Source organism: Tachypleus tridentatus, chromosome 3, assembly GCF_004210375.1.
Source record: "Tachypleus tridentatus isolate NWPU-2018 chromosome 3, ASM421037v1, whole genome shotgun sequence".
NCBI lineage: Eukaryota > Metazoa > Arthropoda > Merostomata > Xiphosura > Limulidae > Tachypleus > Tachypleus tridentatus.
Window position 1 is genome coordinate 11725957 of NC_134827.1, and position 58709 is coordinate 11784665.

At 31.4% G+C, this 58709-nt stretch overlaps 2 protein-coding genes across 3 annotated transcripts in view; one reads left to right on the plus strand and one right to left on the minus strand.

Moving 5' to 3' along the window:
• LOC143246360 (MOB kinase activator 1B-like) overlaps positions 1–6420 on the minus strand; it is a 16877-nt gene extending 10457 nt beyond the window's left edge. Inside the window, exons 1-2 of the mRNA XM_076492937.1 lie at positions 6051–6420; positions 3377–3543 (exon numbers count right to left, since the gene is read on the minus strand). Coding sequence (XP_076349052.1) covers positions 3377–3543; positions 6051–6064 — 181 coding nt within the window. The 5' untranslated portion in view covers positions 6065–6420. The remainder of the gene's footprint in view (positions 1–3376; positions 3544–6050) is intronic.
• Positions 6421–20681: 14261 nt separating this feature from the next.
• Positions 20682–58492, plus strand: LOC143246362 (heterogeneous nuclear ribonucleoprotein H3-like). Of its 2 annotated transcripts, XM_076492941.1 has the most exons (12): positions 20682–20786; positions 26694–26848; positions 27645–27788; positions 36621–36759; positions 39477–39646; positions 41203–41268; positions 45404–45469; positions 50455–50520; positions 52738–52892; positions 53001–53136; positions 55167–55430; positions 55702–58492. In XM_076492941.1, the coding sequence occupies exons 2-12, from the start codon at positions 26827–26829 to the stop codon at positions 55761–55763; spliced, it is 1290 nt and encodes a 429-aa protein (XP_076349056.1). In that variant the 5' UTR covers positions 20682–20786; positions 26694–26826; the 3' UTR covers positions 55764–58492. The 2 variants fall into 2 exon arrangements, with proteins under 2 accessions (XP_076349056.1, XP_076349057.1); XM_076492942.1 differs by lacking the exon at positions 45404–45469.
• The last annotated feature ends 217 nt before the right edge of the window (positions 58493–58709 follow it).

Consider the following 58709-nt stretch of genomic DNA (forward strand, 5'->3'; position numbering starts at 1 on the left):
GGACGTACAAAAAAAAGTTAGATGAAAATGTAGAAATTAACAGTAAGGATTTCTTTAAACAAATTAAGGATGAACAAAATGTCAAAACTGGGACAGAGCCCTTGAGGGATAATAAATGAAAGCTAGTATCTGATGATCATGAAATTACAGAGTTATTAAATTTCACTTCTTCAATTTTTTTACTCACAAAGATTTATTTCAGGTCTTGAACAATTGATAAATGAAAATAAGATCAAATAAGATGACTGCATCAATTCTAAGCTGGTTAAGAAAAATTGGGAAGTTTAAAAAATGACAAAGCTCCTAGACCAGATAATATTTCCCTGAAAGTTAAGGAGGAGGTTATAGATTGGATATATGAGCCATTAACTACTATTTTTTTTGTCAGTCCTCGAACAGTAGACAGGTACCAGAGGGTTGGAAGTAAACAAATTTAATTCCTCTTTTCATAGGAGGTGATAAATATTGTCTCAGTACTTATACACCCATTAATCTTATATCAGTTGTGGGAAAAATTTTGTGAAGTCTGTTAACAGATGCTTTGTAAAGTCATTTAACAAAGTTTAGAACTTTATTGGAAAGTCAATGTGGTTTCATTAAAGGGAAATCTTGTCACATTCTTTGGAAATGATACTGTTTACGTAGATGAAGGTAAGGGTGTGGATTTAGTGTATCTGGATTTTAAGAAAGCATAAGACAGGATGTCACATAAAAGGCTTGTGAAAAATTAACTCTACAGGTGTGAGAGATAAGTTAGTAAATTTGACAGAAAAGCAGTTAGATTGAAGAAGGCAGAGGGCAGTTAAAAATGGAGTTCAGTTAAACTTGATCGACGTCACAAGAGGGGTACCTCATGGCTAAGTTAAAGGACCTTTGCTCGTTTTAATTTACATCAGTGTAGATGAAGGAATCATTAATAAATTACTTAAAGTTACAGATGGCATCCAGGTTTTGGGTATTGCTAGCTGTGTAGAGAATGCTGCTAATTTATAAAAGGATTTAAAACATTAACGAGTTAGGCAAATAAAGGGCAGATGGGTTTAATTATAATAAATGCAAGATATTGCATGTAGGTTATCATAATTGAATTATAATTTTGATTGGAATAGCTTCAATAGTGTTATAAAAGAAAGGTATCTTGGTATAATATTCAATCAGCAGGAGACTGAAATATCTTAAACTATTTTCTCTTTAAAAAAAAAAGATCTAATTGAGGTGTTTGAAATTATAAAAGGAACTGATAGTGTTGATCTATCATTTTTTTCATATTTAATGGAATGATTAGGGAAACAAATATAATTTTGGCATGGTATGCTGTTTTATTTTTCTAATAGGATGACTGCCCTTTGGATACTGTAGAGGCAGTGAATTTAAGAAAAAGCTTGATAAGTATATAAATGACAAGGGCTGGCTTTAATATTTTTTTTAAATTATTTTAATCTAGTTTAGAGGATGGAAGAGTTGAGATGGACTAATAGGTCCCATGTTGTCCCAAAATGTTAAGTTACATTGATGCTAGGTCAACAGCTTACTAATACACTGGTACAACCCTAAAAATGTTCATACCATTTTTCCCATTGTGTGACTTTAAAATTCATAACATTAAAAAAAACAACAACTGTTGTATGTTGAAAAATGTAACTACTACAACTAAATTTATTAAAATCATGGATTATATGTATCGTAATAACATCTGGTTACAAAACTCAAAATTTGTAATAAGAGGAAAACACTTTTAAGAGATCATCACACAACTTTTTTTGTTTACTACAAAATAAGTTTGAAAGTTAATGGATAAAATAAAAAGTTTAAGAACCCTTAATATATAAGTGACCACAAAGTAGACAAAGGTTGTGAATCTGACAGAAAACAAAATTTCTTTCCTACTTCTTCATAAATGCTAAATAATCAAGATATAGATCTAGATAATATAAATCTGAATCAAGATCTGTTACACACATCTTGTAAAGTAACATTGTAGGAAGAAGCTGATGAATAGACATGACTATAAAAAGTTTACATACATGCTTGATATAAGTTACATTGTAACTTGAAAGATAACTGGTCAAAATAATTAATTCACATTACTAAATCTCTTAAAAGAATTGCTGAAAAATATAAAATCAAAGCACTGCAAAGCACCTCTTTTCAGAAGTAATTAATTCTTACACTAGAAAAAGAAGTCATTTTATAAGAATCAAGATGTATTTTCATAATACCAATAACTCACCTAATATGAAGACAATAACTTAACACTAAGCAGTGTTTCAGCTTTACAGTACAGAGATAATGGTTTATTCTAAACATTCAAACATTAATATATGTTACATCATAGAGCCTATGTTGCTCCAAAATGTAATGAAATTGTTTAAACCTAGTTATAGGGCAATTAGAAAGCTAGGTTTAGTAGTTTTGGAATATTTTATTGTAATGTCTGATACATTTTTGTGTTCTAAAATACATACATGAACAATCAACACAGTGTAAAATAACAGGCTTACTACATTATGCATCTAAAAGTAAAGGGCATCAAGGCTAAATAAAGTAAATGCTAAACTCATTGTTTCTTTAGTGTATTTTTCTCAATGTTATACATTTTTAACAAAAACAATTAAAATATAAAAATTAAAGATTTATTAGGTCAGATAAAAAATTATTGAAAAACATTTCTTCTCAAAGAGCATGTCCAAGTTGCTACTGCAGGACGCAAATCAACAGCTTCTTTTAAACTTTTGTCGCATAATTTATTGATTTATTATACCAGTTAGACAGTTCACAGTGCAATAAAACCAAATTAAAGTAGATAGAAAAGTTTTATTGGTATAAGGCTATTGAAGATAAATATTTGTAATTTTATGTTACAATCTGCACCCATTTAGAAAAAAGCAATACATTTTAGATTTGATTTTATAATTTTCAACTTTTGCTACAGATGCTTTCCCTACAGTTAGTGTTAGGACAGACAAAAAAAAAAAGTTAAAAGTGTAAAGTTTTACAAAAATAAGTACTTTTAATATTCATTTTGGAGGTGCAAGTGGTTTATGCAAGTTAAATATGAAATTGTATGAAGAAAAACTGCTTTTCACTCTAACTCAGTAAATGCTTCATAAATTCATAAATAAATCTTTAATAAATATGGGCTATTAACAAATCTGATTTTTGTGTACAAAAGACTTATAATGCGTACCAAAAGCTTGGAAAATTTCATTGAGATGCACTTTCAGTTATACTAGCATAGTTTCATGGTTACATGGTAGTTACAAGGTCAGCAAAACTGACTATCTATATGCACATGCTTAAACTAGGCTCTGAAATTTTAAAATAATTATCTTTCACATTTAGCAATTCACTATAAATCATATATGCACGTACTTACTATTGACAGCAACCCATTCATTCAAATCTTCTCCATCTGGTAACAATACAGCAAGACGTAGATTTCCACTTCCAAGTGTGACTGCTGCATGTTTCATCAAGTCATACTGATGAGTGCCTTCTGGAATGTTCTTCTTTGGTTTAAATGTTTTAGAGGAACGACCTCCACTGAAATTACATTTAAGAACTACTAAATTATACATTTTAAACTTGCTTCTATTATTAATTCATAAGTGTATGATTTTGCTTTTCACTTAGAAATATTTGTAGATAAAACTTTTTTTTATAAAGATATACTAAAATTAATTTTCATACATGACTTAACCAAAGCATACATGTATAGTTATATAAACTGCCATAAAAACTAACCATACTTAAACAGAGTCTCCTCAGCTTTAATATAACTTTATGGCTATGTTAAAAAACAAAGAAATACTCTTTTCAATTCGTATGCTGATAAATTATTATTTCTCATAATGCAAAATACAAGTGCTGAAGTATATTTGTATTACTATGATAGAAGAATACTTTTAATTATGCAAATTTAAAATCACTTTTGTAAAATATTGTCACATAAATTACAAATGTTCATAATTTATTATTCTAAGTTGACATTTTATATAACAAGCCACATACTATACAATAAAAATTGCAACAAATGGTCTGGTAAAATTAAATTTTTGTATTTCACAAAATGAAAAATCTTAGAGCAGAAAAACAGCACTATACAAATATAAATTCTAAACTAATATGCATCTATAATTTTTATTTCCATTTTATGCCAAAGCAGTTTTCTAATCAAGGTCTTTAAAAGCACCTTAACTCACATCTCACTGAAAAGCTCACACAATTTCTTGCCTCATAAATCTCATACAAAACATGCAAATCCATGCCTAAGTATTATGCAATAATACCATCACATTTATGCTAGATATCAAAAATCATCTCAGCAAACAGGGTCAACTACAAGGACAATTCTATTGTTAAAATAGTGTAACAGTTTCTCCAATTTTTTTTTAATGTTTATAATGAAGCATATGGCTCCAGACACACATAGTTCATGCATGCCACTTCACTAGGTCAATTGAGAATAATAATAAAATCAAAACAAAAGCAAAAAAATGTTGCATGTTTGCATCACAACAAAAGGTTATGGTTATTGCACTGTCATGAAACAAACATCTGTAACACAGGAGTATTTCTAATATATGTGATAATATTGGATTTTTCTTATTACTTTTAAATATCTTTTCCCTAAAATGCAGGAACAGAAGCCATCATGTCATTTACTGGAGGAGGGGTTCTGTAAACAATCACTTGTAAAGTATTATTTATAAGTGCTCTTGATTGCCCATCAAACCAGAACCACTGGCCAAGAAGGTTCCTTGATGTTCATAATTTATATATTCATTAACACAAGGCTTAAAATATCAAACTGCAAAATCATCCATTGCTTAACAAATTCATTGATTTATTTAAGGAGGGCATTAAACCATTATTTTGTGTTTCTTTAAGTGTGGTATAAAATGCAACAATGAAAGAGTTTAAAGGAAACTGGAAGTGATTCCAAAGATAAGGTTTGAATATAAGAAAAGGAGTTTCTATGGATTGTTTGGAGTAGGATGGTAGCATTAATAGTAGTAGGTCAGATAGCTTGCTATTATCTTTTAGAAATAAAGTATATTCAATTTAATGTAATCTGATAGCATAACACAATGAAACAAAAAATCTCTTACCCCTTTTTTTACATTTCTAAAACAACTTAAATATTTTAAAGTCTTTCCAATAAAAGATGACATAATAAATAAGCACATGCCTAAATTTCAGTTTCGTTTGTGATTTACCCCATACATAGTACATTTGGGCTTTATCTTGCATGTTGTGTAGTGGTTACAATATGCAATCAGCTTACAAAAGTTCTTAGAATATCTTCAAACTTCCTAGTTCTAATATAGAAAGTGCTTGTAATTATGAAAAAGTTTATATTTATAAAAGTAACTTCCTTCAAAGTTAACAGTTGGTTGGAGCACATAACAGAAATATATGGATCCATTCAAACAGTTGTTTTCAATGTGTGATCCTCGAAAAATAACGGAAAGTAGTCAACAGCAGTGTACATGCGTTTTATAGTAAAGTAAAACCTAGTTATTTGTTGTGTCTAATGAGAGGAATCAGCCCCTTCCTTCTGGTGTTGTAAATCTGTCAAATTAATACTGTACCACTAGGAGACCAATGGCATAGAATATAATGATATATATATATATATGTATGTATAAGCTAACATGATCAATACAAATACAAAAAAACGTAAAAATTAATACAATTTGAAAATCACCGACATATCAAAAATTAGAAATATACAATATAGACATGAAGTTGATGAAGCCAAAGGGCTTGGATTTTGTACTCTGGATGCTTGTTTTTTTTTTAGTAATGATAAATTCAATTCTTATACGACACTAGCAGTCAATCTACCTTTTACTTTTAAACTCTTCTAATACTAATAATGCCATTTAAAAAACCTAATTCTAATTTTTTAAGCATATTAATAGTAATACTAATAGCATTAGTAATGTTACTTAGCTTGCCGTATAACTTTTATATAATCTAACAAAACAAGTTGACTTGAAATTAAATATAAAATATACGCTATAAAAATATATGAGAAAACTTACAAAAGAAAGCTCATTTCTACTCTTTAAGATAAACTGTATTTAAAACTGATGTTGAATTTGAAATTATATTAAAAAAACATTACAAACTCTATGAAGCCTATTTGATGCTTGTCTCAAAACAGCACAGTTATAACTTAAAACCCTCTCCTACATTTATTATTATAACCATTTTGCAACAAACTTTACGACATTCGTCGATATAAACAACAAAATGTCTCAATCTTTACGGATACATCTGTAAATTTATGCTCGAACAATGTAAGCCAACTACATATCTTCGGATTCAATATAATTTGAACTAATAAGCGTCCCGAGTGCTAATTCCACAACTGCGAACAGAATATCCTGTGCTTTGGTCGGTGCTGAACTCTCGATAATTTATTTTACTCGTCACTACTTAAAAAATTTTGCAGTTGAACCAATTTAAAAGATTTATTAAAACGTCTAGCCTCTAGCCGTACAAAATGTAACACCGATAGAAACTCGAGTTTTATTTAATATTTTAAGTTTATAAAAGAAAGAAAACTTGTTATAAAATGTTATTTTTTATTTAAATAAAATTGTTAAACTGGTGTAAAAATAATGTGAATTATAGAGGGATAAATCATAATTATCTACATAACGTGTACCTTTACACAAAACCAGATATGCAACAAGCTCTATTCTATCTGAATATATTAAAATGTTGTAAAAGATATTTTACAAAATATAAAAGATACGTTAACTGTAATACCGAATAGAACTCACGTTTCAACCTGTAATAGAGTTAATAGAAGGAAAAAGTAGTTATGAAAAGTTAAGTTTCTTTACGTAAAACTTACTAAATTAATTTAGAAGAATGAAGATTAAATAAATAAAAAAACAACACTTGCATAAATTATAATTATATTATACGGTCGAGGACGTTAGCTGTAGTGCAAATGACGTTAGATCGATTTGTTTTTGTTTTTTTTTAATTTCGCACAAAGCTACTCGAGGGCTATCTGTGCTAGCCGTCCCTAATTTAACAGTGTAAGACTAGAGGGAAGGCTGCGGGGTTCACTCCTATTCAGCCATAAGAGCATTAGAGAGTTCAGGCACTGATGTTGAGCGAGTAGACTTGGGTCGCAGTCAGCGTTTCAATTCATCCCAAATGTGTTCGAATGAGTTGAGATCAGGGCTCTGTACAAGCCAGTCAAGTTATTCCACACCATCCTCGGCAAACCATGTCTTTATGGACCTCGCTTTGTGCACGGGGGCATTGTCATGATGAAACAAAAAAAGGGTTTTCCCAAATCGTTGCCACAAAGTTGGAAGCACACATTTTTCTAGAATGTCATTGTATGCTATAGCATTAAAATTTTCTTTCACTACAACTAAACAGCTTCGCCCAAACCATGAAAAACACCCCCAGACCATTATTCATCCTCCACAAAACTTTACAGATGGCACTATGCGTTTAGGCAGGTAGCGTTCTCCTGGCATCTTCCAAGTCCAAATTCGTCCGTCAGACTGCCAGATGGTAAAGCATGATTTATCACTCCAGAGTCGAATGGCGGTGTGCTTCCCACCACTTCAGCGAACGCTTGGCGTTGTGTTTCTGAAATAGCCGAACCCACTAATTAGAAGGGATGTTTACATACTTTTGGCCATGTAGTGTATATATATACTGAATGACGAAAGAAATATATTTTCACATTCCAAGGGACGAGTGCCTCTTGTCCTTCTCTGCAGACGTCCATTAGCAAGGTGTTTCCGTTTCTTTGTCATTTGTGAACAAAGGCATACAAGTTATATTGGTTTCAAGTAGAAGCAAATTATATAAACATTAAGGAAGAAACAAACTAATTTGTTACCATTACATGAATTGGTCCTCAATTATTTTCAACCAATTAATTTGCTCTTTAGAAACACAGTGGTATGTTTGCGTATTTACACTGCTAGAAACGAATTTCGATACCCGTGATGGGTGTAGTACAAATAGCCTTTCTTGTAGCATTATACATAATAACAAAATAATATTTTTTTAAACACCTACCGAAAAAACTATGCTATAACGCTGGTATCAGAAGTGGTTCATGTGTTTTTGTTAAAAACAAAATATAGCTTCGCTCACTTTCAACAAATCTCTTTGCAATTAGATTCAAAAGCGAGAGTAAAGCATCACTGGAGTCGATGAAATTATTAAAAGACTGGCAAGAAGAATGACACAGAAGATTAAACATAACCCAGAAGGAATTTATAGGAAACTGAAAGACGATAGAAGTAAGAGACAGGGATGTAAGTATGAAAAAGTATGAAAAAAATTATTTAAAAAAAAGAATTAAAATAAAAAATAAATATGACTGAAGAGAATAATGATTAAGTACAGAAATGTTGTGCTTTCAAACTTTAAACAGTGTAAAAAGACGTCAATAAGAAAATCAGTGAGATAGAAAAGAGCATCGTTGAGTTAAAAAACATCAATGATAGAATAAAACATGTGAAAAACGAATAATTAAATGCAAGGATTAAACCAGCTACACTTGTTTCTGCATTGACTTAAAAGTTCAAGCCTGAAACACCGTGTAATATGGAATAAAAACTTTATTTATATCTCTTACTGCTGCTGCTGTACCATCTGTCCCTGCGGGACTTTTCTGAACTACTTCGGCTATGAAATTTTAAAATCAAGTTCCGGAATTTAGTTGGACAGTTCGACACTAGTCAACTTAAAATCAATGAATTATGAAGGAAAGGTACTAAGAAAGGCTTATTAGCTCCACTTTGAACTAATTTCTGGAGTGAATAGATGGAATAGTAAACAACAAACTATTCGTCTTTGTTTACAGGATCCACAATGCTAAGTGTGTTTTTTCTTATAGTAAAGTCACACTGGACTGTGTCCACTGAGAAGAATCTAACCCCTGATATTAGCGTTGTAAATCCGTTGTCTTACCGCTGTTCCAGTAGGGGGACCCATAATAGTAAGTAATCAGAACTAAAGATTATCTATTGTGAATGTCTTTGTAAATACATCAGTTAGAAAGTGGCCAGGTGGGAAACATCAATAAAGAATTTGTCAACAGGAACTCGACGTGCTATGCAACAGAAGATTCCTGTCAGAATTACTTCCAAAGAATCATTAAAGATGGAGCCACCAAAGGATTTACTTGATCATCTACCCAGGAAGGAGAAACTCTATCGGTGCAGGACAACTAATGATTACGCGAAATAGAGGCTATCTTCTCTGAGTACTTCCCGTCCTGAAAGAAAAACACACTGAAATACTTGGTGAATGGAAAGTTGTTCAATCCAGGAAAGGACAGTGTTGTAAACTATATCTTCAACATATATATTTATATCAGCACTTGTGTATAATATTAAAATAATAAATAAACAACGTTTAAATCGATACACAATTAAAATCATTTTAAGAAAATGACGATTATTATTATTGTACATATTTAAACGTATTAACTGTCACCTTAAGGAAAGAAGTGGCAAGCGCTGAATTTCACATTTTATAGCTTCTTAAATATAATGTGACCTGTCTGTAATTTTGCATTTGTGCATACATATCACAACAGGTCTCGCCAATTATCAACCAAATATTCGCTGTACCTTCATCTCTATTTAATCATTTATAATTCTTTATAAATTTTATTATTTCCAGCGATTCTCGAGTATTAGTTGCTGTAATATCTTTAGGGCGAGCCAATACAGTTTCTTGCCCCCTATGATATGGCATGTGTAGTTTTACTTATTTGTTCTGCTATCGCCAAAATTACGTTTTGGTTTTACAATATAAATATTTCCACATTCGCATTCAATTTTATAAATACCAAATTCATCCAATAGTTGTACATCATCTTTACTGTTGTGTAAAAATTTACTTTATTTTTTATTGTTTTTAAAAATTAAACCAGTATTTAGACCTGGAATGTATGGCAACATATTTTTATATCTTCGATGTTTTAATTTAAATGTTGGCTAAAAGCATATGACGTTAAGGTGAAAAAGTGTATAACATTAGGGCCAGAATTCCTAGAATTTTCCGTCTGATAAATATCTAGAATTGGCCCGGCATGGCCAAGTGTATTAAGGCGTTCGACTCGTAATCTTAGGGTCGTGGGTTCGAATCCCTGTCGCACCAAACATCCTCGTCCTTTTAGTCGTGGGGGAGTTATAATGTTACGGTCAATCTCACTATTCGTTGGTAAAAGAGTAGCCCAAGGATTGGCGGTGGGTGGTGATGACTAGCTGCCTTCCCTCTAGTCTTACACTGCTAAATTAGGGACGGCTAGAGCAGATAGCCCTCGAGTAGCTTTGTGCGAAATTCCAAAACAAACAAACAGTTAGTTTGGCACTAGTTATTCAGTGAAATGTTTTGGCCACTGTCAACTGTCACATACATTCAGCTATTCGATCGATAAGCCATGAAGCTGTAGAAGTAACTTTACTTTTATTTCAGTTGTAGTACCATTTGTAAGTTTACATTAGTTATAGTACCATTAATGAGGTATTCCCGTTTGAACATTATTTGTAAACTTATATATACAAGTCATAACAGTGAACAAGTAGAGGTAGCTTGTAGAAATGTTAAAGCAGAGAAAAACTAGTTATCGTTACTTGGATTGGACTTAGAATTACATTTACCAGCAATTTAAAAGAGTCTGTCCAACGAAAGAACAATGCTACAACAATACATAATTAAATAGGCCAACATTCGCGGGAGAATGGAACATGTCACCACCACACAGTTCCAACATGAAAAATTTTGACACCAGAAAAATTGAAAAGTTCTTTAACACTGCTTGGGACCTGCAAAAAGATATTTTGTATCAAATTCAATGCAGATCGGTTGACATACATATAAACAGTTCACGAAAACTTCAAAATTGTACTTTCCTTACAGAAAAATTGAGCAAAAGTAAAAAAGAAAGAAATGGTCTGTATCTCTCTTCGAGATTTGTCAAGAATTTCTTTGTACTAAATTCCAAATAAACTGGTCGAAACGTGACTAAGTAAGTGACCATAATCTCTACAATTATTGGTTTATTTAACCATTTGCCTCCCTTCTTCAAAATGACCAAATATGAACACATCCCACATTATTGGGACCCAGCATGCCAGATGGGTTAAGGCGTTCCACTTGTAATCCGAGGATCATGGGTTCGAATCCCCGTCGTACCAAACATGCTCTCCCTTTCAGCTGTGAGGGTGTTATAATGTTACGATCAATCCCACTATTCGTTGGTAAAAGAGTAACCTAAGAGTTGGCGGTGGGTGATGATGACTAGCGTATGCGTAGCAATCCATGATGACGAGAAAGCCCACTTGTAGAGAAAATTATGTGTGTAAAAACAGCTGGTATGTATAGAGAAAGCACTAAATTGAAAAGCGAACAACGTTTCGACCTTCGGTCATCGTTAGGTTCACAAGGAAAGGCAGAGGTAACTGACCGATAGCTGATCACATGTTTGAAGACGGTTGTGTAATTGAGTGTAGGAATGTAGAGGGCGTGCTTAGATGTTGGATATATTTATTAATTTAGGTATAAAGGTGTTCCTTTGTATTGGTTTATTTTGGGCTTGAGTTGTTGTATAAGTAAGGCTTCTTTAATTTTGTGTTTGTTTCTTTATTTTGTATTTGGGTGTTTTCTCTTGTTATGTTGTGTTTATTAGACTTGCAGTGTTCGAAAACGTGTGAAGGTGACTTTTTATGTTCTTTGAATCTGGTTTCCATTTTTCTACTTGTTTCTCCAATATAGAAGTCGTGACAGTTATCACATTGTATTTTATAAACAATGTTGGTGTCGTGTTTGTCAGTGTAGTTTTTACATAAAAAACATCTTAGTTTTGTGTTTGGATTTTAAATAAATTTGGTTTTAACTGGAATGTCATTTTGTTACTAGTTTTTGCCAAATGTTGGTTATTTTTCTGCATGTGTCCGGAATGTATGTTATGCAGCAGTATATGGTTTCGTGATTTTTTTAAATCGTTACTTTTGTTTATATTTACTTTTGTTAGTTGATTTTGCTTTTTGTCAAGGTGTGTGCGTATAATGTTTTCTACGGTTTGTGGAGAAAACATGTTGATGTTGATGAAGTATTGTTTTATTTTGTCTAGTTCGTCATAAATTTTATCTGGTGAGCATAGTTTTATGGCTGTTTATTTGGGTTTTATTATGTTGAGTTTTTGTTTCATGTGCTGAGTCCTAAGAAATGAATAGTCCAGTATGGGTGATTTTTCGGTGATTCTTGTTTTAAACTGTGAATCAGTTCTTGTAAATTTGAGGTTAAGAAATGATATTTGATTGCTTTCTTCTTGTTCACATATAAAGTTGATGTTGGGATGTATAGCGTTAATGTGATTGAAAAAAATTAAGTTTGTGTTCTGTAGATATGAATCCCGCAGTCGTGTCATCTACATATCTGTACCAGTGTAGTGGTGGATGTAATGCTGTGTTAATTGCTTATGTTTCAACTTGTGTCATAAAAATATTGGCTAGAACTGGTGATACTGGATTGCTCATGCTTAAGCCATTTGTTTGTGTATAGTTGTGGCTGTTGACTGTGTACCTGACGATGACCAAAGGAGGTTGAAACGTTGTTCGCTCTTCTACATAGTGCTTTCTCTATCCGTACCAGCCGCTTTTACATATATAACAAAATGCGTAGATCCAACTGTTTTATGTCAATGAAAATTTATTATTGTAGCAAGTTTCATCTTGACTGCTATAAGTATGACCGCACAGGAGTCCAAAATACACATTTGGCCTTTTCGTAAAGGTCAATCAGCATGGCCAGGTGGATAAGGCACTCGACTTGTAATCCGAGAGTCGCGGGTTCGAATATCCGTCACACCAAACATGCTTGTCCTTTCAGCCGTGGGGACGTTATAAAGTTACAGTCAATCCCACTATTCGTTGGTAAAAGAGTAGCCCAACAGTTGGCGGTGGTAATGACTAACTGCCCTCGTGTAGCTTTGCGCGAAATTCAAAAACAAACAAACAAACAAAAGGCCTGAATAATGATAATAATAAACGAAAGATGTTTGAGCTTATAGGACCAAAGTATAGCCCTTCGAAGTTACATGTCAATTTGTGTAGAGAGCATTTGGTAGAAAAAGAGTTTGTGTGTGTGTGTTTATATGCTTTTTTTATAGTAAAGCCAAATTGGGCCATTTACTGAGCCCACCTAGGGGAATCGAGCCCCTGATTTTAGTGTTGTAACTCCATAGACTTACCGCCGTACCAGCGAGGGGGACTGGTAGAAAAAGAAACAATAGAAATACAATATGCATCTTTGCGGATTTTTACATAATAGCTTATGTTAGAATCAGATTTGTAATGATCTCATTAGTAATGGATAAATGCATTTACAAATATTTTAAATTATTCTATTAACTTCATTATATTACATAATTTTAGAGAGAATATACAACTGAAAATTTAATTTAAACACGAGCTTCAACTCTGGTTTTTAAAAATTACAATAAACGTGCGGTAGAGAACTATTTTTTGTGTATTTTGAACTACTTTTTGGTTTATCGTAGGGTGAAACAAAGAGAGTTTGCTACAAGCACTAATCAGTCCATGGTTTGAAGTGTTACGCAGTTTTACTTTTAGGGTAAGTTTATAATTTGTTAATCTTAGAACTTTTTGTTTAAAGAAAAATATGATATTTCAATATACATTAGTTAATTAATTTTAGGCCAAGGTTATTGCAGACATTTTTGATCTGCGTTGCGTTGTAATAATACTTCATTCAGTAACCAAATGTGTGTTCACTGTCTCATTTCAGGCGGCCATTATTATACTTTCAGTTCGGTTACATATTACAGTGTAACAAATTTTGTTCCTGGATAGTGTGTGTTATTTCTTAACTGCTTATGTTGTCAAATTACAGAAAATAACTATTATTCCCTTGAGACTTTGCTTTTGTGACCTGAACAATGAAATTTAGAAATTAAAAAGGGCAAGTTCATACGTTTTCATTTACATAGTCTGAGTAAAATAACATACGAGTCAGGATTTATATGTATTTGTACTAAAGTTATACAAAAATGTTTAGAAATGACTAGTTTTTCGAGATTTGCGACTGTAATGTAAATCACTTTCACGTATTATCCCCATAATAGAGTCCCATTGTTTTTGTTATATGCTCGTTGGTAGCGCCGTTCAAAGTCCAGTATATCTTGGTAGAAGCACTCACCTTGCTCCTTTGGGTATGCTTCCATGTTCTTAAATTTATCAAGATGAGCGCCAAGGATATGGACTTTCAGGAACATCCTGCAGCCCATTTTGCTGTAGTTTTTACCAGAGCCTCAACCAGTTCCACATAATTTAGGCCTTTTGATTGCCCAAGAAGCCTCGAATCACTCTGACAAAGCTGCCCCAAGTTTTTTTTCCATCCTACTGAGCTTCTTGGGGAATTATGTAAACTCATGAATCTTTTTTATTTGTGGTCCAATGAAGACACCAGCTTTGGCCTTTGCCTCAGTGTCGAAGGTACTTGAAGGCTGCAGACTTCTTATCAAGAGCTGTGACAGATTGTTTCATAAGACCCAATTTTATGTGTAATAGTGAGTAAAACACCTTCTGGAGGTTCACTAGTTGCTCTCGATACTGTGCCTTTCCATGGAGAACTCTGTCCATTGTAACCAGTGCTTCCTGTTGTTGTGTGCTGTGGTGTCCCTGCTGTCCCAAAGGCAAAGATAGATTCTCTATCAGCTGCTCAGCACTGAATCTAGCTGAAATGTTGTGCAAAATGGGTAAATTTGAAAATTTCATTACCCAGGTCACAAAAGCAAAGTTTGAAGAGAAAAATAGGTCTTTTCCATTTACTTTAGGCATGAGAAATTGGGAAATAACGCTTTCTGCCCAGGAACAAGAAAAAGTAAAAATGTTGTTACATAGTGTTATTATTCTAAACTACAAAATAATATTAGGGCTACATCCCTGTTTAATTTGTCTTATTATGTTAATATAAGACAAGCAATACTATCAGTTTAGTTTTTAAATTTTGTTTACTGTACGATTAAAAAAACCCAACAAATTACCTTTCATTTATCCTTTCACTGTTATAAGTTTCATACACAAGTTTCAGAGAGAGAGAGAGAGGTTAAAGTTTAAATGTTTTATAAAGTAACAATTAACTAACATGGAAATACTAACTTAACATTATTTCTTATATTTTTACACTAAATTATAGATGACTTAATATTAAGTTGGTGCTAAGACTAAGATTTAAATTAATTTGATGCTAAGTTAAAATGAATAAAGTTTACAAGATTTCATGTGATACATCACTGATTAAGGTTGCACCTTACTTTCAAGAAACATCTACAGGTTAGGCATGGCTCTGTTAGTACTAATATGGTTGATAAATATATCATTAGCCTTATGCATGCCTCTTTCAATGACCTTATGAAATGAACATTTCTTCAGTATTTCAAGACGTACTAAATTAAGTTAAAACATTAAAAATATAAGCATTAGAAGTTTTTGTAATTGAAAGACAAGTACTCTAATGGGAAGTAATAGTTCTAATATTAGGATTGATCAGTCAATGTTGTGTGACTTAGGTTTTCAGTAACTGCTTATGTAATGTAAGTGTTAAATTTTTACAGAAGGACTATCAAACATACTGATACAATTATTGCAAGGCTGTGTTAGTTGTGAATAGTCTTAAGTTTTATGCATGGATCTTGTACGCTGCAAAAAGCATTTCTAATGCACCTAGCACATTGTTCATAAGGTGCATTGATTTTTTTCACAGGTGTTTTTTATTTCATTAAAAGTTACTATTTAGAATATTTTTTAGGTGATCAGTGTAGTATATTAACATTTTTATGTGCCAATTTCAAAAGAGAGAGAATCCTCAACTGTCTAGTTTTTAAACAAGGTTTATCACAACTGCGGACAAATTTAAATTGATAATTACACCTCTAACGTATTCAGTGCTCTAACTCAAGCCATCAAAGAAAGTCTTTAGTAAAACACCAAAACCTGACCTATGTTTCTGAATACTTACTCTCAAAATTCATGAATTAATAATTATTGATGGAAAATTCAGACACAACATCATATGAATCCATGACATTACACTTCACCCACTTCAAACTAAGAAGCTGCTGCCTATCTTCAGATAAATCCAAACATGGAGTTTTCAAATTCTGGCAGAAATGCAAATCTATCACCAACCCCAGATTAAGGCATGGGCTTTCTGTGCTGAAACCCAGGGCCTTGAGCTGTGACAATAAACATATTACATGTAGTGCTTCTATGTCGAGGGGAGGAGGGAGGACTCTACAAGTTGAAAAGCCTTGAGTCATTAAAACCCTTAACCCAGTCTTGTCTATCACAAACAACAAATCAAACATAATCATAAGTAATATTCAGTATAACAACATTGTTACTACTGATAACAAATAATCTGAACTTTTTGGACAATATTTGAAAGTGCCTTTGTAACCCTAACTTTCATCCTGTTTGATAAACAGCATTTTAACAATGTAAATCAATATTTTTTCATTGAACTTTTCAGTTTCTGTATCACGTATTTCTGGTTCTATTGATTTGTATACCTGCACTATAACTTTAGCGGTAATCAAAATTAACCTCAGTAAAATAAAATGCAGTAATCCAGGAATGGATGGAGTTAGCAAATGAATCCAGAAAACCTATCCAAGGAAATCATAAATTGATAACAATTTATAATATAATTACTATCAAGATATTACCCATCTAATTGGAGATCTGTTATTATTGAGGTAATCCCTAAGGTAAATATCTAATCCTAGCAGCTACAGACCCATTAGCTTGTTAAACACCCTTGGTCAATTGATGGAAACATTAATCATGAATCAGTAAAACTTACCTTGAATGAATGAACAGTATTATCAATAACATACAAAAAACATAGACAAACCACTGACTGGCTTGTTAGATATATTAAAACTATATTTTATGGTTTCAAGAGAAAGCATACAACCATGACTGTTTGAAAAGCTATTGATTTGGTATGGCACAATGAACTTTGCTTTATAGTCATGAACTCATCCCTACAGCATGCTGGATGTCCAGTTTTAAATGTACTTATCACCTACCATGAATTGCCACTTCAGACCCAAATTATCACCCTTATTTTTACAATGAATGTTAACTTTGAACTTTATATCCTTCGTATAGTTTAGTTTCCTTCAATTCTCCTGCTATCATCATCAGTGTCAAGTCACCTTTTATATTTAAGCAATCATTAGTTTCAGTGTCAACCTCTGTCTCAGCAAACTCCTTGTTTCATATCTCCAGTTCCCCACTGTCTCAGTTTATTTCTGATTTTTACTGTGAGGTGTCCACTCTCCTTGTTTATCTTACTCACCAACCATGCTTGTGAATCAGTCTTATACTTCAAAAAATATTGAACTCCACATTATTTCGTCAGAGTACTTAAAAAATCTTAATTTCTTTGCATACTTATTAGTTATTTGACCAAAGGTTTCTTGAGTAGGGTAAATAGAAAAATTAATTTCTGGCCACCCCTTGTTACTTTTCAGACCCCTTCTGAACCTAAAAGTTTTCAAACTAAAATATATATGTACCAAGAAATTTATATGTACAAGTTGCTTCTTAGGCATGATGAGCTATACATGTTGTATACATCAGCACAGCTAGCATTCATCTTTAAGCTAAACACTCATTGGATGGGCATTTATAGTGATGAAGTTTGTGGATTGTACATAACAGATGAGTGTTTGTAAACTTGAAGGTCCATTCATGGTTCTATATGGTTAAGAAATACTTAGATAAATTTATTGGACTTGTAGTTTTAATGGCTCTTTTGATTTTAAAGGGTCATGGGGGTTACCTAGCAAACATTTTGAAGCTTGCCAGCATTTTTGGGGGCCCATTCTATCTTAGGCCTCTGCTGATTTTGAGCCCTTAATACTATTGATCATTATAAGGACACTTTGGTAATGCTTATATTTTGTATGTAATTTTTTAAGAAATTTACAGAACCAAATAATTATTGGACTATTTTTAAATGTGGCATTTAAATTTGTAATATTAAGATAAGTGCTTAGTTCAGCTTTGGCCTCTCTGAGATTGTAGTTTTGCATTATTTTAAGTCTGGAATTTGATATGGTTAAATGGAAGTTGTAAAACTGTAAATATTAGTAGTGTTAAGTTTTTTTTTTGTGAAAATAATTTTTTAGTTTAGAAAGCCATCAAATAGGCTTGGCTGTTTGACAAACAACTTAAAAAGGATATTACTTCTTTGAACCTTTTGATGGGTCATTTGGTTATTGTTTAACCCTATCATGATGGGGTGCTAATCAAGGCCATGCCATTGGGTTTGTTGTCTTGAATTCAAAATTTTATTGAACTACAATTATATGATTTTATATCTGAGTTTGGAATCAGATTGTAGATTAAAACTCAAACTTTAACATTATTTGAGTTAATTTCTTAATTTAAAAGTAAATATTAATAGAACACACCTAAATATAAATTTTTGAGTTGTGGCATGTTGAATGCAGCACTGGATCAAATTAGATGTTTGTGGTGTCAGAAGACTTAAGTCTGTAGTTTAATATGAATTACGAACTCAAATTACCAACATTGACAAGCTAGAATATAAAATAAGCATGAATTGTCTGTACAATATCACAGTTTCAGTGGCATCAGTATTTGCAGCAATTAGTCAATCAAAGTGTAAGACTGTTGTAAATATTGTCCATATGAACACGATAGTCTTTGTTCAATAGTGCCTGCATCAGTGACATGATGCAATCATCATGAAGCATGTTGGAAATAGTTGCCTTAAAATAATTATTATTTCTGGTGTAAACTTTACAAAGCCTGTATGACTTGATGCTGAAGTGAGATATCTTGATTGGTATGTGTTGTTTGAGGGAAAGTTTTATCTTTCCAGAGCATGAGGCTCTCATTGATACTAATGCCCCTTTCAGGTATGTACAGTTCTTTGCATTTCTTGTGAAATATGTTCATTGGTGGTTTCAGTTTGAAAAGTTTTACTGGTGTCCCACTTCATCCAGTATAAGACTGTTTGCAAAATGCAAATATTTATGTAGCAGTGTGAATCTTATTTCAGTCATAGTTTTGTAGAAAAATAGTGTTCAAAACAGTGGCTGATGACTAAAATGCTGTACAGTTTCAGGCTTGTGAATAATGTCTTTATGATATAAAAAGACAAGAAATGGTGGTTAAAAAACTGCTAAATTACACCACCATTACATAGCCATATAATCAAAACGTCCAGTAAACAATGTAGAATAGCTATAAAAGAAATAATTGCTCAAACAAGATAAAACTGCCTCCCCATCATAGAAATGCTCAAATGACATCAGGAGGAGTTAACTTGTTCCTCCCAGGAGAAACACAGCATTCAGAAGTTACTTCTGAGTTAACTTGTCTCCCTCCAGTTAAGGGGTAAGATTGATAAATTTTAGTGGAATTGTATGGTATCAGTGTAGTTATTTATAATTTTTTGGTTATTCAACTGCATATATAAAACAAAAAATATTTCATATCCTCCACATATGAAATTTTAAAAGGCTTAGCAAACTGTGTCAAGCAGCAATTGAGTTCAAAGCTTATAGCTAGATAATTGTTTGCTCTACTTTTTTCATTTGATGTTCTACATTTTAAAAAGTATAACTAACTTAATTCTAAGTAGTCTTTATACGTAATGTATGATAATTGAAATGTAATTGTATGTTACAAAATACTCATCTAATGAAACAGCCAAGATAGATCACTTTGTAAAGATTGATGGTCAGTTTTATGTTACTGGGTATGGTAATATCAGTGCATGTGCTGAGTCAATGCAACTTCTGTAATGCAAGCTTAGCACCACTGGAAGATCAATAAAATAACAAATATATAATATTACAAGATTTAAGCTATTTAGACTAAACATTTCTATTTGTGTTATCTGTAGTCTTTCTAGAATGAAAAAAGTATAATTTATATTTCCTAATTTTTTTTATGGTTGATTAGATTGGTCAACTTGACAGACCCCACATAGCTAGCAAAGAGAAAATAACAGCCAAAATAGTCTTACTGAAAACAAATGTGTGAAATGTATTTAGGAGGTTTTAGAGATTGCACAAATTATATTAGAGATTTTTGGGATAAAAAATAGTTTTTTTGTCATAACATGAAATCATTTTGCATTTGGACTATATTCACAAACAATTCTTTAGGAAGAAATAGTTCATTACAAAATCTGATTTGTTTACAAAAAATATGCAGTCTTTACTAAAAGTCTATTAAATTTTGTGAAGATGCACACACTGCATCAAAAGTTATAGTATAAATACTTGTGCAAATGTGTATATGAACTTGTGTACATGATACCACACCTGTTGTGAAAGAGTTAAGTAAATTAGATGTCTGATTTTGCTTAACATTGTTCCATGGAACTCTCATGAAAACAAAACAGCTGTTGGTTTTTGTTTATAAAGATGTGCACACACAGTGTTTTTTCTTAATACACTCCGTTGAAATTAAATAGGACGAGCAGAAATGTTAATGATTTTAGTTATTAATTTTCATATGTACTTTATGTTCCTTGTATTATTTATTGTAAATTTTTGCAAATGCTGTATTTTCAAACGTTTCTTTCTGTCTTATACATTTTAGCAAAAGTAAACAAAATGTCAAGTGAAGATAATGAGGGATATGTTCTTCGTGTTCGAGGACTTCCATGGTCAGCAACAAAAGAAGAAATTATGAACTTCTTTTCAGGCAAGTTTTTTTTTTAAGTTATTATAAGATGCATTTGTTGACTTGTAGAAATGTAAGAAAGCCTATTCATTTTTCAGCTTACTGAACATGGTTGAATTATATGAAATAACATCTTAATCAGATATTTTAATGCATTTAAAGGTAAACTTAGTTTGTAAGTTTTATCAGTAATATATTTGTGCATCTTTGTGTTGAACATGTATATATTTAAACCTACTGAGAAAGGAAATATACACACATCTGGTTTTGTGGAATAAATTTCTGTAATTTTGTGAATACAGTAGTTCTAGGTGATATATTGATAATATTTTGCAGAAGGGCAACAAAAGTACAAGCTATTTTCTCAGTATTTCAGTTTGTGTAATCATGCATTAGTGAGAAAGTAAAAAGTTTTTTTTTTTTTTTTTTGCAAATCTATGGTATTTATTTTCTCCAGAAGAAAGGGTGGGGGATTATTTTGACATTTAATTTGGTATGTAAGGAATGTATATTATGAAGCTAGAACTAACACAAGTAACATGCATTGCCGTTTAACATCAGTATACCTGGACAAATATAATGAACTTCTAAAAGCATCTCCCTCAACCTCTGGAACAAGCATAGATAAGACAGGTAGCTAAATTGAATACAGTATTCCCTTGCTATTCGCGGGAGTTGCGTTCTTTACCCCCTGCGAATAGCGAAAATCTGCAAATATTGGATGCAGTTTTAAAACTTCTATGTATGAGATTATATACGGTACTAAATGCTTCCCAGACACTCACTAAAGACACTCTTACTCATTAATACAGTAATAATGTAGTGATATTGCATGCAGTCATGTATTTCACTAATGTAAACACATTTTAATTTTGTACTGCAACAATATTTTAATCAAAAAGAAACGTACATAGTATAGTTACCCATACTGTATTACTGTACCGTAAAGTCATTTTCTATGGGTACAACACGTAATAGAATTGACATAAAGTGGAACAAATTTAAAGGCAAACTTAGACAGATAAATACAGTACTCACTGTTCAGGTAATAATAATACAGTACAGTACAATTCAGTAATAATTGTTCGATAAAGACGTCAATCGATAAAACTGCTTGAGAGAGTAAATACAGACATACCCTTGAAAAGCGCTTTTAGTCTCTATGACCTACAAAACCTGGTTTACCAAGCATTCGTTTTATGACGTATACGCTAGCCTGGTATACCGCATACGATGCAATAGGGTTAGAGCCTAACCCAATAATACTGAATGGGGAACCGCGAATAGGTGAGGGTATACTGTACTTTATTTCCAGGTTTGTGTGAAATTGAACGTTAATATGAGCAATATCCAAAACTGTTGCTTATTGTATACATGAAGATCAAGTCCTTCTGTACAGTTGAGATAAAAAGGATTTACATTATTTCATTGTTAAATAGGGATTGTAAAATTTATTATTAATTCTATGTAGACAATAAAATCCTGTTTAGAAGATTTGGGTGATTAGTAGAATTTGATAATTGATTATTCTCTCATGAGGCTTGGTTAGTTGGGGTGATTGGAAATTTGTTTCACATGTTCATTCTAATTGTGAGTCATGATGAACTAATTAACCCTTGTGAGATGATGGGGCAGGGGTCAAAGGCCCTGCAATTGCATTTGTTGACTTGTATTCAAAATTTTATTGAACAATTTTACAAGTTTATATCAACAAGTTTGGAATCAAATGGTAGATTATAATTGAAATTTTATTATATATGAGTTAATTTATTGATTTAAAAATAAATATTAAAAGAACACACCTAAATATAAATTTTAGTGAGTTACATGGTGTGTTGAATAGAGCACTATTTAAAATTAATGTTTGTGATGTCAAAATACTAGGTATATACTTCCTTACAAATTAGGAACTCAAATTACCAATATTGGCAAGCTAGAATATAAAATAAGAACTGCTTATCTTTTTATTTTGCTGAAATATGACTTATGTACTGAATCAAACACAATGACTCAATTTAGCTTTTTCTGTTTTTTGCAAGTGGTTCCTTGTATACTATTACTTCAATGTATGACAAGTGAGTAACCAATAGACAGCTTAGAATGTCCCCCCAATATTTGTCTCAGCCATTTTAATCTGTGAAAAGGCTACCACATTCTTTCAAGGCCCTGCATGGTCAGTTGGTTAAGGCATTTGACTCGTAACCAGTGGGTCGCGGGTTTGAAATCCCCATCACACCAAACATCCTTGATCTTTCAGCTGTTGGGGCTTTATAACGTAATGGTCAATCCCACTATTTGTTGGTAAAAGAGTAGCTCAAGAGTTGGCAGTGGGTGGTGATGACAAGCTGCCTTCCCTCTAGTCTTACACTGCTAAATTAGGGAAGCTAGCACAGATAGCCCTCATGTAGCTTTGTGTGAAATTCAAAAACAAACATTCTTTCAAACCAAGATTTCTAGGAGAGAGCTCGTGTCTTTTGTCTGCTCAAAGTTTTATGTTGTATTTTTTAAAATCTAAATACATATTAGTTACCAAGCTTAATAAATTATTATGGAATTCTGTGGTATAAATATAGTTATTTATTTTTTGGTTATTCAGCTGTTTATGTAACACCTAAAAAACTTTTGTTTGGTATCCACCATGTGTGAAATTGTAAAAGGCTTATCAATTTATGTCTAGTAGCAATCGAGTTCAGAGTTTGTAGCTAGAAGAAATAATTGTTTGCTTTACATTTTATTAGATGTTCTGTATTTTAAGAAAAGTTAAACTAAATAGTAATAATCTATATACATAAATAATGTACAGTAATTGAAATGTGACTATATATTATAAAATACTAGTCCACTAAAACACAGCCAAGGTTAGTTTTATATTATTGGTTACATAACATGAGTGCATGTGCACTGCATTAATGCAAGTTGTAATGTTAGCAAGGCACTAGTGGAAGGTCAATATAAGAAAAAATATAAATATATAGCATTATGAGACTTGTGCTACTTACACTAAACATTTACATTTTTGTTTTATAATATACATTTACTCTAGCTTGTAAAAAGCACAATTTATATTTCCTTTTTTTTGTGTGTGATTACGAGGATGGTCAAATGACAGACCCCACTTAGTTAGGGTATAGAAAATAACAAAATATACAGTCTTACTGAAAACAAATGTTTGAATTGTATTTGGGAGATTTTAGAGATTATGCAAATGATATTTGAGATTTTTGGAATGAATAGTTTTTTTAATCGTAATGTGAAGTCATTTTGCACTCAGACTAGTTAAAAAACAGTCTTGATAGCTTCACAAGAAATCTTTAATAAAAGTATTTCATTAAAAAGTCTTATTTTGTGTACAAAATGCTTGTACTCTTCACTGAAAGTTACCAAATTTTGTGAAGATACACAATTTGTATTAAAAACTATAGTTCACAAATACTTAGTGTGCTTATGTGCAGACAAACTTGTTTATTATACTAAGCCTTTGAATTAATAGAAAGTAATGATAAATGTAATAGCAATATTTTGATTATATGGATAATTATCCTTATGAAATGGTAATAATCAGAAACATTAATTTTATTAAGTTAAATACTTTTATGATATCAATAAATTTAATCATAATTTTGATTGATTATTTTGTTGCACATTAATATAATTGCTGCCTGTAAGAAATCAATGGTTTTGTTTGAATCACCCATTTACAATTTTAACATGTCACTTCTGAATTATATAAAGAGTTGCTTCAAGACTTTTTTTTTTTTTGTGACAGGAAACAAAATGACTATTTACTTAACACTCCTATGAAAAGTGGGGCCTAATAGGCCCCAGAGCAACTTAAAAGGTTATTAATATTAGGCTAATAATTTTGTATTTAAATGAAATTGCCATTTAAATCCATTAATGAATGGATTAACGAGATTCCCACTGTCCCTATCTACTATCTAGCGAAACCACAGCCAGGGGAACGGGCTTGGAGAAATCAGGACTAGAAACGTCTTTTGTAGGAGTGTTAAAAGTTGAAGGGCACTTACTTTTTTGTCAGTGCTCATTATTTTAGTGTATATCAATAACTTTGTAACTAAACCAACACTAGAAGTTTCCAGCTCATTTGTCATAGGTGCCAACAAGGTGTATTGTTATCAGTAAATAAAATTATACAACTCTGCACTCTTTAAACTTATTATTTTGAAAACAAAGGGTTTAAATCCATTGTGCAATATTGATGGGTGATTAATGAAATTTCTTGTGATATTATCATATTTATTGTAATAATTTATGCTTGATGAAAAGGGTGAGGATTTAGGAGTTCAATCTAAGTATACTGGTGCTTATTTCATGATTTTATTTTGGAAGATTGGGGCTCTTGAATAGCAAACAGCATGACATTTATAAAGCTCATAATTAATAATGGGTTTGACATTTGTCAGATGCTTTTAGCAAAGATTGCTGATTTTGGATGTGGTATGCATAATGATATGAATGGTAATGCATTATTGCTGTCAGCATTACTTCTGAAGAAATTGTAGAAGTGCACTTATTTACTGATATCTCAAAAAACAAAATACTTAAAGGTTATCAAGTTGAAAACAAAAGATGCTTGTTTATACTTGTATTTATAAATCAGGTCTTATCATGCAAAAGTACAGCTGGAAGTAATGGTACAGATGCATTTGGATTCTTTCACTCTGGATATACTTTATTGCTCAGGACACATGTTTAGTGTCTTACATTCCAAATTTTATTTAGCTCCTGTTTGTTTGTTATACCAGTTAGTATAACAAACTCTTAGCTAATAATCCATATTTTAATAGTACATAAGTTTTAAGTCTAGAGGACAATATTTTTAAAAATCTTGAATTTTCTTAAGTGTGAAATGCTTCACACGTTTTCTGTATACATTTTGTTTTTAATTTATCTATCATCCCTTCAAAAGTATGAAATTAAATGTAAATTACTTGCTATAAAATCATTATTGCTCAGAAAAACTTAATTTTTATAGCCTTCAATTTTGTTTGGTTACAGAGCTATTGATTGGAAAATCATACTTTTCCTGTCACATCTTCTATTTAAGGATTTGTTAATAGTTCTCTCATATTTAATTATATATTTTATATAACCAATAGGAAGTGAATATTTTGTCTGTCAAATGAAGTATTGTATAACATTGTGTTCTGAATAGGTGATTGTCAATTTCACTTAGAGTACAAACTTACTTCTGGTGAGAAACCTAATGACAAGCTTGGATTAAATTGTAATGTCTCTTGTCTTATGGTTAGAAATCCAGAAAAAATTTTGAGACTTAAGGAAAATTGTTTAATTTTTGTTTGCTATTAGTTTGTTCTTTGGTACATTATTTAGATGAATAAAATTGTGTATTACTACTGTTAGTATTTAAAAAAAAGGCTTATGTGCTTTTAAAAAGCAACAACAGAAAAAAAGATTTATAAGTACTTTATTTTGTTTTTCATGTTCATTGTGTATTTATTATTATAAAAGTAAGCAAAATGTAAAATTAGGGATCTTTTTTAGGATAGTGAAGTTTGGATCAGGTAAAATAAATATATTTATTATAAGGCATACATACAAACAGCTCAGCTTGTTCTGAGCTGCATGCTTGTAGTACTTTGTGGGTAATGTAATTTGAGTGTAAGGTAAGTTTCATATTCTTTGAATTATTTATAATGGTGTAGATAGCAGTTAACTTCAAAAGGGCAATAAAATTATAAGTAGATGTATACTGTTATGAGCTTAAAGCTTCTTAGGATGAATATAGTTTGTCACAATTTGAAGTCATTTTAGAAAGAAAAGGGTAATTGAAATGTATTTTTTTTTGGTGGTAGTTACAAGGTGTTGGTCAGATTGATGATCCTGTTTAGAGATAAGGTAGAGAAAATAAAGGTTTTATTGAAGAGATTTTATTTTTCTAACTAGATGTTAAGATTGTGGGGGAGAAGATGGTATACACACAACATTATCACGTGAGGGAAGACCAAGTGGAGAAGCTTATATTGAAGTCTACAGTGAGGAAGATGTGAAAAAAGCATTAGAAAAACATAATGAACACATGGGACACAGATATATAGAAGGTACAGGAAGATGAATTTCTCATATACATTAATGTATAATACAACTTGTAAAACACTTAATAAGTGTTGTATAGTTTCATTTTAGAATACACACTTTGTTATTTGTGTATCTGTATCCCCTGAACTTTTGGTTTTCTTTAACAAAGCCAGATTTTATAGGAATAGTAATGCATTTAATTTATGTTAGTGTTATCAGTGTTAAATAAAATTAAATGGTCATAAAATTTATCAAAAATGTATTTACATAAAGAAAACACTACAGCAGGTATAGTAAAATGAAAAAATTAAAAAATGGCTAGACTTCTTGATTACTGCTTCTAATATTTCAAAAACAATTTAATGAACAAAATGTAAGTATTAATAATTATAAGTTGTAAAAATATGCAAATTAAACCTGAGCAGTTCAGAAATTAACAGGTCTATTCCTGTTATGGGAGAAAAGCAAAATATTACATTGATAATTTATCATGATTTCTTTTTATATTTCTATTTTCTGAGGAGGGCCAATATCTAAGAGCTAAGGTTCCTTGTTTTTTAATTAATTTAATTTCAGATTTTGCTATATTATGTAAGAAGGAATGTATGTTTTTGGAGTAACTTGAATTTATAATTGTGCATGTATTTTTTTAAGGTTTTCAGATTTAAAGAAAGTGAAATGAGGAGTACTAATATCTAAGATCTAAGGCTCATTTTTTTGCTAATCTATTTACTTTTGGATTTTCCTATATTGCTTAAAAGAGATGTGTTGATTTTGTGATACCTTTAATTTATAATTGTGGACATGTTTTTGCAAAAGTTTTCAGATCTAAAGAAAGTGAAATGAACTGGGTTATTAAACGAACTGGAGCTCACCAGCAAGACGCTTTAAGTGATGGTTGTGTGAGACTTCGGGGGCTTCCTTTTGGGTGTTCAAAGGAAGAGATTGCCCAGTTTTTCACAGGTAAGTGATTAAGTAATGTAAAAAAAAAAAAAAAAAAAAAAACGAATCATAAGTTCTAAACAAAATTAAAGTTGGAGAAGAATTTACAATTGTAACTTTACAAAATGTCTTATTTGCATAATTTATTTTACAAACATTAATATTTTGGCAACAGAGTAGTATTAAAGAATCTAATACTGCACAAAAATACAAAACTTACAAATGAGTGGAAAAAGTGTTGAGTTATTGAAAAAAATTGATTTGTGAAATGGAATTGTGTGAAAACAAAATGTCTTAATCTTTAATGTTGAGGAGAAATTTGTAATTACTGAGGTTTAACCCTGTGCCTACCAACTAATTGTACTTTATGTATTCATTAAAGTAATATCTCGTAAATAACACAACATCTGAAATGGACACTTCAAACATAACCATGTTAACTAATGAATGTTACAAATTATAACAATAAAAGCCATTACATGATACAGCTGTCTAAGTATACCATTATACAATAAGCCCCTTAAGTGTTGATCTGAAAACCACATTTGTAGTTGTAAATAATATAGTTATAGACCTAATGATGTCATGTGTTAGCCTGCATTATTAAAAGAAAGATTGCTGGGAAATTTATGTAAACTTATGAAATAGTATTTCTTTTATGTTTTATTAATAAAAAATACCTTTCTTTTATAATGTACAGTTATTTCAAAAAGGCTTCCTACAGAACCTCTATGTTCATTGAGGCAAAGCCCACCTTGAGGTGCCAGTTATTAAAACAGGTTTTTTTTTAAACTGAATATTTAGTTGTCAAAGTAATTGTCAATAAAACAAACAAATGAATCATTAGGAGTAATTTATTACATTTATATAGTGTACAAAAAATTGCATGATTATGATTAAGTTGGATTATTGGAAGACAAGATGCAGAGAGAATGAAGTATTGAATAAAATTAGAAATTTACAATCCATGTAAGGAAAGAAGCTAAGTCTGAAAAGTAGATTGAAGAAATAAATAACATGATGTTGCAATAGATACACAATTTAAAAATTTTAAAATTCAGATAAATTTGTGACCTCCAAAAAGTTTACTTTTCAGTGTTTTAATGTGACTAATTGCAAGCCATGATAGTCAGATTTATCGCTTTTTAATCTGGTCATATGATGTGTGTTTAGGTTTAACATTTCTTCATGATATTTAGATAACACTTTTCCACACACTTGCACAGATATTTACTAAATCTGGGTTTCTGTTTAATAATTCAGTATATTTTTTATACTTTATTATTTCCAAAGATTTACAGTTATTATCAGCTGTTATACCCTTTGGTTGAGCCATTATTACTGTTTTTTTCTCCACATTTTATGTTGCTTAGTTTGTACAAGCTCTGCTGTGGCTCATTTTACAATATCTTTGTTTCTTACTCATCTGTTATGTTCTAAACAATTCCAAATTACATTTTGTTTGTCCATTATAAATACTCTCATTCAGTTTTGTATATTCCAACTTTTTCTGTTAAAACTTATAGTAGTTAAACCTGGCAAAATTACAAGATGTGTAAGAAATGAAAAGATTGAAAATTTGGCTATGGAAAGAAGATATAACAAAAGATATTATGGAAAAAATGGAAATATTGGGTAGACTACAGGATTCTAGAACCATTAATATCCATTAATTTTTGTAAATGAAGTAAAGAAACAAATATGAATTAGTAAATAGAAACAAAGGTCTGGCAAATATCTGTGTAAGAATGCAATAAGATCTCCTCTAAGAATTATGCAAAAATAGTAAACCTAAACATGGGTTACATGACCTAATTAAAAAGATGTGACACTAGGTCTTGCTATTTCACTCCAAATTATGTTGAAACATTGTAAACATTTTGGATGCTATAGGTTAGCCTTAAGTAAAAGTCTTCAATTGTGTATATATTTTAATGTTGCATGATATATATATATTTACAGAAGTTCCAAGAAAACTGTAATTAAATTGGTTAATGGAAGAAAATAATCATGCCTGTTAAACAATGTATTTTTGAGCTGTTTAGTTTCTGGAGCTTACAAACTGTAAAACAAAACATCCAGTTGGTTGAATTGTATAGTTTTTGGCATCTAATTTGAAAAATGTTTTTAAATGACTTGAGGGCTGAAATTTCAGTAAGCAGTAAACATATACAAAGACAATAGATTATCAGTTTTGTTTAATTTGCTGACATATTATGCAAGTGGATAGCTTATGTTTCTCAAATAAAAATTACTGTTAGGTGGAGGAATTGAAATTTGTTAAGTATGTTTATTTTTTACTTTACCTAAAACAAATGTTAATAAAATGAACATTAAATCAAAATCTCCAGTCTGAATATTTCAACTATAATTCTACTTTGTAGGTGAAGATATAGAATTTTTTAGACTTTTTAAAAATGTTTTTTTGTCATTCTAAAAACAACATGAGATACTGCTTGCTGTATTTTATGTCTCCTGGTAGGAGAGTGGTATTGTGTTAAAATTAGGCATTCAATCCTCCTTGTGCCAGAGCAGATAGCCTGGTGTGATAAGAAACCATCCATGCCATATTTTGTACTTTTATCATTGAAAGTCTGCTTTCATGTGTTCAATCCAAAAATATCATATATACGTGTGGTATGCCTTGTCATTTCCTTCTATTATATGAAGTGTAGTTGTCTGCAAGTTTTTAAATGTTTGTATAATGGATTAACTTTTCTATATTAAAATCTTTAATAACCTGTATTGATATATAAAGGCACTTGATAGTTTATTTCATTATTGAATGAAGGCTAATAATTTTAGGTATTGTATTAAAATTAACAACTGTCTTCCTTGACAAATTATTCATGCAGAGTATTTTTAATGAGTAAACTGAAATGGACAGCAATTGCCATTTATTCCAGTTTAGATGAAAATTAAGTCACTAATTTATTGATGAATATGAATAAAAATACAAGCAGTGGTGATGTTTTAGCTTTTAATAACCTTGAAATTGAAATTTGAGTAATTTATAAAATTAAGAAAGTTATAAAAAAAGAAAAATCGGGGAGGTTTTTGATGATGAATAAGACTGTAAGATGTTTATTTAAGATAGTCACGTGACTTGGTTTGTACTCTTTATTTTTTAGTATGTAAGACACCATTTCCACAAGTCTGAATGTGTTACATTGTTCTTTTTATTTCACAGTCTAAATTCATCAATTATGCATAATTGTTGATTTGACCGACTTGAATACAAATGAAAAGAAACTTTGATACCGTGAGTGCAGTATTATATTAACATGCATTATATCACTACATAATGACCTCTATATTGGTTATAATGATAGGCTTTCAAAAGTTACTAAAACAGTTAACAACTAATTAGTTTAATTTTATTTCAAGTTTTAATAGTTTTTTATAAGCATTTTCATATGAATTTTATCAGTCATGTGCTAAAGTTTTTAAAATTTCAACTGAGGTTTTGTGCTTCAAACCATAAAATTGATTGGAATTCTTAATAAAACAAATCAGTACAATTCTCAGACACTGATGAATTTGGTTTTTCTTGCCAGTGCAGGTATTTCTCTTAGATGTATTATCTAAAATTATATTTGAGCTACACACACACACACACACACACACACACACACACACACACACACACACACACACACACACACACTACTCACCATGAAAGATAATTGTTGAGCATTTCATTCATAGTGAGAGCTGCTCAATAACGTATGGTAAATTCATATTTTTATTATGTTGCATTTTAAAATGTGAATGGTAGTATGGTTATTTCTTAAGAGTTTGTAGAATATTTTCCTTGTGAAGTAAAACTTGACATCAACATTATTTATGTCTTTTCTCTTTTAAAATTGAATGTTGAGCTTTTCTTGTGTGTGCAGCTTTTCAGACAAGAGACAGGTGAATACTTGGACAGACACTGTGGTTTGCAATAGATACAAGATTTAAAGTAATGAATATGAAATCAGCAAATATAACAACCACATCTGAAAGTCTCAATGGGAGTGCATTCAAACTATATTTTGACATTTGTTATTTTCACAAGTAGTGTGATGCAATCAAAAATTGTTTGTTTAGGAAAGGCATATAACAGGTCTTTCTGGTGAAAATATTTATGCATTCAGACCATAATAATGTTTTCAGATTGAGGATTTAAAATTTCTAATTTGTGGGAATTGGAAAGCAGAGGATCATGAGTTGCCTTGGGGCACCAAGACCATCCGTAAATAGACCTGCAACAAGTTTTACCACCCAACTTGACAAAGTATGGTATCTCATAATAGGTGGAAATCCATAAATATAAAATTTATGTACCTCTAGCAACATTTCACAACATAATGGAAAAGGATATTTGATGGAGAGGTGAAACAAGTTGTGCACACAAGCTTCTTCAAAATATCTAAGAATAGAAATAATGATGTAAAATTACACTCATTTTGGGAAAGCCATTAGGAAGATTATATTTTTTCAGAAATTATTTATTTAATTCATGCAATATGCTCTCTTTCATTCGTTGTAACCAAAGGAATACAGAAGGACCATGCATTCCTGATGGGGAAAACCAAGTAAAAAAAGATGAAGTTCCTTGGATCAAATTAAAAATTCTTTGGCAATGTGATATTTTGATCTCTGATATCAATTCAGTCATCATTACTTCATGCAGCTGGAGAATGAAATGGATATGCATGCTGGTTTGCAGGGAAACTTGCTGGTAAAGTCATTGGTTGCAGAATGTGTGTGTGTGTATTTCTGAAATGAACACTGGAGAGCCATCATCCTCGGATGGGAAGAGGGTTTGTGGAAAGTATGCAGTGAGGTGTAGTGTTTTCTAAATACAGGTTTTATAATGAGGCAGTTTCAAGTGCAAACTACACTGTCTATGAACTGAATGAATTAAACTGTTTTCTGCTTCACAGGTCTGAGTTTTCTGACAAAGTTCATGATTAACTGAGCAAAATATTAAGTGTGCTGTTGCTGTCCAGTAGATACACTTTTTATTATATATATATTTCTCACATTTAGTGATTCAGGGAATTATCTAAAGAAAGTAAAAAACAGCTGAATGTATGTAGCAACTATTTGTAACTGCGAAACAATTATCATTCTTTGTTTGAATTAGTAAAATGTAATTTAATTGTTATTTGTATCTTTTTAATTTTTAGTGTGAACTTCTGTATTTATGTATTTTATTATTGATATATTGGCTTTATCATTTTCATTGTGTATAGCATTAATATTTTATTAATTATTACAACAATTCATTTGTTGTTTTTGGTCTGTTTTTTACTGATTGATAAGGGGTCTTAAATCTAAGACAGTGGTTCTTAACCTGGGTTCAAACAAAACCCAGGGGTTCGGTCAGTCAGTCTCAGGGGTTCAGTGGAGGTCAAGAAACACACAATGTGTGTGTGTCCGTTCTGTTCACCCCACTTGTATTATTCGTGATGTCATGCTCCACTTGGCCATCACTGGCTGCAGCTGATCACATCACATCACTTGGCCTTAATATCTGTGCTGCGGGGAACTATGTGCGCTTAGCAGTCAACTTGTGACTGTAGTAATTGTTCGTTATTTGTGATTTTTTTTCCTTATCTTTCAATCCCTTTATACTAACTGTGTCGAGCAAAAACAGAAAGTGGTCGGACGAATGCGTACAATATGGATTCACGTGTGTAACGAAACATGATGGGAGTCAGTGTTCTTAATGCATGATTTGCAATGTCAAGTTGAGCAATTCTAGTCTAGCACCAGCAAAACTAAGAGAACACTCCCTAAAGCTGCATAGAGATGGGAAATACAAGAACACAATGCTTTCTGAATTCAAGGTGAAGAGAGCCAGGTTCAATGAAAAGGCTACTTTGCCTGTTCTCGACTTTATATCCATCAAAAAACTGAACCTCACAGCATTGTATGAAGTTGCATACTTGATTGCAAAGCGGGGCAAATCACACACTATTGGTGAAGCACTCATAAAACCAGCTATGTTGAAGATGGCAAATATCATGCTGGGAAGAGCTGCTGAAAATAACTTATCCCCAATTCCTATTTCAAATGGCACCATCAGCAGCAGAATACATGAGCGATGACATCTTGGCTCAAGTAGTTGCAGATTTGATTTCAAGCTCAGCAAAATTCAGCCTTCAAGTCGATGAGACCACCGATGTTTCCAATCTAAGCGAGCTTGTATTTATGAGCTATGTGAAGAACGACGAGATAAAAGATTTTTTTTATTTTGTAAACCTCTTACAACAACAACTAAGGCAGCCGATGTGAAGAAAATTGTGGATGACTTCTTCAGAGACAACGATCTTTTGTGGTATATGGTTTCTGCAGTTTGTTCAGATGGAGCTCCAGTCATGCTGGGATGATACTCTGGTTTTTGTGCGCTGGTGAAAGCCAGTGCACCACACATTCATTGTAACGCACTGTGTTCTGCACAGGCATGCATTGGCAACAAAAACCTTGCCTTCAAAACTGGCAGAAGTATTAAAATTGTAATGTAATGTGTGAACTTTGTGCAAAATAGTGCCCTGAAGCACTACATCTTCAAAGAGCTGTGTAATGAAATGGGCTCTGAATTCGAGGTACTTCTGTACCAATCAAACGTTTGGTGGTTATCCTGGGGAAAGGTGCTGAATCATGTTTTGCCATGCATGTGGAATGAGCCCTGTTTTTGCGAGAGAACCAACGTTGTCATGCAGATTGCTTTGAAAATTCTGAGTTCATTCTCATTTTGGCGTACATGGCCGATATCTTCAATGCTCTCAATCATCTCAATCAACAGATGCAGGGCATGTTAGGGAAACGACAAACAGAGAATGATAACTTTGCAAACTTTCCCCTGCTGGACGACTGTGTAAGTAAGATTGAAGATGTCCTAAATTGGAGACATTTCTGTACCTGGGGAACTGAAGCAAGCAATTGCCATGCATTTAGATGAGCTTGCAAAGTCTCTCGACGGATACTTCCACACCAGAGAGCCATATCCAGCATGGGTGAGACAGCTGTTCACATTTAGTGTTGCGACAGCAGATGTCAGTGGTGAATACCTTGACGAAATCATTGAACCAGGTTCAACAGCAACTTTTCAGAACAACAATGCTTTCAAGGTTTTAGTGTCGCCAAATCGTAGCGTACCCTCTCATTGCTAAGAAAGCCCTTGAGATACTCATACCGTTTGTTACAACGTTTCTTTGCGAGCAATCCTTTTCGAGGATGTTAGACATAAAAATGAAGAAAAGGAACAAACTTTGTTGCAAAAATGATATGAGAGTGGCACTTGCCAAGGTGAAGTTGTGCATTTCTGAACTTGTCTCTGAGAGGTAACAGCAAAAGTCACATTGATTTGCAGTAAATATTCATTGAGTTTTGTTTTTGTGTGAAATTCATGTTTTGTTTTGTTCTTTGAACACAGTGATATTGTGTGCAAATGATGCATGGCTCATTTTGTGCACTAATAAAATATCTGCTTATGTTTTGAATTTGAAAACAATCATATTTTATTATTCCAATTAGGAAGGGTTCAGTGAATGCAAGTACAAAACTTCCAGGGTTTAGTACAAGGTTAAGAACCACTGATCTAAGAGAAAGAGGTTTTAAAACTTGTTCATAGTAGAAATAAATTACGTAGAAAACCAATAAAGTAACTGGTTAAAATATGAACTACGAATAAGTAACTTTTGTTCATTATTAAAGAGTTGTAGACTTTGATTACTCACACACAAGGTTATAACACGATAGTAAGTATAAATTAAGCAACCTTTTGTTTGTTTTAACGTACTAAATTGTGACAGCTGTAATTTCACTTTCAACCGCTATATAAAGATATAAAAAGTTGTCAACCTAAAATTAATATAAATTTCCATGTGCAAGAGTGATCACATCCTGCAAGAGTTAATGGTATAAGCACTTTGTGTATTATTCACATATACAGAAGCTTACATAGAAACAAGATTTAGTGAACATCCACATTTCTGACATGACTGTTCAGTTTTCACTCACAACATTAAATATAGTTTTAAATGCTAACCATGCATGTTTTCTGTTCATTTAGTAAATGTGAATTCCATTTTTATGTTATGATAATTTTTAACAAAGTGTTTTATGCATAAAACAAAAGAAATGTACCCTTTATTTAAGGATAAATTAATGTATTATTTGTGGTAGGCATGGGGTTTAATCTGCACAGTTTACGATTTAAATGTATGGATGTCGCTTACCTGAAAATGTATTTGTTGTAGAACTAAAATTTTGCAATTTAAATTTTATAAATGAATACAGGGTAAAGGGAATAAGATTTGTTATGATTGGCCCTAATAAGGATTTACTTTTCACATAATTACAGCTTCTTGTCTCAGTGTTATAATATCTTGAGAACTGATCAGTATTTGGTATTTATTTGTCTAGATTAATATATTAGGGTTATTAATCATAGAAGCTCTTATAACTTAAATTTTCAGTTGTTTTTACTATTTATAGGAATTCTAATTGTTTCTATTTGCTATGAAAGATAACACTTTTCATTTTCTTAAGTTGTTTATTATAACTTAAAATATAGTTGAGTGTATAAACCAGTTTGAATTTAAATAATTTACATAAATTTTTAATTAGCTTCATTTGAATTATAAAATGGGTAAAAACTACAGTAGAAGTAAGTTTAAAGGGTTTGAAAATTTTAGCTGTGTTATTTTCATTTTCCAGGCTAGTTAGACTTGTTTAAAGAGAGTTGACAGCTTGGTTTCAACATTGCTATTGATAGTTTTTCTGTGAGATTATCAAGTTTTAACACCTGGGAAATTTTATGTATCATATTTCTGTTGGGTTGGATTTCAACTGAAGGGTTGAAGATTGTTCCGAATGGGATCACGCTACCAACAGACATCCAGGGGAGAAGCACAGGGGAGGCTTATGTGCAGTTTGATTCTCGGGATATAGCTGAAAAGGCGATGGGGAAACACAAGGAAAAAATTGGGCACAGGTGGGATAAAGGGCATCCAGGCGGTGTTTAATGCCCGTCAACTAGGCCTCATTTATGATTGTTAATTTTTTCAATTTGTTAAAGTTGCTGGGTGTGATATGTCTTGCAGTGGTGGGTATGTTTTGGTGTGTTCAGCATATATGTACTTTGGTGACCATGGGGCCTGGGTTTTGTTAAATGACTTTCTTTTCCTGATAGGTAAGCAATGTTTATCTAATATTTTATTTTTTTTTGTAGAGAATTAATGTGTTTAAACTTTATATATAGAAACTGGGATTTTTAAATAGTTTCATTATATATTCACGAGCTAATGACATACAAGCAATACCAGGTCTTCTAATGCTACTTTTAACATCTATGTGCAAGATTAATTAAGGCTCAAAATCCTATGTAATAATTGCTTCAGACTTTGGAAATGTGTTGTTAATTATGAAAGAACATTTAACATAGCATTTGATATACTTTTTAAAGAATCCCCATTTGTTCCAAGTTAGCTGAGAACTAGTGTGGCTTTGATCTATCTGACAACCTTGTAAAAGTAGTCTGTTCATGGAGATTAAATTGAATTATTGTTTATTCAAAATTTCACATACCTTTATCTTTTTCTCTCTATTTAATTATCACACACACACACACACACACACACACATGTAACATTTAGTGAATAATGCATAATTATTTTGAACATTGAACATTGTCATGAAATAAGATGTTTGTGAAGTAATTTTCCTGTCTTGTTGCCATTTGTTTTCCCAACTAAACAATATATTTTAGTATAGTTTAAATGGTGTATTTCATAAGCACAGTTAAAAATTTATAAGTTTCAGTTTCCCTTTTCATCCAGTATTACATTCCTAGAAATCTAGAATTCACGTGGCACTTTGGGTAGTACAAGTTTTTAATAATCTGCATAAAGATAAAGATCAGTTGTGAATGTAAATAATTTTAAAGTTTCACAGTGGTCAGCATTTGTTAGTCAAATTAAATGCTTACTTTTGGATATTCATCTTTAAGCAATTAAGTAAAAATATTAGGATATAACATTCTACTTTCAAAAGTTGTGTAAAAAATTGTTACAAAGTTGGTTTAGGCCCAAAGTAAAACACTGAAGTTTTTGTGTGATTGAAGTGGAACATTTCTGGCATGGATTGTTGTGTGTTAAAGCTGCCATAGTGTTCAGTATAACAGATGAGTTCTTATGTTTGGCAGAAGGTTTTCTGAGCAGTTAATTATGGTGATTAAATGATATTTCTGAAGTGCTGTTATATATCTTTTGTTGGAAATCTGTAATGAACTAATTAAATGGAGTGTGAGAAAAAAAAAAGTTGTTTAACATGATTTGATTGCAAATATTGGGAATTGAAAACTGTTTGTAAGAAGGTATTTCAAAAGATTCATAAGAAATTCTAAGCTGAAATTATTTTTCATTAATCATTAGCAGCATATTTCAAAAATACCTTCTAATATGGGATATGGTAATGATTAACTTAACCAATGGAGTTTATGTATATTGTTAATTTTAATGAAACTCGCATGCATTCTGTATCAGTTAACTTTCTGTAATTAAGATGTATGAAAATCCAAAAATAATTTTTAATTTGATGACAAATTAAGGTTACTTTATTGAGTCCTCCATTTTATACAATTAAATGATAACTGTAGGATCACACTTCTTTTGGAGAATGTGTGTATTAGTTAAATTTTAAACATGCCAGTATTTTAAATGTTTTTAGCCTGTAGCTTTTCTTCATGAAACAAGTTAATGTATTTTCATGTTAATGATCATATAAAAGTGTTTAACAAACAAGTTTTCTCTCTGGCATGAATGGCTTTTAAATGGACATGTTCTTTTTTCTGATTATTTCATTTGTGATAAAATGTTTTGACTACTGATATAAATATGTATAGCTAGTTAATTGTGAGTGTTGCTCTTTCATATGGCTTTCAGTTGCATGAGAATTTTTAAGAAATGAATCTTAAAATTTAGTGTATTATTAATTGTTTGAATGTTACATAATTAAGAAAGCAGTATTTGAATGTTCATATACTGATGCACAGTGAAAATGCAACAATATGTTCTACATTAATAATTCATTGGGTGCATGCAAAATATTCTTTACATTTGAAATAGTGAATAAATAGGTCTTAATTGTTCAAGTCTTGTATCTTGGTATAATCCTGTGCTTATGTCATGATTTCATAAAAATGCAAGGTTCTTGGTGCATTTTTTCTGGGCATCAGTATAGTTTTTGTTTTAAAAGTTTTATTTATGACACTTCATAAGCAAATCCTCTGTTGGTTTCTGTAAAAATTCACACTCAGTTTATAGAAAGTAGATATTAGAAAAAAATTGTAAAATGTGATGCATAGTTTAAAATTTTGATTTTAAAATTTGAATGTTAATAGAATTTTCTAATTATTGTTACAATTTTAGCATTATTAAAGAAAACTTGTACCTTTATATCTTAAAGGGTTGCACACTTTTTAAAAAATGTATATCTTCACAGAATCATGAACATTTTAAATATATGTGGAGCATTTGTTTTTTAGTATAGGGCTATTCTTTTTCTTTATTTCTGAAAATAATTTGTTAGAGTATAAGAAAAAGAATGAAATGTAAATGATGTTACTGAAAAATAGTTGCTTTGTGCAGCCAATTTGTACGAACTTTTGAAATTGGGTAAGTTAATATTAAGTTGAGATTTGAAATATGTTAGGTACATTGAGATATTCAAGAGTAGTCTTCAGGAAGTGAAAACTGTGATAGGAATGGGCCACCAAAGAATGCGAATGATGTCGGCCAGACCAAGCCCATATGACAGAAATGATAGACTTGGTGGTCTTGGTGGCCGCAGTGGGCTTAATAGAGGTTCTCGAAGTTTCAGAGGTAAGTTTTGAAACCTACAAGTTAAGCTTTACTTGCACAAAAAAAAATCAAAAGACAGATTTAATTAAAAGCACGTATGCTATCAAAATTAAATTATTGGTTATTACCAGATCTTAACTGAATAGGACAAGAGCAAACAGTAAAACTATGATCTCTTTTTCTTTGCACAATTGCTTTTTGTAAAATACTTCTATTCATCATGTGTACTTTTAACTGTGATTATATCCTTGTGTGTTATTTACAGTATATTTCTAATGTTTTAGTTAAAACCATTTCTTTAGCTTAGGATTCTTACACCTAAGTATAGGCTTTTATGTAAATAGTTTTACAGATAATATTCATTTTAATAACATTGTTACAGATATATAAATAATATGCTGTGGTTTCTCTGTGAAGTCGTCTATTTCATATTGCCAGAATAACAGACTAGGGCAATAGAGTTAAGTAAAAAATAAACCTGAAACAAGGATTTATAGTAAGAACCATTGCTGGCAAGAAAACTGAATACCTTTGAATAATCACCCTGTAATGTCATTTCACTCTGTTTTCCTGCTTTATCTTTTATATTCCATCTTCATTTTAAAAATAACCCTGCTATGAATATCATTACTTATTTATATCTATATACAGTTTTTACTTTTAAATTTATGATTTATGTTCAGATTTATAAAAATAACTAAAACATTCTTCTGTAATGATAGTTTGTGCACAGTCCAGTTTTAAATGGATAAAACTGAAAAATTAAAGAATCATTATTTTTGTCTATATGAATGCTTCATTCAAAGTGTGAAGTCATGCATATTATTAAAATTTTTATACACAGCTATTAAAGTTTCATGATTTCGGTCCAGATTTATAAAAACAACTAAAACATTTCTCAGTAATATAGTGATACAGTTTATGCACAATCCAATTTTAAATGTATTAAATTGTAAAAGTAAAAAATCGTTAGTATTCTGTATTCAGATGCTTCATTCAAAATGTTATCATGCACATTATGGTAATTTTTATACACAGCTATTTCACAATGTGATATAGTAAAATAATTTTGAGGCTGAAAATGTTAAAATTTGGAAGAGAATGTAATTGATCTTGAATTCTTGGTACATATTTGATTGAAATCTGAAATAATTTTTTTTTGTTGACTTTAATGTAAAATGTGCTTTCAGTAATTGTGGGTGTGGCATTTATGTGAAAAAGTGACAAGAACTGCCATCTGCAAAACTTTCAGAAATTAGTATTTTAGTGAAGTTTAAATATGGTGAATGTTAAAAATACAGGGAGGAAAAGTAATTTTAGAATTAAATGAAGTAATGAGTAAATAAAGTTTGCTTTAATATTGCAATGTTTTATATCATTTTCAAATAACTGGCCAGTATATTACCAATCCAGGATGCTTATAACAGGCTTTGTGCAAATGACATTTTTGATATGCTTTAATATTGCAATGTCTTATATCATTTTCAAATAACTGGCCAGTATATTACCAATCCAAGATGCTTATAACAGGCTTTGTGCAAATGACATTTTTGATATGTTTTTTAAATATGTTTTAGGGTTTATGGATGATGATAGTTATGGAGATTTTGGTGGTAACTATGGAGGGATACCAAAAAGAGGAGGTAAAGTGTTTTATTTTTTGGTTTGATAATTTGTGTTAGAACAATTTTTCAAGTTAATATGTTGCTTATAAATATCTTAAGTATTTTATAATCATTTTTCAGTAATGTTTAATTCATTTTATAAAACAATTTTCTCAGATTTTGGAGCATGCACTTGCTGTTCGGTTGTGCCATAATTTTAATTTTACCTTTTATAAGAGATTGTTTGATTACTTTAGTTTTTTTGTGTTTTTTACAAGGGATAATGTGAAAGATGATACTGTTTTTTAATGTTTGTTCAGAGTTTTATATGAATGGCATGTTAAAAATATTAAATGAATCTGTGTTATTTCCTCTACAAATTTTGGTTATGAAAATTTATTTGAATTGGGCAGACTGATGTCTGAAACACTGATAACTTGAGTTGCTTTCATGCTTCTACGTTCTGACTTGGGAATTCTTAAGCTAACTCATTAATTAATGTTTATTTTGGTTTCTTTGGAAGGTTTACTATTTTTCCTTGTTCTTTTACTTGGTTCATGGTTTGTATATTCAGATACTGTGTTTGTACATTTATCATCCTGGACCTTATTGCTATGCTTTCTCCAGCTGCCCTCCAAGAGTATTGCTTGTGGGTTATTTTGCAAAAGATTTACATCCATTCCAATATTTTTGTAATGAATACCATGCAGCTTTTTATATCATGTTTTTCCCTCAACTTGCAGGCTACATGTTAAATTAGTTTTCAGAAATGACAAATGTGGGTATACCTATGCAGAGGTAATAGTGTATATATATTTTTGTTTTTAAGACTGAAGTTGTGAATTTTCTATTTCAAATATTCATTCTGCTTGTTTAATATGTATATCTGTTAGCAATTCCAATTATTCTTTGGTCAATAGACAAAATATAAACATGAATACTTTTGATTCCATTGATCAGTTACAGAAGAAATATGATGTATGGATTTCCAAATCTGCTTTTCAACAAACTCCAAGCAGCTTTCCCCATTAACTTTCCAGTCCATGGATAGCTTCAGGCCAATGGTCATCCTGGCTCTTACATATTGTCTGTTTTTTTTAATGAATTTGAAACACAAGGAAAATCCTCACCTAAAATCATCAGTACCAGTTTGCTTGTCTTCTTGCTGCATTTGAAGGTGTATCAGGGTTGTGGATAATTCACAGCCCACATCTTTATGTGATATAATCCAAGCCTTCAGATCATCTCCAGTGTTTGCAGATTTTCACATTTACACTTCATATTTCATTTTGTTTGGTATTTCTTGTAATTTTTGTTGTTTCTGTCACTCTCGCACATTTTTCATCCAATTCAAACACACTACTCAGGTTCACTGTTGCTGTGTTCTTCTGCATACCTTTCATCTCATCTTCAGGTCAGTGTGTGTGTGTGTGTGTGTGTGTGTGTGTGTGTGTGTGTGTGTGTGTGTGTACAGTGTCAGTCATTACAGTATTCTGGTGGATTATGGAGGATGTTCTGATTGTTGGAAATAATGTGTAGTGAGGGTTTATTGTATTACCATAAGGATTATTTTTTCTTGTCTTTCAAAATTTGTTTGTCACTGCTTGCAGGGTGTATACAAGTGGTGGTAATATGTGATTAAAAGGTTTTTTAGATCACTTTTTATTTAGTTTTTGGGTGTAGTGTATAAGGTGGTGGATTATTTACATCAAAGTACATTATTTTAACATTTTATATGATTTAAACTATTATTAAAGGGTTTGCTTCCTTTCCAGAATTTTTGATAACCTTCAACATTCATCTTTCTTGAATTTCCATTTGTTAGTATTTCCTCTGAATTGATTCTCAGTCAGGAAAAACTTGTGAGCATGAGTTGAATAAGGTTCTGTCATTCTATATTACTACCAGTCATAATCCAATTTTTAAATGCACTTTATGTAATAGCCATCATCCTGCATTACCCACTTTTTATAAGTTATATTTCAGTCATCTACTTCTGCTTCTCTTTTCTTTTGTTCCTTTTGAATAGGATGTGTAGAAGTGAAGGGAGGATGAGCCTTTTCAATGCAAGCAATGGCACTTTTTCTGAGCAGTCCCTCCATTCAATCCTCTTTAGGTGGCTGTTTCAAATCCTTTATTCATGTGGAAACATGGGGTTCATTATATTCTTGAATTTGGGTTTTTTTATTCATTGGTCTTTTGGAACTGTGGACCTTTCCATGTGATTGGTAAAGAGTTCCTAATCTAGCTTCATCGTCATTCTGTCTTAGATTACATAGTATCACCAGTTAGGTAGGAACCTGATCCTGCATGGTTTGTTTTTGTACTATCTCTTTGTTTTTAGCTTCATTCTAATCATATTTATTTCCAAGCTTGTCATGTGCGAGATGTTATGATAATTCTTAGATTTCCTTTGTAGAGATCATCAGCTTCTGCCTATAAAGTAGAGCATTCATTTTAATCTTTTCACTGGTTGTGCTCTGTTTGGTGCCTTTACAATGACAAACACACATTCTTTCAGTTTATTGGTATGCAGTTATTACAGACCCTAGTTTTCTAGAAGCAAGATGTGTTAAGCCAGTTTCTTCATCTTCCTTGAAAACCACTTTATCATGCTAAATTCTCATCTTTGCTATGCAAAGCTGAACCTTAGTTACCCCTACTGCATCATTTATTTAAAAAAATCTATGTTTTGTTACATTGTTGAAGATGTGTATTCCAGAATTATATGTCCATTTTGAATAAAACCATTCAGCTACAGCTGTCTGGTTGTTGTATAGTGCTTTATTTAGAGAAGCCAGTTTTCTTGAGCAGCTTAAATGTTAAATTTCTATTAATGCTCATCCCTAATCCACCTACCAATCTCTTTTTGGTCTAATTGGAGGATTCAAATCCTCTAGGAATTGTTTTGCTCCAACTTCAAATATTTCCTTATTCTTCATGTTATTTCATGACCTGATTTATCTGTTTTTACAACAGACAAGTAAAATACCAGTCTCCATTGAAAGGAAAAGTTTAACTTGATCTATCAGTTTAAATTATTTCATGGCCTCTGAAAATCTAATTGTTACATTTTTGGTTTACTAAAAGCCAAAGCTCTAAGCTACTTGTACTGTCCACTACAAAAAGTAATTGTTGAGGTTTTCTTTCATGCTAAGAGCTACTCAACAAGAGCATACCATAAATCTACATTTTTATTCCTTAAGTTATGTCACATTTTGAAATATGAGTTGATGATAGTATGAATAATTCCTAACAACTTTGTGTAGAATATCTTACTTGTGAAATAAAATTTGACATCAACATTATTCACTTGTTCTCCAGTTATTTCAAAAGTGTATGTTGAGCTTTGTTTTTCAAAAGGTAGACAAGCAAATTCTTGGACAGACATCGGCTTTCAATTTATATATACAAGATAACAGGGTCACAAAAATAGTTTATACAATAAAATCTTTATGGATCAAACACAATTTGTGTTACTGAATTGGCTTGTACAGTTTATCTGTCAGTCTCTCTCTATGTACCTGAAATCCTTAAATGTTAATTTCTGGTTACATCTGCAAAAAAAAAATAGCTGACGATCAGCTACTTCTGATCTAAGAATGTCATGGAAGGCTTCATATAATATTAACTTTTGCAGAACTTTTTTATCATATAGTAAAACTTTTTTTCAACTTGTGGACTGGCTGAAATCTTGTGGAGTGGGCATTGGTAACCACTACATTAGAGGATATCTATATCACATTGATATATCTTCCAAGTTCAAGGATTCCTCTGGTGGGAAGTTTTCAGATTTGTGGTGCTAATATCAGGAGCTTGATTCTCCTTGGTGGACAGCTGATGGCCTGCTGTGGCTCTGCTATGAGAAAACACAAGTTCAAAAATCCTAATTGAAGAGATCAGTTGTAATTTCCTTTTTACAGTTCAGAATCACATTTAAGTGTGTGGTGACCTCAGCTCTTAGCTCCTTTGTTTTCAGAGATTTCTTTTAAAATTTAAATCCTACTTGTGAAATGTTTTAGGAGATTCTGGATTTACTACAGCTGGAACTTTACAGTTTGTTTTTCTTCTGTGTTTGTCCTTGTCATATAGGAATACAAGTATATTAGCAATTCAAGATATTTATAATAGGCTTTGCGGAAATAACATGTTTGATTGAAGTTTTATGTTTTAGGGTTTATGGATGATGATAGTTATGGAGATGTTGGTAATAACTATGGAGGGTTACCAAAAAGAGGAGGTAAAGTTGTTTTTCCTTTTAGTGAAGTTAGTAGGATTTTTTATTTTTATCTTAAAAAATGACCTTTTAACTCAACTTTTTACTATGTAACAAAATAATTTCATGAAATAAATATTCTTGACTGACTTTAACATATAATTATTGTTTGGTTGTGTCAAAATTTTTTTTGATTTATGTATTTTATAACAGATTGAAGTTTTTTATGATGTATGATTAAAAAAAATTTGATAAATTAAGCTTTTTTTTCATTATAGCTCTATCTCAGTTAAGTGGCAAATTGCATGTCTAAAATATTAAAATGAAAACCTGTGCTCATATTTTCACTCAACACTTTTGGATTATGAAAGATAATTAAAATCAGGTAGACTTAGCCCTGAAGCATTGACAACCTTTTGCATGTATTAAGTTGCTCTCATTCTGTCAATAACCGTTTGATTTTAAATTTCTGGGTGTCCATGATGCAGTGTAAAGTATCCATCAGTTTACCCAAAATTCTGTATTTGCTTTGATTCTAGAAAAACAAGACAGTACAGTTACTAATGGTACAATTATTGGACTATTATTCTCACTTTTTTTCACAATGTTTTGACCAGTGTATTCTTCTGCTATTGTCAAGTGTTATATCATGCATATTTGTATGCATCTCAATCAGAAAGCTTTTTGTGGAGTTACCAGAATTTGAACTGCAGAACAGTTTGGTAACCCAGTTACAACTTTTGGAAATACTACATAAAATAAAGATCAGAATAATATCTTGAATAATTATACCATTAGTAATACTAACTCCTTTTCTCAATTATTTCACATAAATATAAAATAGGACAATATTTACTATTCATCAGGAAAAGACTTATGATACTAAATGATCTCTTTGCAGATATTAGAATTGTTCATAAAGTGGAAATTAAAATTTATAAGGAATAATAAATTCCCAAATATATAGTATCATTAATTACAGATGTTTTAAAATGTATTCTTTGATTCCATCATCAACATTTTCACATATTTTTAAACTATAAAATCTTTAAATGATATTAAATTGAGGAGTTTAAAAAGAAAACATGAAAATGATTGTCTGTTTACGTTCTGCAATACATGCTGAAAGAAACTTTAAAAACATGTTTGTATTTGAGAAGCAAATAAACTAAATAACTTAGTTTTTTGTGACTGGTTCAATCCATTGGATTGATCCTAGAAAGTGTGAAGATATATTTATTACAGTTTTGAAATTACTGTTTTTCTTCACAAATGTTGATAAGTAATTCGTGATGATGAGAAACCCACTTGAAGTAACCCTTTGTTAACCTGAAGATGACTTAAGAAGGTCAAAACATTGTTCTCTGCTTTATTAGTAAAAGTGTTAATACCCATACCAGCCGTTCTGAGATATAAATGTTGATAAGCTATTGGTAAATTTTAAAAACCTGTTATAGATAAAATTCATATTTTTTTTTAAATGTAGTATTTATGATAAAAGATTTGTCAATGAAGTTTTGAAGATTACTCAGGTAGTGTGACCCATGCTCAGTATTCTTACCTGTTTCTTACCCAACATTCTGCAGTACCTTTTTCTTTCTTTTATTTCCATTCTCCTTTTATTGTTTCTGGTTGTGGCTTTGCATATGTGGTTTCTTTGCTGTTGGGATTTTCTAGACTGTGCAGTTCCAGTTGGCATCTTTTTACCATTGACTTATTTTAAGAATTTACGTATATGACCCATTTCTATGATGATACATTTTTTGTCGCATTCCTGGAGACACTAGAGCTACAAGTGGCATTGGTCCAATAACAATCTACCCTCACCAATATTGTTGCATGTTTATCTCAGTTGTAGCCTCATATGCCACCTGTTTCTCATTTCCCATCCTTCCTTTTCTCAACCATTACCTGTATCATTTTCTTGGAGTACCTCATATTAAATTTTTTTTTTTTTCTTTGACACACATCACATTGCCAACAGTACCAGTAACTATCTAGTGAAATATGGTCTGGTGGGGAGCTTGGCTTGCTGATTTTCTTCATTGCTACCATTTCTTCATCAACGATTTTTCAGTTTTTATCAGAATAATCTGTGATTTCTTCTTTTTCCACCTCTCGTACCTTCTTTTCTTGTTTCCTTCTCTCCTCCTCAGTATTCCATGACAAGCCAGTCCTTGGTTTAATTTTCACTCACTACACTGCTTCAGGTGATGAAATTCCTATGGACTCTACCTTTTCACCCTTCTTTTTCTGTTGGAGCATGGAACCCTTACAACATTCCATTTCCAACCACTGGGAGTGGTAGATTGTGGAGGCACTTTTCTGAATGGATTCCACACAAAGATGGCTGTAATCATTCAGGGCAGTGTTGAGTGGTGGTATTCTACATGTGTGTGTGATTTATCTTCCTCTTTGAGATACATTTACAAAGGAGAGATCAGTTAATAAAAATAAACAATTTACCCTTTCCATTGGGAGCCCTCATTCTACCTCCATGCAGATGTTGGTACCCTTTGACTAGGTTTTGGATTTAGTCCTCAGACATGTTGGCTACCTTCCTCTGTCCACGTTGTGGCTCACAGACATAGAACATGGGATTATTACTGTTCTGTCTTTACCTTGTCCTATCTTAATGTGGGATTGTTATTAATTTCTGGATGGTTGTGGTAAGTTCAAAGTTGGAGGAGTTGATTGTATGCGATAGGCAACCTTCCAGATTTTGGGTTTCTGGATTTATAGTTTAGTGTTAGTACTTGTGATATATCTGGGAAATGTGATTCTCAATTGCCTGGTCTCTTGGATTTGTGATGCATTTGGTATGATCTTCATTTTACCCTCGCATGGATGTCAGTTCCCAGTGACATGAGTTTTGTATGTAGTTGACATTACAGAGTATGGTACTTATGCCCTGACTGCTCTACACCTGAGAGCACATCCATTGTTTTACTCACTTTTCTATTGTTTGGAACATGATTCTGACAGTTCTCTCCCACTTAGATGTGCTTCTTTTCTTTACTGCCTTTATTTTCTACAGATTTTCACAGGAGAGGGGGGAATATATCTGGTTCAAAGGTAGCATAGTTTCCCCTCATTGAAACTTCAGCTCTGATGCTTGATTTCCAGGGTTGTCTTCCATACTCTTTTGGTGGTGGTGGGGTGCTTCTATCATTCCCATTACCAGTTCCTCCTCATATTCATTGTGGGATTCTAGCTAATTTTGTGAGGGGATAAAAATAATGTATTAGCAATTAGTCCCAGCATGAACCAAGCCAGTATTTGGTGCATATGAAACTTTGCAATTCCTGGATTCTCATGTACACTTATATCTTGTGCCTGGTCTGCCAAAGATTTTCTTATCACAAGGGACAATGGCTTCTGTTTGTGTAATGGTATGATGAGACCTGGTATGGCCAGGTGGGTTAAAGTGTTTCACTCATCTTCTGAGGGTTGCAGGTTCAAATCCCAGTTGCACTAAACATGCTCACCCTTTTAGCCGTGGGGGTGTTATAATGTGATGGTCAATCCCACTATTCATTGGTAAGAGTAACCCAAGAGCTGGCGTTGTTTGGTGATGAGTAGCTGCCTTTCTTTTAGTCTTATACTGCTAAATTAGGGACTGCTAATGCACATAGCCCTTGTATAGTTTTGTGCAAAATTCAAAAACAAACAAACAAAGGGTATGATGCCTGAATTATTATTGCACACCAGCCATTTCAGCTATGTTTTTTCCTGTTGTGTCATGTGTTTGTAGGGGGATGATAGTTTGTAATCTCTTTTCACACTGTGTGTACAGCAGTGTGGAAAAACCAGTCCATCCACAGTGATGTTCTTTGTTTACAGCTTCATGGCTAGTTGTTATTCATTTCTGTGTTGGAGAAGCTACATCCTCCTTTCATGCAACTCATAACATTTTTGCCTGCTTTCATCTTTGGTGTCTGTAAATCTCTGAACTACTTCCCAAGAGTTAGTGGCTTAGAAATTTTATTTATTTTCTTTTCAACTTGTGTAGAAATTGTCTTGTTCTTCATGTTGCTATTCGATTATGTGAATCATCAACATCTGTGGTAGGCTGCACATGTTTTTTTTTTCTTCCTCCAATTTGTGGAATTTGCAATCAGTGAGACTTGGCATTTGTGTTAAGATGTCTGGCTTTTCATGCTTTTGAACATTTATTGATTTGTTGTATTTTACTGAAGATACATTTTCTTTTGTTACTGGTTTTGATTGAAGAAGACCTGAAATTTATGCCCTCAAAGCTTGGTGTTTTTTTTCTGTATTTGTATTATGGTAGAGCTTTCTTATTAACTACTTGTTCCCCCTACCCTTATGGACCCAAATTTTTATTCAGAATAATGCTTTATCTTGTCAGGCTGTGCAAATTTGTATTCCACAAACAGAATTTCTGATTGCTAAATGACATGAAATGTAATGTGTTTGACTTTATGGTATAGTTAGCAGTTAGAGGACATCTTTAAGGACAGCATTTGGACAAATCCAAATATCTCTAATATTCTATTTACTTTATATATATTTTTGTCTCTCTAATTTTTATATTTTATGACCAACTTTAGTAATTCTGCAAACCATGACTGAGGAGTTATATTGTTTATTTTGTACAATTTGGAATCACACTTGTGAATGTGCAGAAACTGTGGTATATTATTTTCAACTTCTTTCTTTATGGTTCCCTGCCAGTACAGTGGTAAGTCTACAGATTTACAACACTGAAATCAGGGGTTTGATTCCCCTTGATGGAGTTAGCAGATAGCCAGATGTGGTTTTGTTGTAAGAAAAATGCATACTCTTGTCATTTTAGGAGTGTCTTGTGTAATGTAAAAATTTATTTGACACAAGTTTTTTGTTTTTTCATGTTTTGAGATATGTTGTTTATATAAATTGTCACATCGTGGTCTCTTGCAGTTAATTATTTAATGTTGTATTTATCCATGTCATATATGAATACCAGGCTTTGTGCAAGTAATGTTTTTGATTGTAATATTTTCTAGGGTTTATGGATGATGATACTTATGGAGACTTTGGTAATAACTATGGAGGGATACCAAACAGAGGAGGTAGTTTCTTTTAAGTTGTATAGATGTAGAATTAGGAGGAAAGTTGGTTGTCTTATCAAGTACCTCTTAAATGTTGAATTTCACAAGTTTTTAGACTAATGCAGAATAATTTAATGAAACAAGTATATTTTTCAGACAGAGTATGGTAAATAAAACTTTTCTGTGCCACAAGTTTTTTTGTTATTTATTCATTTGTTCATGTTGATTGTTTGAATAGCATAAATTTGATTACTTAGGGATGAATATGAAAATTGATAATTTCTCACTTCTGAGACTTAAAAATTGGAAAAATATTAAATTGTATCTGACTTTAAAACATAATTGCATATTAGAACTATAAAATAAAAATATGTTGTTGTTTGTCTCAAGTACTGAGTGTAAAGAAATAACAAAATAGTTACTTTCATCTAAAATGCTGATAATTTCCTTGTTTAGTTGCTCTCATGCTGTTAAAAAACATGACTTTAAATGTCTGATTGTTCTTCTACAGAATGCAAAGTATGCATAATCTTTTCTATAATACTTCACTTTCTACATGTCAAGAGATTTTTATATAAGCTCTGCTTTCTTGCAATAATTTGTTGTTATTTTTGGCAGTTTCACTGTTAACATAGCATACTGTCATTCTCACTCTGAATTTTGTAGCTAATTCAGTTGATGCTTTTAATAAAGGTTTATTGCCATAGTCTTTCCATGATGTTGATTGAATTTATATGATTGCATATTACTTTTATCAAACAGATTTTGAATTTTACTGCTAAGTATTCCATAGGTGTGCTTTGTGTGGTGGATTTCAGGATTTTATGGATGCCTGATTCACAGGACTTTTAGTTCTGTTATCCATAAACAAGCAGGTTCTTTTGGATATGCTGTTTCATCTTATCTGAAGACATTTCTCTTATTTTCTGAATTTTGTAGTGTTTGTTATAGAATCTTTTTCTTCCTAGTCCTGACATTTGGTTTGATTTTTGCTTTTACAGTTTGATGCAGTTTTCAAATAATGTAGTTATCATTCATAGGCTATTATTGTTCTATAATGCAGCTGAGGAAATTGCATATCTTCCGTGAAAGGACTTTGTAGTTGTGGTGACTTAATCTGATTAAGGACAAAACCTTAGCTATTTTTCCTCAACTGTTTGTTTTGAAACCCATCTAAGGGAAGAACTAGATCAACAGAATGTCATAAATTCAGTTTGTGACTGAAATACATTTAAGAAATTAAAAATTAGAATATTTCTGCTCGAATCTGAACTAGATGAACATGCTTTGATCAGATATTAAGCATAATACTCTGGTGGTTTTCTGCTGATGCTGTGGTTTCAAAATCAGCTTCAAGATCTATAAGACCAGTAAGCTGTGTTCGTGCAGATTTTTTGTTTTACTTGTAAGTTTATCTAGATAGCTATTTTGACCAGAAGTTAATGATATCATTTTGAATGTTGTTGTAAGCATGTTTATCAGTGTGCATAACATGTAAAATACTGCATGGTCTCTTAGCAAGCTAGATCATTTTGTACACAACATACAAAAAATAAGTTAAATTGCTATATAGCAACTGATAATGAGTGCCTTCATATTTTCACTAGTGGAAACTACAACACTTTTACAGAAACACTAAGTATTTCTTTCCCATTATTAAGATACAGGATACACATCTTGAATTGTATATTTGAACTATTATTTGGGTAATGCACATAACTTTATCATTTTATCCTCTTTATTGAATTCAGTAATCAGTACTTGCACATCAAAATATTGATTTGTTTATTAAAGTGTCTTAAGATACTAACATGCTCACAGTTTGAGCATACTGTGGATGAAATGTTACATGTGTATAATTCTCCAATTATTCAATGCATTGTTCAAAGTACCATCACAACTAATTGTGTAAATTCTCTAAATCAGTGTAGTTATGGTGCAGTTGTTATTTATATATGGCTGTTTACAGTATAGCTATAACTCACTGTTATATACTAATTGTAATAAGCCAATTAGATATATATTTACATGGTTTCTGTATTTTGAAGTGATTTAAAGTTTTACAGAGTTTACTGAATTGTTAAGCTTTTTATGTTTTTAAAAATTGGTAGTTAGTGTTTATACACAGTGTTTAATTATAAAACTTTGTTAACTTGTTGAATGAATTTGTACACAGCTTTATTTATTTTAAAAGTAAATATTGAAAAGTATATAAAGTGTTGTTGTCAAAATTACCAGGACGGAACATGGAACCTATGGATGTTATAGGTGGATTGGGTAGCAGGTTCAATAACAATGGATTTAATGGCAGAAGATGTGACTATGGCCCGTCAGGTCACTTTGTGCACATGCGTGGATTACCCTTCAGAGCTATAAGACAAGATATCATAGATGTAAGTGCTGCATCTAGTTCTGTGTTTTATATACATGTAGTTGCTTGAGAATTATATTGATGTATGATAGTAACACCAAGTTATTCTGATAAAGGAAATTCTTTAAAGTTTTTCAGACCATTAATGCCAATTGGGATTGAGATACTTTATGACAAAACAGGAAGACCTTCAGGGGAAGCTGATGTAGAGTTTGCTAGTCATGAAGAAGCAGTAAAGGCAATGAGTAGAGATAAAGAAAAAATGGGTAAGAATCGGGAACTTACTTAAGTGTGGATGTGTTTACAGTTCAGTTAAGGTGGTTGGAATGCACTGACCTGAAAATACTTTGTGAATATATAAAATGTTTTTGTAAATTTCTTTGAGAAATTCTAAGTACTTTCAGAAAATCTCTGATTAGAAGAGAAATATGTAAAGTAATTATTGGGTATTTTTAAACTGTTTAATATTTTTATGTATCTTAACCTGTCATAAGTTTGATACAAGTTTTGTGCATGCTTTTATTGTGGTGAAAATATATGCAGTAACATATTTATAGTGAACTGGTTAGTCTGATACTCTAAAACACTGTGTATTTGTCTATTTTGGTCATGCACTGATGCCATAGTGACTTGTTTAATTTTTAAGTAGTTTGACTTCATGTTGGATTGAAGCAAATTGTCTACTACTGATTGTAGTAGGTTTGATAAATGATTATATTTTTTTTTTTACCCTCGGGGTGAGCGATAATGCGAAATTTACGCGTTTTGTAGTGAAATATAGAAAAACAAACAAAACTACTTACACCAATGATATAGCATTTTTTTTTATTTTTTTTATTTATTAAACTCAATTTTAAGACTGAAATTAAATGTAAAAAGCAGAATTCTAAAGAAATTTATCGAATTCATTACTTTGATGGGGGCTGATATTCTAAAAGTAGAAACCCCAAAATATTTGGGGCCTAAGACCCCATCGCGCCCAACTGATTATCGCGCTTTATTGGTGCGTTTTATATCGATGTTTACCTGTACATACTTAACCCTTTTGCTGTGGGTCACAGGTCAAAGCCCATGTCATCATGTTTGACTTAGTCATAATATTGTTGAACAATTATATGAATTTATATCAGTAAGTTTGGAATCCAGTTGTAGATTACAATTAAAATTTTAATATCATAGATAAGTTAATTTTGTAATTTAAAAGTAAGTATTAAAAAGAACACATTTATAAAGATTTTAGCGAGTCACATGGTATGTTGAATGCAGCATTATTTAAAATTAGATGTTTGTGATGTCAAATTACTAAGTTTATAAGTTTGTAGTTATTCAGCTGTGTATGTGTTTTTTATACAAAAACATTAAAAAAATAATTGTTTGATATTCTCCACATTTGAAATTTTAAAAGGCATAGCAGTTTCTGTCTAGTGAGTTAATTGTTTGCTTTACTTCTTGATTTGTTCTATATTTTAAGAAAAACAAGTTTAATTTATTTCTAATTAAAAAAAGGAAATAAATATAAATTGTTTATATAGAAAACACTAGCCATTCTGCAGTTTGTAAAATTGATTTCTCGTTGCCACATAAATGTTGGCTTTTGAGAACACACTTATTTTAAACGTTGGCTTAGGTAATAGGAATTTTTGTGCTAAGATAATATTGGCAATGTGTGTTCAGTTTCAACAAAGGTGTAACAGATTAGATTATTGCTTTAAGGGACTTTTATTATCATTCTACAGATAGCAATGATGAGAAGCCATAGTTGAGATAATTTTTCAATTTATTGAATCAGTAAAACTGATATTGTTAGTAAATTTTTCAAATATTTATAGCAACCTTAAACATACTCAAATAGATACCACAGGTATACACTACAGGTTGAGATTTGAATAAACATTAAACATGTTCAGAGAAGATTAAACTGTTCCTGAAATCCTTTTCTTTATATCAAAAAATAGTGACAGTTGGAAACTAGATAGAACTTCATTACAGAATTAGTGTTTACCTAGGATTATTAAATTATCATTTGTTACAATGTTGTACATTTCATGTAGCTTTAAATTTATCTTTGTACAAAATTTAAATTTTTGTTTTTTCATGTTTATGTGTGTATCCATACTTTCTAGTTTCTTGTGAAACTAATGAAACTTTTTAAATATGCTAATTATTTGGTTGCAGAATATTTGGTTATTTGATCAAAGGACTTGATTGAGGAACCAGTATCTCTGCAAAACACTACTTTTTACATCTGTATTTCAAGTACTTAACAAAAATCAAACTATTTCTGTTTTTAATGTAGAACACCGCTATATAGAGCTGTTTTTAAATTCAACACCTAAGCCCATGAGAAGTGGTTCTGATGGCTTTGGCACCAATATAATGGATGATATGGGAGGAAATATTAGAGGTCGTGATTTTGGTGGAGGTATGGGTAACCAGATGGGCTATGGAGGGTTTGGAGGCTCTAGTCCTGGAGGAAGGTATGGCAATAAGGGGGGATTTGGTGGAGGTATGAGTTCCCAGATGAATTCAGGAGGTGGAGGTGGAGTGGGAAGATTTGGAGGTAAGATGTTTTCATTTACTGTTTGGAAACTTCAAAAGGAAGATACACAATTTTATTGTTTCTTTAATTGCAAGATTTCTGAAAACAGAAGAAATATTGTATGGTATGAAATGTACATTTTACAAAAAATAGTGTTAGAATTTGCAGAGAAGCAAATGTAAACTGTAATTTTAGTTTCATGTTTTATCCTATGTAGTATATATTATATATAGTGGTTTCTACCTGCATTTTGTACCATTTCAGTTAAATAACAAATGCTTTCTCCTACTAGGTGGTGGCATGGGTGGAGGAAATTTTTTTGGTGGATCTGGAGGAATGGGCAACATGATGTGAAGAAAGTTATACATACAATCTTTTAACATTGTCATTTGTTGAGTGAAATTGTTTCTTGTCCACTGGTGTATATGGACTTCATTATTCAATAATAATTTCTGCATAAATATTTTTTGAAGTGATCTTCTTTTGACAGATATCAAATTATGTTGAAAAGTGATAAAATGGTCACTTTATAATTGGATGTATACTTATTTTCATGAAGTTTCATTGTATTAGTAATGTAATATTTTTCTTCACAAATTAATAGTATTGAAAGTTTCAAAAATATTTGTGTTTAAGAAGTACATATATCAGATTACGTATTAAAGTTAAGAGTTGACACTTTTTTTAAGATATTAAATGTGAGGAGTTTCATGACATTTGTAAATATACAAATGATACTTGCTTATCGGAACTTCAGATTGCACAAGAACAATTGACGATATATGGATACAAGAAAAGTTTGAAGGTGAATGATTGAACCCATTGAAATTGTTTTTTGTTAACCTGGTTTAAACCATATTTAGGTTATTTATATTAAAAAAATCTGCTGTAGAGAAGAGCCACTGACGGATATTTTGAATATCTTTTGAATTACCTGCATTCAATAAACAAAAGATTTATAGATTTTCTTATTTTTGTTACTCTGATCTAGTCTTAGTGGTTGTTTATTTTTACACTTGATGATACAACATTGAAAAAAAAAACCTACTAGGTTAAATATAATTTTTTTCTTTTAAGTTTCTGCTGAATTTAATTGGTAAGCTTTAATATAACTAATTAAAAAATAGTTATTATTTAAGGTATTGTATGGTAGTAAGCCTTTTGTTATTAGTACTGGGAATGAACTGGTTTGACCATTGAATCTTTCTGAACAACAACATGAACACTGACAAACCTGTTAAAAATAAAGTTAACTTCAGGATGTTGTCTGTCCAGTTTTATATAAACAAGTTGAATATTTGTAAGGTTTTTTGTGATATTTTCTGAGGTATTCTTGTTCTGTTCTGAAGTTTGTGTTGTCTAGAATTGAATTTTATTATAATTTCCATTTCTTATTTTAATAGATCTGAAGAATGAAAATAGTTACTGTCTCTTTGGTTATTGCTTAACTTAGCAGTTAATCTGTGAATGTGAACTGTTCAAGTTCCAAGCAGTATATGAGAGTTAGTTTGAAAGTTAGTTTCTTGAAGTCTTTATGTAAAAGTTTTGGAAACATATTACACTGAATTATAATAAAATTAGGTTTGTATAAGAATTAATGTATTTTATTATTCATTACTAGGGTTATTACTATAAGAAATTTTAAAGTATATGCATGAAATGCTTCAGTAGTCCTAAATATTTTCTAAGGTTTTACTACCCAAAGAGTTGAATATACTTTGGCTCTTATCATGAATGTTTCTTAAAAATTAATTTGGATTTATAGTAAGCAAGATATTTTAATTGTTTGAATTTTGATGTATCATCTTGTCAGCAAAAGTGGTAAGAATTAGGCTTTGACACTTTATTCATGTTTCATCTGTACCAGTGCCTTGCATTTAATGCTGGTTTTCTTCAAAAGTTTTTCTGTTGTAGTCTGTGGTGTACACTGAAACATGACCTTTCTGATGCACTCTTAAAATGTTTCATTAGATATTTATAAAATGATTCAGCCATTTCACATTAGATCATCAACTCATCTCCAACTTATTTTAGGAACCACTTTGTTCACGTTGTTTTACTACCCATTATCATATTTAATTTCTCTACTTGCTGCCACTTTTGTTTATGGATAAATAACTATATTCCATCATTACCAATACTTCTAGACAGCAGTTTACAACCAATAAGTACAGGTACTTGTTGAGCATTTGTCTGTTAGAACTTTCATCTTGAAGTGTACAAACCAAAACACTTATTTGTAGTAAGGAAATTAAGTTTAGTTCTTGATTTCTTTGACTTTCTTTTAATTTCTGCATGAAAGATGTTTTATGAACAAATTTTGCCAGTCTAATTTATCCAAATGGTAAGTGTATCTCAGTATTACTTTATTCATGTTTATTTAGTGTTGTGTGTACCCTAGTTAACGTGTAAAAAGTGAGAACATAGCCACTAAATGAGGGATTATATAAAAATAAGTGTTATAACAAACATTTAGATATTTATCTTCTTAATTTTAAAGGAGTACATCATGTTAACCTTTAAAATTCCAGTGCATTCCAACATTTAAGTTTTCATATTTATGGAAAGTAATGATTTTTTTAGTGTGAAAAATATTCTTTGAAAACTGCCAAAATGTCAGATAAATTAAAGGTTTGTATTATCTCTGATACTTTTCTTGTGTCTTGTGAAATCTGAAGTTCCGTAATAAAGTTTTAAATCCACTTATTTTCTTTCACTGGTATAAATATCTGAATTACTTTTTGAATGACTATTATAATATTTTCTATAAGGTTTGGTATTCTTTACAAACCATCAGACTTAAATAACTTGTTTTCCAGTAAAAATAGTGGAATGTCTGCTCCTTAGTAAATAATTGTTTTATGTGTAAGGAAGAAATGACTTTGTCATGAAATTTTAAACATGCTATTCTACTAAGACAACCATATTTTATAAAATGTTTTGGGGTTTCTAGAGTGAAGTCCTTGATATTAACACTGAGTCTACTATCTATATTGTATCTGTGGAAATTGGTATTAAAAACCAGTTGTGAAGTGTGTTGTAAGGAGTGTAACAGATAATAATAAATAGGCATTTTATTTGTAGTTTTTTTGCAAGGTAGTGATTAACAAAAGTATTTTTATGATTGTATCTCAATACAAAAAGAAACTGGGATCAAGAGCTGTTTCCAAGGGAACAAAGTTTAACAGTAGTGTTTTGGAGTTATCTAAAAATGAAATATCTAACTGCAGAGATTTTGATTGTATATAGTAAAGGTGAAACTAATGTTGCAGTTAATGTGCTTAAGTTACACCAATGTGC

Excerpts from the sequence above, each read along its gene's own strand:
- LOC143246362 (XM_076492941.1), top strand. The coding sequence starts at position 26,827 with ATGGGACACAGATATATAGAAG. Across the intron at positions 26,849-27,644 it reads GGGACACAGATATATAGAAG|TTTTCAGATCTAAAGAAAGT; the intron begins GTACAGGAAGAT and ends TTTTTGCAAAAG. Across the intron at positions 52,893-53,000 it reads TAAGACAAGATATCATAGAT|TTTTTCAGACCATTAATGCC; the intron begins GTAAGTGCTGCA and ends AATTCTTTAAAG.